Here is a 72,089-nt window from a genome sequence, read left to right on the forward strand (position 1 = left end):
GAAGACGTGAGTGAAAATTCCAACAACAAATTAATGAAGGATGATAAAGCTGAAAATCAGATTGGATTCGGTCAACGGGAACCTTATATGAAGATGACCCCAAAATCATTTTTCAATTTACATGATGAGGGATATCCTATCTCGAATAAGGATAATTTTTCTGTTGGAAAAATAAAAAAATCAGAAAATGACGAAGACGATGAACTTCCGTTTGGAAATGACGAGAACTATGATATGATCAACGAAAAAAAATCTCCTTTGGCGAAACATATCAAGAAGAAACTGAAAACTAAACTAAAGATGGGTGATAATGTATCAAAAAAATCGAAAGAAACCAAAAAAATACTTCCCAAGCAAAAGTGGTTATCATTCAATTTTTGATAGTTTTTAGAATCACTACCAACTATTGATGAAACTATTGATGTGTGAATATTTGAACTTTGAAATTACTGTAGAGTGCTACTAAAGGTATAGTTTGTTTACAAAATAAGGAATGTAATAGTTTAAAGACCATGTAAATAGTTAATTTATATACTGAACAATGCAAGTTTAATTACTATTTATTTCAATAATTTAAAAGCAAGACAGTTGAATAATCAGAAGTGTGTCGGTGGTGCTCATTGTTTGATTCTGCTTTTAATTTGATATTGACTTTTACTTTGGATAAACATCTATACTATTAAACGAGAAGACCTCATTTTTGGTGTCGCTTCTCCTCCTTCCACAATAAATTGATCATTGTGACTATATGTCCTATAGGTACCATGCATAGTCGCATTTGTCATCCATTCTTATGATTATTCAGTTTCGGTTATTTTGGGAGAAAAACAGAAAAAAAGAAGTCCGGATATGTGTCCGTCATTACTCCGGCTTTTATTCATAGACAACTTCCTCTTCCGTTTATATTTCCAGAAGTTTGGTAAATTACATTACATACCCTATATTATCATGTTTTATTTAAGAAGTTTGGTAAATTACATTACATACCCTACATTATCATTGCCTGAATCGTTATATAAGAATGTTGTCCCAAGTGTAAGCAACGACCCAGGCTGTGTGAAATCATTTTTGTCATTCACTTATCGTTATCATGTTTTATTTGTCACGTAAATAACGTCAACGACACAGGCATAGCCTAAATTATCATGTTTTATTTGTAAACACAATCATTTTTGTCATTCACTTATCGTCACGTAAATAACCACACAGGCATAGCCTATATTATCATGTTTTATTTAAGATTCATGCAAGCCATTTTTGTTGTCCCAAGTGTAAGCAACGACCCAGGCCGTGTGAAAATAAACACAATCATTTTTGTCATTCACAATCATTATATGTTGTAAACACAATCATTTTTGTCATTCACTTATCGTCATGTAAATAACGACACAGGCATAGCCTATATTATCATGTTTTATTTAAGATTCATGCAAGCCATTTTCGTTGTCCCAAGAGTAAGCAACGACCCAGGCCGTGTGAAAATAAACACAATCATTTTTGTCATTCACAATCATTATATGTTGTAAACACAATCATTTTTGTCATTCACTCATCGTCACGTAAATAACAACACAGGCATAGCCTATATTATCATGTTTTATTTAAGATTCATGCAAGCCATTTTCGTTGTCCCAAGTGTAAGCAATGACCCAGGCCGTGTGAAAATAAACACAACCATTTTTGTCATTCACAATCATTATATGTTGTCCCAAGTGTAAGCAACAACCCAGGCTGTGTGAAAATAAACACAATCATTTTTGTCATTCACTTATCGTCACGTAAATAACGACACAGGCATAGCCTATATTATCATGTTTTATTTAAGATTCAACGACACAGGCCCTATGAAAATGAATAAAAAAAATCTACAGAATGCATGAATTATTTTGATTTTTAGGTAAACTTTATTTTATTAGTTGAATCTATTTCGAGTGACTGTATCTGTATTGTCTATCTTCTGCCAATTTAGGCACACCTCCACAAAAAAAACAAAAAAAAACCGATCACACTATTGAATTATATACAGTTTTATCACAATCCTCCACCAATAAAACAAATTGTCAAGGTTTATTTACACACACAAAAAAAAGATCAAAAAAAGATTCATCTGAAATCAAAAAGGTTAACATTATGATTATTCTCTATTCTGCATGCATGGCATGTGTAACGAAACAAAAACCATGATCATTTTTGTCATTCACTTATTGTCACGTAAATAACGACACAGGCATAGCCTATATTATCATGTTTTATTTAAGATTTAACGACACAGGCCCTATGAAAATGAATAAAAAAAATCTACAGAATGCATGAATTATTTTGATTTTTAGGTAAACTTTATTTTATTAGTGCAATCTATTTCGAGTGACTGTATCTGTATTGTCTATCTTCTGCCAATCTAGGCACACCTCCACAATAGGAGTAAAAAATCAACTATATATAATAAAAAAAAAAACGATCACACTATTGAATTATATACAGTTTTATCACAATCCTCCACCAATAAAACAAATTGTCAAGGTTTATTTACACACAAAAAAAAGAGATCAAAAAAAGATTCATCTGAAATCAAAAAGGTTAACATTATGATTATTCTCTATTCTGCATGCATGGCATGTGTAACGAAACAAAAACCATGAGCACAGTGGTTCGCTTCTACACCTTTTTTTATGAAACATACAAATATGTGTTTTCAGTAACCGCTCCGTCGCAACCTTACACATGTTACAACATCCGACTTAAATTTTGATTGCCAAAATTTCCTACTGATCAACTTTAATCAAAAAGGTTAACATTATGATTATTCTCTATTCTGCATGCATGGCATGTGTAACGAAACAAAAACCATGAGCACAGTGGTTCGCTTCTACACCTTTTTTTGTGACACATACAAATATGTGTTTTCAGTAACCGCTCCGTCGCAACCTTACACATGTTACAACATCCGACTTAAATTTTGATTGCCAAAATTTCCTACTGATCAACTTTAATCAAAAAGGTTAACATTATGATTATTCTCTATTCTGCATGCATGGCATGTGTAACGAAACAAAAACCATGAGCACAGTGGTTCGCTTCTACACCTTTTTTTGTGACACATACAAATATGTGTTTTCAGTAACCGCTCCGTCGCAACCTTACATATGTTACAACATCTGACTTAAATTTTGATTGCCAAAATTTCCTGCTAATCAACATTTTACTTAAACAAATCCTTTTACGAAACAAAAAGCATATCGATTATTCTGTTTTCTGCATGTGTAATGAAACAAAAAGTATCTATTTATGATTATTGCGTAAAAACTATTTATGATTATTGCATAAAACTTCTCACACAGGACAAAGGGCGTATCATGCGCTCATGGTGCAGCTTTTTATTTACATTTTTCTAGCATGTAACTGCAACCACTACACAACACAAAATTAGTTTCTTTTTATGTCAAACAAATGTTTTTAGTAGTAATTTATTTATCATTTATTGCAGGAAAAAGGTAAAATATAAGCAACATTGCAAGAAAAGCAACTGAAATGACCTCAAGGAATGGTATGTTATATCTTACCTATAAAAAAAAAACTTTTATTAACATAATATTTGTCCAATGAAGGGTATACTGTATGGGCATTCCAATAAAACTCTGTTTGCAATGTCTCCATCACATACAGGGAAAATTCCCACTTACAGAAAAACAATATATTTTCTAAACTTTTTAAATCCAATCTCATCATCAGAGACAACTCCTGCAAAAGTCCATTAAGCATGAAATATAATTTCATTAAGAAAAATAATACCAATAGTTGTATACTGATGTTCAAAAGTCATAATTTGATTGACAGAAAACAAATCTTGGTTACAAACTAAAACCAAGGAAAACACACCAACTACATGTATCTTAAAACCGAACTGCTTATTAAAAACACAGAATATCTTTAAAGTCTTGCATTTTTTTTTCTTTTCTAGATGATTATCACAGAATGCCATTGACATGTCACCTGATGAAAGTCATTCACCAACTGGAACAAATCAAACACAATGGTATAAAAAGTTCCATAGCCATGAATGCATGGACCAAATCAAGAAATTTTGCAGAGATAATAGCAGAAGCTAATGAACTCCAACGACTTTTCAATTCAGATCTCCAGAACATTATAGATCAGTTAGCAAAGGCAAAATCTGAATCATCACATCTAATTCATGACCTGAGTGAAGCAAGAGGTAATAACAAACATCTGAATGAAGAAATTACAAAACTTCAAAAAGAAATAGCTGATTTATCATTTCAAGATATAACAGATGAAATTAAAGATATTCAACAGAATGAAAACCCACAAGCAGACAAACTATCTTCAGTCAATAAATCTGCATTACAAGATACACACAATAAATCCCAAGAAATGAAAGTTGTACAACCTTCAAATGAAAAAATGAAATCAGCATCAGAATCTGCAGATATGGACACACATTCATGAACAAAAAAGTCGTAATTTTTTTGCTCGATTTTATTTTCAATTGCAATTCCGTACAAACCATAGGGAATGGTTCTTCAGTACTTTCATTTTCAACACTTATTAAAGAACAATAATTTTTAGCAATTTTTTATTTTATAAAACTACAGAAAGGACATGTAATTTTTGTGTTGTGTATAAATTAACGAAGATTTATTAATAAATTATATTGTAATTTCAACTTTACCATATTTTCTTATATGCATCAAACCAATACCTGGACACTTTAGCCTATATATAATGCAACACTAATTGTTGTCTCAACTGTTATGTATAATCAGTGGAGGTCAGACATCTCACAAGGTTGAAGAATTAGACCGGCCTTATTTTATATACACACTGTATGCCATAATGGTATGACGTGCCTGTCTGTCACATGACCTTGACTTCAAATCCATGATTCAGTAACTAAGAGAAGTTTGATTCACATCTTAGTGATTATGTCCCTTTCTCAGTAATTAGTAGAGATAAGTGAACTATATTTGGTATGCAGAATTGGCATACTGCAGGAGTTAATGTAAGATTGGCAGGTTTCTCATAACCTTCACCTCATCTTCACTATCCAGTGTTCAAGGTCATGTGACTTCCATGACATTTTGATAATTAGGTCAGTTTAATCAAAGAGGTAGAACAACAATATATGTTGGTTTATACATTCTTATTATAAGTACAGATACTGCTTGACTTTCACCTTTTTTTCAAGACCAATCTTAATGAACAATACTTCAGAAATTATAAACTAAATGCAAATACACAGGAAAGACATTGTATATTTTATGCTTCATTTACTTACCATTATAATGTAGGTTGTTATTTATCATCACTAAATAGTCACAATATATGCTGAAGTGATGAAACATGTTAAAGGTTAGTTCAATGCTTTCATTTAATATGACACAATTCTTTTTACAGTACAGTAACATGCCGAAAAAACACAAACCCCAAGAACAGACTCTACGACAAAAAAGGGAATTGAAACGCAAAAGAAAATCCAACTCAGAGGCTATTGTTGTGGCACCAAAAAGAAAAAGACTATACAGTGCATTAGGATCATTGATTGACTATAATTCCACAAACATAAAACTGCCTGAATATAGTGACATTGGTGAAATGCAATATAAATGTCAATGTTGCAAAGCACTTATGTGGAAAAATGAAACTCATAGTGGTCAATTAAATATAAATTCTAAATTTTCCACCTGTTGCATGCAAGGCAAAGTTGTACTGCCTGTTATTAAAGACCCACCACATTCTTTGCAAAATTTATTCATTTTGAATACTGAACAGGCAAAACATTTCAGAATAAACATAAGAGCATATAACTCAAGCTTAGCATTTGCCTCATTAGGTGTTCATGAAGATGTCCTTCCACATAATGGACCTTATAATTTCCGTATTTGTGGTTCTGTCCATCATAGAATTGGACATTTATTTCCATCTGAAGGGAAAGCACCTAAATTTGCACAAATATACATACATGATACTGAAAATGAATTGTGTAATAGAATGCAATGGAATGATACCTTAAATAAGTCTGTGCTATTAACATTACAAAATATGCTACACGACTGCAATCCATTCATTGACATTTTTAAAAATGCAGCAAAAATAATGCATGATGATCATAATGCATCACACCAAAATATTAAATTGGTATTACATGCAGATACCAGTAAAGACACACGGCGCTATAATTTACCAACAGCATCTGAAGTATCACTCATCATACCAGGTTCTCAAATGAAAGAACCAACAAACAGAGACATTGTACTTTACAAAAATTCATCAAATCACCCTAAGGGGTATGAAATCATACATATAAATGAAACTCACCCGAAATATGACCCTTTGCATTATGTTCTCTTTCTACCATATGGACATAGTGGTTGGACAATTGATAGTGGAAATACTAATTCTCATAGTGGAAATGCTAATTCTCATGTATCAACAATGCAATTTTATGCATACCATCTCATGCAGAGAGATAACTTTAACATTTTGCTTCGAGGAGGGAGATTACTACAACAGTATATTGTAGATATGTTTGCAAAGATTGAGCAACTTAGACTAAATTATTGCTTTTACCACCAGAACGACTTACGAGCTGAACTTTATCAGGGACTTAATGATGCTGTTCATGCAGGAGATGTTGATGGCGTCACAGTTGGCAGAAACATTATTTTGCCATCATCTTTCACTGGCAGTCCAAGAAATATGTATGAACAATATCAAGATGCCATGTCCATAGTACGTCGCTTTGGAAAACCCGATTTATTTATTACTTTTACATGCAACCCGAAATGGCCAGAAATCGTTCATAGCCTACTTATAAATCAAACCCCAGCAGATAGACCTGATTTGATTATAAGAGTATTCAAACAAAAACTTCAAATGCTTCTTCATGACATTACACAAAACAATGTATTTGGCAAAACTATTGCTTATGTCTATGTGATTGAATTTCAAAAGCGTGGTTTACCCCACTCACACATTCTTCTTATTTTACAACCCAACAGTAAACCTTTAACTCCTGATCATTTCGATGACTTTGTCTCAGCTGAAATACCGGACCCTGCATTATTGCCAAATCTTCATCATATTGTTACACAGCATATGATCCATGGACCATGTGGTAAAGCCAATAAACAATCTCCATGCATGAATGATGGAAAATGCTCAAAAGGCTTTCCAAAAGATTTTAATCCTGCAACATTACAAACATCAGATGGCTATCCACTTTATAAACGTAGAGATAATGGACTCTGTGTAGAGAAAAATGGTGTAATATTGGATAATAGGTGGGTTGTGCCTTATAATCCTTATCTTTGCACCAAATATTCCGCTCATATAAATGTTGAAATATGTTCTACTGTAAAAGCAGTCAAATATCTTTATAAATATGTTTATAAAGGACATGACAAGATAATGGTAGGACTTCAAAAAGCAGAAACCAGTGATTCTGACCAGAAAGGAACCAATGTGTATAATGAGATTACTCATTATGTTGATGCTAGGTATGTTTCAGCATCAGAGGCATGTTGGCGCATATTCCACTATGATTTACATACTCATTCGCCAGCAATTCAGAGACTTGCAGTTCATTTGCCAGGGCAGGAGCAGGTAATTTATAATGAGGGAAAAGCACAACAGGCACTTCAACACAATAAAAACACTACATTGACAGGTTGGTTTAAAATAAACCAGACTAATCCTTTGGCTACAACAATACCATATCACCTCTTCCCGGAACATTTTACATGGAATCAGTCTTCACATACATGGGCACCCCGAAAAAAAGGTAATGTTATTGGACGACTTTATAGGGCAAACCCAGCAGAAGGAGAACGTTTTTTCTTGAGGTTATTACTACACCATTGTCCAGGTGCCACATGTTATGAAGACCTCAGAAAGTTGGAAGATGGTACTGTTTGTACTACTTTTAAAGAAACTGCAATGCGACGAGGTTTTCTACAACATGATGAAGAATGGGTAGAATGTCTTACAGAAGCTGCTGCTATTGCAACCCCAACACAGATTCGTTTGCTTTTTGTAACAATTCTTCTCTTTTGTGAGCCATCTGAACCAGCAAAGTTGTGGGAACAATTTAAAGACTGCATGTCAGAAGACATTGTTCATAACATGAACAATAATCTAACACACGATTCAAAACAATTTGTATGCAACAAAGTCCTGTGTCTCATACAGCAACTGTTGAAATCTCATGGTAAAAACTTGGCAGATTTTCCTGGATTTCCAAACATTGATGAATCTAATATTACCTTTACATCAAATTTACTACATGAACAATGTCAGTACAAAATTGAAGAACAAACTGTAATAGCAGACAAAAATGAATCCCTTCTCAATTCAGATCAACATCATGTTTACCAAAAAGTAGTTGATGCTACAGAACACCATACAAATACTACAGCTTACTTTGTGGATGGTCCAGGTGGATCGGGAAAAACATTCCTATATAATACAATTTTAGCCCGTATTAGATCTAAAGGTAAAATTGCACTGGCAGTAGCGTCTTCAGGAATCGCTGCTGAATTGTTGGAAGGTGGACGAACTGCACATTCCAGATTCAAAATACCCATTCCAATTTCAGAGACAAGTACATGTAACATTTCAAGAAACAGTGCACTTGCTAATCTTATTAAAAATACTGCAATTATAGTTTGGGACGAGGCGCCAATGATACATAAGCATGTGTTAGAGTGTGTTCATAGAACATTATGTGATATAACACAGATAGACAAACCATTTGGTGGTAAAGTTGTTTTATTAGGTGGTGACTTCAGGCAGGTGTTACCTGTCATTCGCCATGGAACACAAGCTGAAATAATTAATAGTAATATTATGCAGTCTTTCCTCTGGGAAAACATTACCATGTTCAATTTAACAATTAACATGAGAGTACGTAGTAACGCACATTCAAACAATCAAGCAGATTTCGAAAACTTCTTATTACGTATTGGTAATGGGAAGGAAAAACTATATCCAAACGTTGGATCTGCAAAAATACAGCTCCCTAAAGACCTTTGCATATGCCCAGACAAAAATGGATTAAAGAATCTTACACATAAACTTTATGGTGATATTTTAGAATCATCAGACTATTCAAAATTTACAGATCGCGCCATTTTAACAACAACAAATGATGATGTAGACACAATTAATACAATGGTCATGGACATGTTTCCTTCAACTGTTAGTAAAACCTATCTCAGTGCTGATACTGTTGAAGATGAATCTACTGGATATTTGTATCCTACAGAATTCCTCAACACTATTACACCCTCTGGAACACCACCACATAAATTGACTTTAAAAAAACATGCACCAATTATGCTTTTACGTAACCTAAACCCAGCTGCAGGACTTCTTAATGGGACTAGACTTTCTGTTATAAATCTTGGAACTCGCCTTATCGAGACAAAAATCCTGACTGGTACACATGCAGGAGACACTGTCTTCCTTCCAAGAATTACCATAATCCCATCAGATGCAGGACTTCCATTCAATTTAAAACGACGTCAGTTCCCTATTAGGCCAGCATTCTCCATTACAATTAACAAAGCTCAAGGACAAACTTTAGGAAAAATAGGACTAGATCTAACAAAACCTGTTTTCTCTCATGGCCAGCTCTATGTTGCATTTTCAAGAGTTAGAGACTTTAAATCAATATCCATTTTACCTGCTGCTGATTCTCTATTTGATGGACAATACTATACAGACAACATAGTTTATGAAGGCGTTATCCATCATTGACTACTCAATAAAATAAATTGTCATATTTCACATCTATTTTTTAAATTGAATTCACCTAATATTTTACGGATTTCATTGTAAATATTGATTCATTTCAATACAGTCACAATTTCAGGCCATTGGCCTGTCTTTGTCAGCTGTCACGTCAAATTAATTTCCGCAGTTTTTCCTCTTTTCCATCCTCATGCATTTTTCACATAAGAACACACTATTAATTCTTCAGAAACCTTCCATAGCCCACACATTTTTACATAATGAAGTTAATGACAAAACTTAAGTGAAGAAAAATTCAAAACGTTATATTCATACCAGTTCATGTTTAAGATACTTTTGATACCTTTCCTGTAATTATCCACTCTTAAAATCTTTTTACAAAAAATCATCCTACAACAGATTACATACTTTTAAGCAGGTTCTAAATTCCCGCGATTTCGCGGGTATGTTCTAGTTTTGTTTAAATTAATGAATAAAAGCTAACATATTACATGTTATAGATTTGTTTTATTTAAATATTTAGTATTTAAATATTTACTATTTATCTAAAATGTTGTTATATTAAACAGATGTAACTTAAACAAAGCAATTGTTCATCATATGTGTTAGTATTAAATCTTTGTGAAATAATAAGTCTTTTTGATCAAATAAAAAAAATCGTTTGATGTTGTGTACCAAGAAATGTTGTTAAAGATTCGTCGATATATAAAAGTGTAAAAAATTTTCAACAATCAGTTGGATGTTTGAGATGTAGAAGTAGACTAGTGTTGAAAAAAAACTGCCGCAAATATGTCAGATGCATTCCTTCAATATTTGGAGGATAATTTTTCTAAATCGCACATTTCTGTCTCACAAATACGAAATTTGAAACGAAAGTGGGATGTTGCTGAGGAATTTAGTGATTGTGATGAAGAAGAACTCGTAGCTGCTGCAGATATGATTGAGTCAAACTATCGAAAAAGAAAACGACAAAAAGGAGACAGTGAAACTAAAATAAATGATGAAGTGTTATCAGTTTCAAACGATGAAGAGGAACTCTTAGGGGGAGACGATACAAGACAAACGGATAACGCAAAGTTTCACATGTGTGAAATATGTGGAAAGAAGTATACTTTGTTACAAAACCTAAGTAGGCATATGAAAACACATACTGTAGGTTTTTCATGTAGGTGTGGGAAAAGATTTTCAAGAAAACACGCGTTAAATAAACATATCGAAATCTGTAAAAATAACCATTTACGTACATCAACACATTGAGAAGATATTAGTTTTCCATGTACTCATTGTAACATTCCGTTTCCATCTTACGAAACCTTGTTTAAGCATGTTGAAAGTAATCATCCACTATTTCAAAGAGGCGGAAACATAAGAAAAAAACAAAAACACACGAACGGTGAGGTGATTGAACAACAAGAAATCGGAAATATGTTACAAAGTAGCAATGTTGTAGGGTCCAAGAAATTAAAAGATGCTGCATACTCCGCGACTACTACAGTGGGAGGCACCAACTTAAGAAATGAATCAGAGAGTACAAACAATGAGTTAATTGAACAAGAGGTTGGGGGAAATAAATCACAAAATAACGATGCTGCGGGGTCTTTGAAGAGAAAATTTAGATTCAAAAAGAAAACAACAGATGTCGTGCACAACAGGAAGACTGCACTGAACAATTCCGCGCAAGTAGTTAACATTAAACCACAAGGTGGAGAAAAATATGACATACTCCAATTTTTTCCACTATACTTACTTTGGGACATAGTTATATTCGAAGATTATCCAAATATTGTAGAATGAATAGGATGTCCACCAATTTTGGTATTACTTATATTAATGGTATTATGTATGGTAAAGGTGGTACACAATTGTGCAATATAATAAAAGATCATATCTTTCAAAGATTGGTCACTAATTTTTCTCCTACAATAGTATTATTACAAATTGGAGGTAATGACATACATAACATAGATAGCCATAATTTCAAGGTTAATATTTTTTTATAGATATAGAAACTTTTAAAGAGTTCTTGAGACATTTGAATTCTAAAAATGAAAAAAAGGTGGTTATAGTTTAATTGTTTCATAGATTGAAAACTATAGTTTCAATGTCTGTATATGCAGGCAGAAGAGCACAGATTAATCTGGAACTTGTAAATTTGACAAAAATAGAGTTTAAAAAAGTTGTCTGGTGTATTGGGCACCAAAGAGGTTGACATCAAAATGTGTATTGACAACAGATGGTGTCCATTTGAATAAAACCAAAATGAGGACTTATGACTATTCCTTAAAGAGGGCTGTTAAGCTTTCTCTTAGACACTAAAAATCAATAGGAGGCCATGTGTTGTCATTTATTATATATATATATATATTAATGTGGAGTGGTTGGTGGTGGCCGAGATATATTTTTTCGTAAAAATGTGGGGTAAATATTTTTCTGCTTGTAAAATTATTTGTATATTTCAGGAGGGGAGATGTTTTAATCTTAATTGAAAATTCAGATTTCTTGCACCCGAGACCACAAGCTTTACATAGCAGCACGCGTTAATTTGCATATGGATTTTGCCAGATATGCGGACATATCTGTTCTGTGGGAAAAGGGGTAATGTAACGTTTGTGAGTCACTTAATTTGGTTCATTTATTTATTTCATTATTACTAATTTTTTTATTATTTTCCCAGAAAGATTGCTTATTATTATTTGATTACTTTCCGATTGTTTTTTTCATTCATTAAAGTTTAGTGACGTAACGAACCTCGCATTAGCATTAAAAATATTTTCCCTTTTCAGCCAATCAGAGAGCTCGATTGAATTCGCGGGGAAAATTTAGCTCGTGCAGATATTGTCTGCTGGAAATCATTCTCAGCCCCGACTCCCAGGTGTATAGATGTAAGGTAACAAGGGGAATTTTCAACCATGTGCGCGATATTTTGGGAAGTGGTTTCGGTAGAAATCACGCGCGATTTTCATATACTACAGTTATTGTATTGAAGAAAATGTGTATTACAGTATTTTTTAGGTAAGAAGTCCCCCTCCTATGATTTTGATGTATATATTTTGAGTGACTAAAACTGGCTGGTTTTTGATCACGATTTGCATTGGAGATTTAGCGGAAAACTTTTAAATATTTACGTGTTGAGGCGTAGTTTATTTAGAAAGTTCGGAGTCACTTTTCGTTGACATTCACATGAGTGACTTAGTTTTCCTTTAAAAATGTCCTGTATCAAGTCAGGAAAATGGCCATTGTTATATTATAGTTCGTTTCTGTGTGTGTTACAATTTAACGTTGCGTCGTTTATTTTCTCTTATTTTTGAGTGTAAATTGAAATTGCGATAAGACGTGTCCCGGTACTTGTCTATCCCAAATTCATGTATTTGGTTTTGATGTTATATTTGTTATTCTATAACATTGATATTATATGTAAGTTAAATTTCCTTGGAGGTTTTAATTTCGTGGAAGTATTTTTTCCACGAATTAAACGAAATTATATCCTCCTGATTTTACAGTATACTGCATTAAACAGTCTTTACAATAATCATATTGCAAACAGAACAGTATCTGTTTAGATAAAAAAAAATTGGTTAAAACTAATATTTCTGATACATTGATGTATAAATGTTAGTTATACTTGGTGATCCAGTGGTTTAAGTTGTTGAACCACTGCATCACCTGCTTGTGTACTTGACTACAATCTTAAGGGGGTACATAACACCTAAGATAAGATAATTCTTACTCATAGTCTGATTCATTGCTACGTTTTACAGAAATTACGGGGTTTTGACTTTGATAAATTGTTGAAAAGCAGTTATACAGACTTTTAGACAATAAATAAAAAAGTCCCACCTGTGTTTTCTCAATAATATTTTTACAGTGTGTTGTACTATTTTTGGGACAAATTATATCAGAATTATATATAGAAAACTTCATCATCTCTAACTCAAAATATGGACAATTTCATGTTAAGGGGGTCTTCAAAGCTTTTGACAGCTTCCGAAGTGCTATTTTATTTGCCTTTTTTAACTGGACCTAATCACTACTTTACATTATTATTTATGACCCAAATTCCAAATTTTTTTTACAGTGTCATTTCACCCCTACTTGCTATATTGATTGATTGATTGTTGGTTGCTTAACGTCCAGTGGCAAATATTTCATGCATATTCATGACGAGAACAAGTTAATAAATACAATAGGTAGGTTGTTGTAATAGAGGCCATCTAGGATGATGGTCGGGGAAATTTGGACTGCCACTGGAAAATGAAGGTATATTGGATAGGGACAGAAATTTTGCCTTGCAACAGGCCACCTACGGACCCCTCAAAGAGTTGTTGCAAGGGTTCTTAACGTGCACAGAGCGTGGCACTCTCTTTATACGAGGCATCGGATTTAACGTCCCCTTCTGACGGACGTGACTGCGAACTTGATACATCCCGCACAGCCAAACGGACGCCCCACTTCAGCAAGCGTTTTACTGCCGGTCGGGAGAAGACCAAGCGACCATATTTTTATACCCCAGTCACCCTTGGGGTATCAACTTGCTATATATACGAGGCATAAAACAAGGAGAAATAAATTTGAAAGGGGTATAACAAAAATTTGCCAGTAACACACTGTTCACACTAAGGACTATATTCGTACACAACGAAAATCAAAGGAAGATAACTGTGTACTCGGACCAATTAATTTTTTTATCATTCGTTGATTTTTAAATGTTGTCTCTAAGGATATTGACCTTCTGTATTGAATTAACATGTATTGTAGAATATTATTTTTATTACTCCAAATCAGTTTTGTTAGTGTTGTTATAGTGTGAGTAGTGTTCTTGTTGCTATATTATTCTTCTTGCAATCTTAACATTTCAGCAATAAAGTAAATAAAGTGTTAAATCTTGATCCTCTCATTCTCATTATTGGTATGGATGGAATTCCCTTGTCTCTTAAATATGTCGCAGCATATAATGGGTCACTTGACCCGTCTTTATAGAAAAGATTTCACACAAATCTTAATAAAGTTTCAGTTTTTATATCATCCTTTTCTTCTAAAGTAGTAATATTTTTGTTTACAAATATCAGAAAACTGTATTAACGGGTGCATTGCACATTTAAAATCAAATGTTTTATTATGTTCTAAATCGGACTTTTGATTACTAAACAACCTGTTTGCTTTACTTTCTGTGCTGCTTCTATCAGTCATAAAACTTTTCGTATTATCTATTATTTCAGAGGAACCTATCTTTGGATAGGCACATACACGTGATCCCAACACTCCCACTACCCTTGGACAGTAGTATAACAGTGTAACCTAAGAATGAACCATAAAAATCCATTGAAAAAGGCTTTACTTATCAGATGCACAAAAATACAAGTGGATGTGGCCGGGTACTTTGATGTACAACGCAACAACAAATAGTACAGATCTGAGAGTACTTGCAGTTAACTGAAAAAGACATTTGACAATGTATGATAAATGCAATGTGACTGCTCAAATAGTTCATATGCAGTATATATAATCATGTCTTGTAACCTTGATATCCTGTTGAAATATTCATTAATACACTTCAGGGCATCCTTTTTTTAAAGACAAAAACCCAACTTATTAGAATTGAAAAACAACAAACTGATTAGAATTGAAAACTCTGAGGCATTAAGAAAGCACCACTCCCACTACTTATAGTAATCAATGGGCCTCCTGATAAATCATTTCTTGATTTCCCAATTTATATGATATGTTTATCTTCTCTTTTTGCATGCCATATAAATATATAAGGGATTATCATTTTCATGAAATATGTTTTATTTCTTTCTTGAAACAGATGTTCTGAAATGTGGAACAGAGGCCATGGAGAAGACAGGACAAAATCCGCATGTGAAAGGTGTCAAGGGGATTTCCATTCTGCATGCAATGGACTGGTTTCATATTGTTAATGGTATTGTCCCAGATTACATGCATGGAGAACTGCTTGGTGTTACCAAAACAATGTTAGGTCTAATGACATCTTCATCAAATTCTGGAAGTCATTTTTTGTCAAGAAAAATATTAACAAAATTGACGAAATATTAATGGATATAAAATCTACAGACGCCATTACTAGACTACATAGGAAGCTGGAAGAACATTTTCACAACTAAAAAGCGTCTGAATTTCAGATTTTGCTCTTTTTTTTTATCTGTTACCGAGCATGCAAGATTTGCTTTCTAAACAGTATTTAGACCACTTGGCAGTTTGTAGAAGGAAGTTATCTACTCATTGGGGACGATATTTCCTTCAATCAGTTAAAATTTACAATTTAACAATTGAAATAGACAAAATAACATAACTCTAAATCTGCACAGAAATTTTGCCTTCCAACAGGCTACTTACGGACCTCTCAAAGAGTTGTCGCAAGGGTTTTTAACGTGCAAAGAGCATGGCACTCTCTTTAAACGAGGAATCAAATTTTAATGAACTAATTCTGACTGGCCGTTAGTGCGAATTTAATACATCCCGCACGGCCGCTTCGGCAAGCGTTTCACTGCTGGTCGGAAGAAGAATAATTGACCATATTTCGTTTTCCCAGTCACCCTTGGGGGAAACTAACATAACAGAAAGTATAATTACATGGATGCAATCAATAATATATAAAGGTAGCTTTTAGCGCCACAAACAATAAGACATGTGATTACCAATTCAATTGATGCACTTAAATGTAGATTAAGCAAAGGAGTATGTCCAGCAGTAACATGAAAGTCATATGCATGCAACATTATATAAATAACACATAGCAGAGAGGGTGATAGAGCAGATTAGTACCCCGAGAAAACATTGTCAACCGCGGCGAAGCCAAGGATGACAATGCCTTTTCGAGGGATCCCAATCTGCTGTATTACCCTCTCAGCTATGTGTTATTTAATTTATCATACTGAATGTCCTATCATTATTGGCATTTACAGATTACGTTTACTTTAAAAGTATTTTCTATGACGTCACGTTCATGACAACGTTACGGGTTTTAGAAAAAAAAACAAAAGTCAAGCAAGATGTTTTATTTTATTTAATTTAACAGTCGATAATAAAATCTGAGCCAAAACGTGGAACTTAGGCATTGTATTTAATTCTTTAATGTAAATTCAATTCATTGTTCTTTGAATTATCGATTTCTGATTGGTCTAGACCAGAGGGTAACATTTAAAAAAAAGTCACCCGCTCAGCCATGTGATAGAGTAAATTGACACCCTCGTCTTAGCCAATCAAAATAGGGCATTTAATGTGAAGTATAATAAACTTGATTTCTACTCAAGACTTACCACCCTACAAAAACCAAATCTACTAAAGAAATAGCAGATTTAATTCTTATATGTGTTTATCTGTTTAAGGATCACCAAGAATTTTACAGTCTGATATTGGAAAAGAATTTTCAACCTCAAACCAAGTAGATGCTATTGATGTTTTAAAAACACGACAAATTCATGGGCGTCCTCATCATCTCAAAAGCCAGGGCCGGGTAGAAAGGTTTAACAGAATGTTAACAGAGTATTTTAGAATTCAGTTGTCTGAACACAAAGACTGGCCTTCTGAGTTTTACTATAACTACAATAACAGAGTCAACAAAGCCATCAACTCATTATCAGTTATTTTTCCAGCGACCAGATTTCGCTCCACCAGTAGATTAATAGGCCGGTTTCTTTAAAAGCAAATTGTTAAATGAAAAGATATATAAATATGCTAATTTTGCAGAATATTAGTGAGTGTTCAATTTAATTTATCGTTTTTTGAATTCTTGATTTCAAATCCAAGTACTTTTTTATATTTTTTTGTGTTTCAGTTTGTAGTAAAGTAACTGTGATCCTTAACTTCATACTTTTTTTGTTAAAGTCAATTACAATTTCCAAAGAAAATAGTTATCAAAGGTACCAGGATTATAATTGAGTACGCCAGACGCGCGTTTCGTCTTCATAAGACTCATCAGTCACGCTCAAATCAAAAATATATATATACCCAAACAAGTACAAAGTTGAAGAGCAAACGAGTATAATGTTGTGTAATATAGTATAATGGACGTGACATTACTATGTAGACAGTCCGGTTCCGGGGATGATCCATTGATAACTACCTAACTCGGGATAAGATCTCGGATAGTTATCAGGTGACGAGAGTTGGCGGGAATATAGAGCAAGAGAGATATTGCCACAGTAGACTAAGAGTAGAAGATATTCGGTGAGTTAGTACAATTAGGAGCATTGCATTGTATGACGAATATCAGTATTAAGTATATTAAGTAATAATACTCGGAAATCACATCACTGACCCTGCTCCAATGATGTGAAAATCCGTGGATGGTACCAGCGGGATTCGCACCCACAATCTCGGGATCTAAAGGCAGCGCTCTAATCAATTGAGCCAAAGAAGATCTCCCCTAGCTAACTAGTTAGACTACCTTTATATCCCCAGGTCTACAACAATAAGCATAACGAAGAAAAATAAAATAAATACAAGACAATGATTCCAATAAAGATGTCACAAAACTATTAATAGATTTTTAATACTTTAACATTTGAAGACATTTGTAGATCGTTTGTTTCCAGAACTTTTTACCACAAAACAATTACGCCTCCAGTACTCTTAACACGGTGGAGGGAAATGCAACAAATCTAAACTGCCCAATGATCGGAAAAGTACCGTTATCATGCAAAGATGTATTCTTCATTCTATCCTTTCATATCCGACCCCAGAGTGTGGAAAGATGATGTAGTACCAACGGTAAATGAGTATTTAAGAAGACCTGCTAAACAGTTATAGACCACCCACTTCAATCATCTTGTCTCATGAACATTTAAAGTATCACTTCGTTCATGAAAATTTGATGTATCAGACTATATGCATATTCCTTCAATTTATATAAACTCATCATAAATACTAGGACTAAATTTTGTATATACAACTCATCAGTGACGCTCGAATAAAAAAAATTTAAAAAGGCCAAAGAAAGTACTAAATCGAAGAGCATTGAGGACCAAAATTCCTAAAAATTTTGCCAAATACAGCTAAGGTAATCTATTTCTGAGGTAGTATAATATAATATATTTTCTGATTTGCCTCCCATGCAAAGTTTAAAAAAAAAAAATAAAGCAAATTTGTCGCTTCCATTCTTTAACAGCTTCAAAGGAGTATACACAAGAAAGAACAATGTTCAACAAGTTAACTTTAACACAGAGAAGAATCGGCAGATCTTCTTAAAATTCGAAGAATTGGTAGACAAGCTAGGATTTCCGTGCTCTCTTTAATAATCCAATCTAAATACAGCTTGCTAAATAAAAATAGTGAAGAATTGGAACAACATTTAGATTTCGTATATGTGAAAATTATAATAAATGTTCAACCGACAACAGAGATGTAATAGAAAATGTATACTGTGACTCGATTCGCATGTCTACATTAAGGCACTGGGCTGCTGGCTGATATTCTAATAAAAACATTCTGCACAGGCAAACAGAAAACAAGAGAATGAGTCAGATTTAACTTAAGACCATACTAACTATAGAGAACGTACTAAAATGTAACAACATACTACCACCAAGTCATCAATACAGGTTATAATAATAGTCAGTGATATTGTTTGCCTCAATTAACAGCCGAAATTCGGCCTTTTCCCCTAGAAAAATTCCCAATTACTAAAACAAAATGGCTTAAAATTCCTCCCGAAAGGTCTACATTTTCCCCAAACAGTGATGTCATTGGTAGTAATGTTTGTAAATATCGTATTCATGTTATTATTTTGATATTATAAAGTACTTTTGCGATCCTGTTTTCTGATTACACAGTGTGGGAACGGAACTGTACAGTGTTTTAATGTTTTGGTCACTCGGGAGACTGTCAAGCGGGGCTCCGACATTCGAGAGCATTTTTTGCTACGGAGAAGGTAAGTGTTTTATATAATTACTATATCTTGGCTCACTTTTAATGCATATGAGAAAGGTATTGCATCTGTAAATAATATTTAAATATTCTAGAGGCAAGAAAACAGGGGAAAAATGGAATAAAAGGAAGAGCTCCGACCCAAATTATGCAAATGATTGTCTTCATTCAGCTGCAAATCTGACTAAAAGTTTTTTTAACAAAATTTTAAGTTGTGTAATAAGAATTATTATATATTTTTCATCATATTCAACTTCACCATGTTTACACTAGCAAATAGTTCTAAATCTTTCAAAAACAGAAGTCACTAAATATTTTTCACTGTACGGTCGCTTGTCGGTAAACAACATTCGACTGTATTATCACTTGGAGCAGTTCTGTAATGTCGCTTGGGAGCAGAGTAATGATTTTGGCTACAGTATTCATGAGAAACCTCGATTTTAGTACAAATGTATATAGAAAAAGGAAATTAATTTACAAATCAAATATCTTTAAAAAAAAAACTCAGATTATATTTTATAGCCAATGGGATATTTTTAAATCTATACATTGACCTGATAAACTTCTTTATATATTTATATTAATATCATTCGCTGTCGTGTTCCTATAAATTATTGAATTGACTCCAAAGTAAGTAGTAATCTAGACGTCCTTATCATTTACATTCACAGAATTGTGCAATGACACACACGTAAGATCTATATTATTATTAACAAACTAGCTGACAAATAAAAACACAAGATACATTTTGGAATTTGTTTGTTCATTAATGGAGAAGACTTAAAATGATCTTATTTGTTAAAACTTCGTGTTTCAATCCTGCGGTTTGTTCGACTTGCTATGGCATTGTTAATTCTTTTTTTAAAACGATTTTATGATGATACAAAGCAGCCATGTAAAAGAACCAATCAATTTGGAGTTCCATTTTTCATATAATAAGATACATAGACTTGTTCCAAAATTTATCAATAAAAAGTATAAAGACAACCCATCGTTATGAAGACAAACAATACCCCCTCCCTTATTAACTTTAAACATGGTATTTTATTTCGATTTCTTCCTACTGAGGTTGAAATTAAGCGCTGGAGATATAAAATCCATCCACTGCTAAAGAATTAAAATCAAGCAATTGAGATACAAAGTCGTGCGCTGTGTAGATATAAAGTCGACCACTGGATTTGTTACATCCCGAGCGCTTGAGCTGAAATGTTAAGATGTGGACGTTAGATCTTCCGCGCTGGACTTTAAATCTTTGATTCTGTACGAACTCTTTTCACTAAAAATCTTAAGTGTTAAATGCATCTTACATGTAAGTCTAAAATATTCCTTAACAATTCAACTAAACATTTTTGTCGTAAGATTAATTCTACACTTAAGACTTTTTGTGAAAAGGGGTACTATAAGATTTATGACGCTTGTATTCAAAACCACAACTTTTTTTTTTGTATAAGATAAATATTATAAATGCATCTCTTAATTATTAAGATCTACATGTAAATCAAATAAAATTGAAAACCCTAATGTTTTTAAGTTTAAAGCGCGAGTATGTTTCTTTCTCCTTTTCGGCGCTTTATATTAGTATATATAATGTATTAGCGTTAAGCGCTAGATATATCTATATAAGTATTGTGCTTTACATATACAGCGCTTGAATATGACATTGACAGCGGCAAACTTCACATTTCCACCGTTATTCTGTTAATATACATGTATCTACAACATTAAACTTAAGATCTGAAGCAATCGAGTTTATATCTTCAGCACTGGACTGTTTTTAGTGCAGGACATTACACCTCTAACGCTGGAGTTTGCTCTACAATGCTTTATTGACATCTACAGTGCCAAAATTCACATCTCCAGCGTTTAACGTTTAATATATATAGCTACAGTAACAATTATAGCACTGGAGTTTTTTTTTGGTATCTTCATCGCTGGACTTTTATCTATGTAGCGCTGCACTCAGTGGCGGATCCATAAATTTTCATCAGTGTTTAAGAGGGGATCTGCTCAAGTCATGCTTCAGTGATTTCCCTATATAGTCAACCAAATTAAGACCACAAAAGAGTGCCCCTAAAAAAACCTTTAAATCCCTTTAAGGGACTTGACTTATATATCTAACGCTGGACTTTACACCTACACTTCTTAACATAACATCTTCATGCTGAAGTTTTCCTTCTTAAAATCTTAAAAACACCTCATTATTTGTTGTATATGGTTGTCATATATTGTATACGGCGTTGGAAACTTGCATGTTCAGTAAGTACAGGCGATACATAAAATAGAAGATGTGGTATAATTGTAATTGCGATAACTGACACAGAAATTAACAGCTATAGGTCACCGTATGGTCTTCAACAATGAACAAACGTTTAACACGTAAACAGGAGTGCATAGTGCACCTAATTTACCTAGATGACAATCAAGATTATTGAAACTTTAAAGATGGATTTTATTTCATAATTTCAATCTTCTTGAAACGCAAAACATCATACCTACATATTTGATTTCACAACACAAAACCATGCAAGGAAAATAATGTTTCGTTTCTTTCAATTTTCAGAAATTGACCATGGATGAATCTTTCGAAATAGAAGGAATTGATGAATCGCTTCAGTTGTAACGATTGAAGTGGAGACAGAAAATCAAAATGAGTTTAAATGCAACGTTTGTCAGTTTTCGAGCAACTACAAAAGAAACTTGACACGCCACATGAATAGTTAACATCCATCCCCTGGACATGAAATAACACCAAAAACACAACTTTGCAGCATTTGTGGGAAATGTACAAAACTGCTTACGGACTCTCACTACATGTAAAAACAATACATGAGAAGGTGTTAAGATATCAGTGTTACGTTTGCCAAAAGGGGTTTGCTACCCATTGGAACTACAAGGGTCACCTTGCATCTCATGATACTGCACTTAAGGAAAGGTGCAGTATCTGTAATGCAACATACCAATACAAGAAATCTTTACTTCAACATCACAATACCTGCCATAGAAGCAAAGTGGAGAAAACCACCTATGAGTGTTCTGTGTGCCAACTAGTTGTGTCATCAAAATCGTCCCTAACAGAACACACCAAAGCCATCCATAATGATTTACGATCTGGTACTGCAAAGTTAATTGCTGAATCTTCGGGATTCAAATGTCTCTGAATATCTTGACCTTGATTTTTCATGCCACTCATAAATCTCAGAAACCTTACCTTAAAAAGTTTGAGGCCTTTTCGCCAAAACTGTTTCACCTCCGGGGAATAACGCATTTTATGAGAGTCGTCCAACGAATACCACGAAACAACATCCTTAAATAACAAGAATGCAATATATTTTAGAGGCAGTTTATTCCCGTCCAGAAGCCTATCGAACTTCATGTAAGAGTTCATTTCCCCTTCATTCTTAAGGGTTTGGATAACTGCCGGTAAAAGTTCATACAACTCCGGTGAATTATCAGTATCTAAAAAATGTTCTCCATGCGTTTCCATAAAACGTTTTCTTCCTGTTCACCCTGCAAATCAGATTGTGGTATTGGTAAATCTTGTATTTGGTTGAAAAGAAATTATGTTGCTCTTTCAGAAATTTCTGTTTCTAAAGGTAGTTCCATTTTAGTCTTTTTATTTTCTTGAAAGTGCACAAATGGATCATTTTCCTCGGGAAGTCTCGAAAGTTTCAAAGTCATTGTCTCTTTTTTTGGAATTATAATTTTTCCATTCCTCAAAATTTCGTTTGAAATGATATTGTAATTTTTCGTTCTTTCCTGTGTGGCTTTTTGAAAAGTGTTAACTATTCTAATTTTTAACAAAACATCACCATGGGTAATTATGTTATGGTCTATAATCTCTCCGAAATTTCGTGTCGTTAGTTGGCAATATATACATTTGAAAATTTCGTTTCCGTCCATGATGTGTATCCTAGTGAAAAATTGAAGATTGAACGCTAAATTGTATTCCATTTTTCCATTTAAAGTAGTATGATATGTGTATTTAAATAAATATTATTTGATTGATTGGTGCTTAATTATTGTCCATAGACAATTATAGTTCGTGCATAATTAGGCCGTAATATAGTTTAGAATATAAGCTGTCACAGAAAACAGAGGAAATCTTCGCATTTTTTATATTGTGACCAAAGTTGAAATCAATTCCCAAAACTTAAAAGTAAATTTATATTTTTTTTCATATAGAAAATAGTGGAATATTTGAAATAATGACTTTATTGACTGATTTTTGTGTGACGAGCTTATTATTTTTAATCGAGATTTATTATGATGTGTGCTGTACGTTTATGTCTTGGATACAGATTTCCGATTCATATGTCTCTGGTAAAGAAAAACTACGTGTGCGTTAGAATGGTGTACTTGGTTGAGCTTAATTGGAGAACAATGACAAAATTTATGTTCACTCTTATTTATATATTTAATACATCAATATTGAGAGAAGAAATAGAAAACAATGAAATAAATATGCAATCTTTTATTATTTTGCCCGAGTGATTGTACAGAAAGGCTCCGAGCGAGAATACAGCAGGCGAGCAAGCGATTGTACAGAAACTAAATATTATAACGTTTGCGTTAATCAAAACTTACATTCAACAACTTGTTGTTTTTCGAATGTCGGAGCACCGCTTGACAGTCTCCCGAATGACCAAAATATTAAAACACCGTACAGTTCCGTTCCCACACTGTGGATTAGAATCATCAAGGTGTTTGTAACACATGTGGTTTTCAATGCATTAAGTACCATCATTGGTTTTGTTTCTTTCCCCTATCTGAAAAGTACCTTCCGGGTTGAAAATGTCTGACAACCAAAATATACATGAAAAAACAGTGCAAAAAAGACAGTAAAGGTCAGCAAAAAATCGGAGATGTGTTTAGAATAATATTTCCCAATTTCAATAAAAAATATGCATTTTTCCCAATAAAAAACGGTAGAGGTAGTTTTGAAAAAAGACAACAATATCACTGATAAGTCATCAATACAGGCTATAATAATAGTCATCAATACAGGAGACCATTGTATCAATCACTTTTGTACATGAACATCCAGAAGGTTGTATCAAGTGCAGTAGTGTTGATAAGTCATTACTAGAAGTATCAGCTAGATTTCAAAACATGAATTCCATCCCAGCAGAACTAATCGATGGAATAGATTATGCGTTATCACGAGCTCAAGAGCAAATATTGACACGGAAAGCACTTTGAGTGCAAGATTCACTCCCGTATTACAAAAAAAACTGAATAAAGTTGAAATTATGGGTGAACGTGGAAGAAAAGTGCCTGTTATATTAACAGAAATAATGGGTTTAGACTAGATAAAAACAAGTGTTGCTGAAGTAATTAAATTTCTGTTTGCAAGATCAGGATAATGATGAGGCCATATAAGAGGAAGTGACTACCTAAGAAAGTTTAGTGAGGCTACCTTAGTTGCTATAGGGAAAACTGTGTTGCTATGGTTATTCAATATTTGGAGAGAGAACAACACAAGGATTGTATAAATACTTATTGTTCGATGTTTAGTGACTCCATGTATATGCTGTTCTGGTAATAGAAAATATTTGAACTTGATTACTGGTCTTCTTTGGTCATTACGGTCCATAGACACCCTTCTGTACCTCAGAATTTCATCAAAACAGTTTGGGAAGTTTTCATTGGTATTACACCAGCATCACCGTACTTTTTTTTGATGATATCTTCATTTTCTATCTCTATCTCTATTGTTATATTGTAAACTATCATCTTTTGTTTGCTATGACCCTATCTATTCCATTTAACAGAAGAGCCTCTTTTATTAAAAATGGACAAAAAAACAAAACAATAATAAATATAAAACATATGTCAGAATTAACAAAGCCTCCAACCTATGATGAACTCACTAATACTACAATTGTATGAACACAAATTCTAACAATTGTTCCCCCTAAATTGACAAAAGGAAGCCCAACACATCAAAACTTTACACAGTGCTTCAGTACTACAAAACAAAGGTCTAGTTCAATTTTCATCTTAATCCATCACAAATGTTATGAACTATGCTGTTTTCAAGATTTTGCACTCCCACTCTTTTAAACGGTTCCTAGATGAAAACTTGAAAATTAATTAACCTATACATAATGTGGCGGCGTATCATTTTTTTGTTGATTGTTCAGTAAAATACTTTACCAAAAGACAATGTCAAGCAATTTGAAATGAACTATCATTTTCATGGAAATATGCATATTTTGCATTTTTTAGGATTTAAGTAAATAAAGGTCTTGGAATTTCCCCTCCCCAAGGGTGACTGGTGTATAGAAATATGGTCACTTGGTCTTCTCCCGACTGGCAGTAAAACGCTTGCCGAAGTGGGGCGTCCGTTTGGCTGTGCGGGATGTATCAAGTTCGCAGTCACGTCCGGTCAGAAGGGGGACGTTAAATCCGATGCCTCGTGTAAAGAGAGTGCCACGCTCTTTGCACGTTAAGAACCCTTGCAACAACTCTCCGAGGGGTCCGTAGGTGGCCTGTTGCAAGGCAAAATATTTGTCCCTATCCAATATACCCTCCTTTTCCGGTGGCATTCCAAATTTCTCCGACCATCATCCCAGATGGCCTCTATTGTATCAACCTACCTATTGTATTTATTGTGAACTTGTTCTCGTCCTGAATATGCAAGAAATATTTGCCACTGGACGTTAAGCAACCAACAATCAATCAATCAATGGAATTTCCCACCTTTTTTTTGGTGCGGGTACATCCAACTATATATATTCTATATATTAATCAAGTGATTAAATAAAACTTACCCATTATGCATTGTTTTGGAGCTTCATGTCTGTAGAACAATAACTGAATCTGCTGAACCAAATCCACGCAAACTATAAAGACTTAAAAAGACCAACTTTACTGCTGTGGGAGAAGAAGACCTCATACAAAAACTTGTGAAAAAACACTTCAATATCATGAATGGAAAATTAACAAACACAGTAACCAACCAGTTAAAAAAAGGTTTGGGATGCCATTACCGTGAAAGTTCGCTTGTAGTTGCTTTTCGTACGTCAACAGAAATAAGAAACAAGCGGAGAAATACCACAAGAGTGATTAAGGCTGTTATACAACTCACAGGAGTGAGGTATTCAAAACTGGAGGAGGACCAGCTCCAAAACTCTTAAAAATAATAATGTGTTGTGGAAACAGGTTCCGCTAGTTTATTTGGTCAACACTTCAAGTTTTCTTGACACAATGTGTAAAATTAAAATTTGTCAATGGATTTTTATATTTCAAACAATGAACCTCAAAGTGAGATTTTTGCTATTAAACGGTTATTCATAATAATGCAGTTATATTAATATCACTAAATCTGACAATCTTTCAAACCTTAACCTAAAAAAGATTGACAAATTCTGCTAACGATAGAACAATGATAAATTTACTTATTTTTATATGAACTTTAGTTGTTAATTTCAATTTCTGAGTAATTTGGTCTCATGTGGAGAGGTGTCTCACAAAATTGAAATGTTAATATTTGAAATTATGGGTAATTTGTACATTTGTCCTATGATGTGTACTTGCTGCTAATGTCAGTATCAGTGGACTAATTGTGATATAAAAACTATTGGGTCAGTACGCATGTCCGCAACTGACATGCGCTAATGCAATGCGTAGGGATCTACCCCCCCTTTTCATTCATCAAATTGCACGGGATTGTTTTCGCAGAAAAGCACGAGGTTTTTTTTTGGCGAATGAATACATGTCATTGTTCAAAACTTTAACACAGTTAGTTTAGCCTTTTTGAACGATTATTGTGAAAGTATGAACAGAAAATGTATTGAAACTTTAAAAAAAAAAAGCTGCACTATTAGTTACGAAATAATTCATTGCAAATTTGTTAATTTTTTTAACCTTGAAAACCCTTTACGTATGATACTGTTTGGCTGTTCTGTTTTACCCAATTTTGAAAATATAAGTAATATATATTTCAATGATTATTTATTTTTTATTCGCATTTCTCACTTTTATATTTTTTTCCAATGTTAATTGTATTCGTCCTGAGGCGTACAAGAAGCTTTTAAACGCCCGGTATTTGCATTCCTTTTCTTTGTGTTTACGGAAGCATACTTGTGACGTCACCTTGTTTCGTTGCCATGCCAAGACAATAACATCATTTTGCGGAATTTTCGTTTTATTAAATTAAATCATGCAAAATAAGTTAAAAAAGACTGATTTTTTTATGTTGCTGTAGAATAGAGATAAATATTATATTGTATCTGAATCTTGGCCGAAAATGTCGAAAATTGAGAATATATAGTAGTATAAAAAGTTGGTCATAACGCGGAACAGCCGTTTTTGTGTATCACTGCATTTGCATTAAAGGTAGATATATTGTTGTTTTACTGGTTAACGATAATAGGTCGTCATATAAGAATGATATATGAAGCTTTGAGTTTTTAAATCTAAATCACTGCTATTACAGATCTGCAATCATTCTACCACATACATGAGAGTACAGTCAATCGTATGGGGACGAGAACATCTATGCACCAGGACTTCAGTGACTTATTCAGGATTTTTGATTGATACAGAATACCCATTTATTGGAGTTAGTGCTGATTCAATTGCAAACTGTTCATGCCATTGAAAAAAGTTGTGGAGGTTAAGTGTCAATACATTTTTTCTATTAGTCAAATTTAAAAAGAAAACATAATCAACAAAGCAATCTCATTTAAGACATTTTATCCAGCCGTAGACTTGTCAAATCAGTAAGACAATATATGCAAATGTAAATTAATCATTCATTTTTTTACAAATCAGTCAGATGATAGAGGGTGTTTAATTGAGCAGGATAATCATTTTTGAAGCTCTTAAGTATTCGACAAACATGTAAGTTTTAAACCAAAACTTTAAAATTACATACAAACTGCTTGTTTTTGCATGATTTGCATGATTTGTAATTTTGAATTTATTGATTTTAAAGATAACACCTTGAAGTTTGTTTTGAAAGAAGAAAAATATCTCAAATATAGACCTACATGTAGATAGTTTGTGAAAATATTACAAAAACTGTTATATTGCACATTACAGAAATGGCAACTGGTGATAACTTGACTCTGGGTGGTAATTGGCAGACATTTTACAGTTTTGATAATTGTCGTTATGCCATTATGTATAGATACATTACTGGAAATTATTGTGAAATACTGCCAGACAGCACTATTTCCGATACTCTAGCAGATCATGTTCCCTATTTAGGTGAGGCTTGCACCGGCTGTGTATGTAGAAGATACCCTAGTATAATTGTTACAGCAAGTTCATGTGCAAATGATTCAACTGATTCTGTTATTATGAGCATGACTGGGTCAGATAAATAAGAAAGTGTGAATAACGTCACAACATCTATACACACATCTTACATGACTTTTGAAAATAACCCTGAAAATCGTGATCGTTCTCGTTCAGATGAAACAGAATTACCCAGCGAACGAGAGGTTTCTGTTGTTTCACATTCATTTTAGTGATGATGAAACACAGATGCCCTCTTTCTCTAGGACAGATATGTACCTGCATGAGAAGTCATTTAAATCTTTTGAGTTTGATGACTTTGACAGTAAGTTGCTATTTGAGTCTTTTTTTTTTAATCATTTTTGTATAAAATTAATGGAAAAATCTTAATCTTTATTCAAAATTTTCTTCCCTCTGGCAAATTTTTTGAACCTTCAGATAATTAAATCGAGTCGATCAAGTCATGCCCGTCGAACAATATTTCAATAGAGAGAGTATTTGGTCAACTTGATGCGGAACTGAAACGTGCTCCAAACTGTAGCTTACGCACTGTTGCATCAAAATTGTTGTATAAAACAATTAGACATCTGAATGGTTAAAAAAGAAAAAAAAAGAGTCGGAAAATGGTGAATTCATAAATGAGCAGTACGAAATATTTCAAAATTTATTAACTTTTCAAAATTGAAACAGAAAAAAACTACATGAAAATAGACTTTAAATAATAGAAGAAAGAAAAAAGACTACAACAATAAGAGAGCAAAAAAGAAGGCTAACAAAATGTAAAATGCTTAAAAGATTTGGAAACTATTGGAATTTGGAAATCAAAAGATAATCGAAGAAAATATTGGCAAAATTAGAACTAAAAAGGATAAACTTTCAGCTTTGAAGTCAAAAATATATATGGTAAAAGAACACCACAATCTTGATCACAACAAACATTTAATATTATTCAGTTGGAAAGGAAACAATTTATTGATGCATGGACGAGAGGCGCAGCTCCCGATTGACTTATTATACGGTCCATCACCGGATGAAGCAGAACGAGTTGAGCCTCATGGTTACGTAGACAGAGTACAGCAAAGCCTTTGGAAGATTCACCAAAAGGCTAGAGACAAAACGGCTGTAGCTAGCACGAGACAGAAAACGCAATATGATCTTCATATCTTTAAAAATAAATACACGGTGGGCCCCCCAGTTTGGCTCAATATCAAAATTAGAAAGAAAGGACTAAGTCCTCAGTTGCAAGACTGATGGGAGGGTCCCTATTTAATAATAGGGGTATTATCAGGTTTACTGTATACTGTACAGAAGGCGGCCGGAGCCAAAAAAAAGTTGTACATCACGACCGGTTAAAACCGTTCCAGGGTGAATTCACCAGCTAGTTATATATATATATCTCTTGAAGCAGTTAGTTGACATTCATATGACTTTGTTTTCCCAACTCATATGAAGGTTTATTATATAGGACATAGCTTACTATTTGTTGTATGTATATATATAAACGGAAAAACTTAAGGGTTCAAATTTTTGTGTTAAAATAGCTGGAATTGGTTTTGTAGCGTGTCTTGTCTTATTGGGTATGTCTGTGTTGGTGCTTGGCAGTGGCAGGAACTTCTAATTAGCAATAAAAAGGTGCAGCTCCCCATGATTTTTATCTGTCCAATTCTTAATAGGATATACATTTTATTTATTGCAGATGAATATGCTTCGAGCTAAGGTGCCATTTACTGTCTACCAGTGCTCAAAGTGTCCTGTGGGGTTTCCAACCGCTGCCCGGTTACTAACGCATGAGGAGCAGGTACATGAACCACAAAATGTATGCCCGTTTGCTTGATGTGATGTGTCGTTACCCAGATAAAAGCCAGACCGTATGCACCGCCACATCCAGCGTGTGCATCCTGTGTTGAGGAGAGGGTCACCCGCAGGGCAGTCGCCAGTCAGTGCCGGTAGAAGGAGGAGACCCCGTCACTCAGAATGTCCTCCTGTGATGGAATCAGAGATTGGGGAGACACTACCAAATATTGATTACTGGGCAGTACCTGTGCCAGACGAGACAATGACTGAGCAGGAGGAATCTGTTTAGTCCTCCCTCAAGGAAGGTGCTGATAACAGATGGGTTGCCGGAGAACGTTTCAGACTGGGAAGAGCCAGATGTCGAGTTGATGGAGATGCAGGGATCGCCCGGTAGGTCTTAAATAGGTGTTGTATTATCAGCGGCTGGATTGAGCGATGTGTCCGGCGTGTGTACTTCAAATGCTCCAGGTGTGTCCTCTGGAAATTGTTCGTTTCCTGTCACGTCTCCCGTCCTGTTAAGTTCTTGGTATGTTCTTGAAGTGTCTACTGTACCGTCAAGTCTGTTCCGTCCGTCATGTCTACTGTTCCATTCCTGTCATGTCGTACGTTCCGTCAAAGTCCTGTTCCGTTCCTGTCATGTCTACTGTACCGTCAGGTTCCTGTTCCGTTCCTGTCATGTCTTTCGTTCCGTCCAGTTCCTACTCCGTTTCTGTCATGTCTACTGTACCGTCCACTATTCCGGTTCCCCTCATGTCTTCCTCTTCAGATTTCCTTGCCGCCCGGATTCCGGACTTTCCCAGGAGCCCCACAAGGGAGACAGAGGAGCACTTTGTTCCCGCTCAGATAATCCCGGCTGCAAGACCTATTGACCAAACTACATATGATTTCGAGATGCAGGATCTGAGGCTTTTCTTTGCGGGGGCACCATCGTCTTACGTCAACTCCTGTCCCGCTCTCCGAGATATTAGGAACATGGCCAGAATATCTTCTAACCGTACTCGTCGTTTTGTTCCGGTTGAGTTTGCATGTATGCAGAAGTACTGTAAGAGAGAGCCACTCTACCGGACGGAAATGTATACGAATTGACTGATCCCAATTATTAGGAGATCCATACCACAGATACCCAAACACCAACTACACAAACCTGTAGTATTGGTGTTGGTTGTAGGCCCAGTCTATCGTTCGATTAAACATGGATAAGATATCTGAAATTGATATGCTACTTGTAGTTACATGTTTTTTCTGTAGGTATAGTTCTGTTACAGAAATGTCATGGTTGTAGAATCAACTGTATAATTTTTTTTAAATGTAATAACAATGCAAGTGCTTATACTATTTGATTTGTATACTAGTTAATAATTACGTCAGTTACTTTATATAACATCAAGATCTCAACAACTATCCGGATGAAGAAGATACTTAGTGGACACTCTAGTAGTGATATGCTAATCACGAAATCACTTAAAAGAACTTATGTACATTTGTAATATCTATTTTAAATTGTATAACTTAAGTTAAAAAAGGGGGGATTAATAAAGAAAATTGTAGTTTAAATGTATATGGGTTATTGTATTATAGCAGTAAATGGGTGGATATAATTAATAGTGGAAACCATTACAACTTTAAAATAGGTCAAATAGTATTATGTTATTATCTATTAAAATTGTCATAATGTTATTTACTATGTATATGTATATCAAAGTTTATCTATGTGATATGAAGTAGTGACAGTTACCGTATTTGTTTGTATATAACCCACGGTCGGGTCGAGCACTTTTTGTAAGGAGGGGGTAATGTGACGATTTTAGAAAACAGATGTGCGTAAATTTTTTTTAATAATGTTCACTTGTTTGGGAAGTATTGTTTACCAAACCTTGTGAAAACGTTATGAATTATGGAGATTACATGTTTTAATTTAATTAGGTTGACATTGTTTGTCTATGTCTCTACCACGACTGTACTTAGTATTATTATATATAGCAAGGAGTGTGTGTATGTAATGTTATAATAACCTTTGTATTGTATAAATGTTTTTATATTGTAGGTTCCTGAATAACAGAAAGCATGGTTTTATGACCGGTAGCTTGTGATAAAATGTACGTTACTTTCACTTTGGCTTTAACCGGAAGTCACGTATTTTAATAAATATAGTGAAAATACGGAGAAATAGTATAATTTGTAGACTGTCTTGACCATATTTTTATACGTTTTTTTCAATATAGAGATATATGTTACAGCATTTTATGTAAGATTTATGTAGAATAGAGTTTCATTCTGATTATTGTAATATCGTCTTACGAACTATTTTTGCACCGACGTTGCGCACCTTTTTACAGTAAAAGGGCTGGTATGACGTCGTGTTTCAAAGACGTTAAGTGCAAAGATATGAGCCTCAGAAGGAAGTTTCCTTATTAGGTCATTGAGTACCCCTCATATTTGGAATTTCTCTCACGCGAAATAACAACTCTAGCGTAAGATGGATAGTATTTACGTCAGTTCCAGCTTTTCCCTAGTTCGGATAGCAGTAAAATCAACTTGTCTCCTAACTTTCAAGATACTGTTTTTTCTATTGATTGATTGTTGGTTGCTTAACGTCCAGTGGCAAATATTTCATGCATATTCAGGACGAGAACAAGTTCACAATAAATACAATAGGTAGGTTGATACAATAGAGGCCATCTGGGATGATGGTCAGGGAAATTTGGACTGCCACTGGAAAATGAGGGTATATTGGATAGGGTCAGAAATTTTGCCTTGCAACAGGCCACCTACGGACCTCTCAAAGAGTTGTTGCAAGGGTTCTTAACGTGCAAAGAGCGTGGCACTCTCTTTACACGAGTCATCGGATTTAACGTCCCCCTTCTGACCGGACGTGACTGCGAACTTGATACATCCCGCACAGCCAAACGGACGTCCCACTTCGGCAAGCGTTTTACCGCCGGTCGGGAGAAGACCAAGTGACCATATTTCTATTCCCCAGTCACCCTTGGGGATCTGTTTTTTCTAAAGCAGCAGTTTAAGTTCCTGTATATTGCATTTTATATACAATATAACTATTTATGCAGTTCATATATAATTGTTCCAGTTTCTAGTTTTAAACGGAGGCATAATTTACTAGCGTTCTTGTTTTCTAAAGATTCTAAGTCTTGAGAATAAAGTCTCATAATACATTTTAACTTTAAATAAGAGAAAGGTGCGTCAACTCGGCAAAAGTGGCCGTTTGTATGGAATAGTTAGGGTGGTCGTTTATATATCTTTTTATTATATAAAAAGAAAGTTACGAAAATAGTGACGGGTTTATTTGTGTCGTATTTTACATGTATTGATATGGAGAGTTGCTGATATAATCTGTATTTCATGAATGTTGATTTTTGGTGTAACTGTCTAGTCTATACGGACTATTGTTAATTGTTGATTGTTGTTTTAAGAGATTTATTGCTGTTCATCCATGGTCCAGTTGTTTATAATATTATGTCTTGTTAATAAAAGTTATACACTAGAAACGATTTTGTGTTTCCATTCAGAACATTTTCTCGCTGCATTGAAGACCTGTTGGTGATCTGTTGCTGTTGTTTTTTTCTATGGTCGGGTTGTTGTCTCTTTGGCACATTCCCCATTTCCATTCTCAATTTTATCAAATCAATTAAACCAACTATACTAAATAAAGTAACAAATTGAACACGATATATTTTCCCAGTCAAACAGCTTGTCAAATAGCTATCACTTATTTATTCCCTGAATATATTATTAGAATTCCGAATTTAAGCACTATTATAAATAATCCACACTTCACATTGAATTCCCTAGTTTAATCCAAAGAACAAATAATACTCACTATTCACACTATATAGAAATTAATTATAACCGCTCAGAATGGCCTATACACTGACACTGAACTGCTCTCTTTGCGGTCTTATATACTACCTAAACGGACGAGTCCAAGTCCCAATTTCACGGTTGTCAAGAAGGTTTACTTATCACATGACTTAACAAGTCTATTATCAATAAAAGTGGTGTTTCAGTACTTAACAAAGTGTGCTCCTTATTTAGGTGGAACTAAATATAACAAATGAACAGATTGACATGCTTTAACCCTTTTCACTCCCCGGAAATATTGTGTACCAAAACAAAACAGGTATTTTCGTGACATTTCCCACGCCTCTAAAACCATGAGTCCTCGCATGACTCCTTAAATACATCTGACATGCTGAGAAATAATCTATTTCTATTGGACATATATACAACAAGACAAAGCCTTTTCCCGCTTTGCCACTTCACAGTACCAAAACATGGTTAGATTCTAACCATATGTATCTTCTGATCACAACGTTAGGCACCATAATATACGACAATAATGTCAGGTTTCCCTTTTGTCCATCAGGTCTTTACTGACGACATCACAAAGCACAGCCCGTAGATACAAAGTATACCTATATGTCCAAATTCCAGGCAGCCATATGAAACATTTTGAACTTCCTTCTTTGAAATATCCTTGTTTCTAACTTTAACCTCTTTCCTATTAACGTCTGTAATTTTGAGAGTCACTGCCAAAGAATAAATTAAAAAGGTCCCTAACAAATTTTGCATCTGCAGCGGCCCCAAGGAGCCTGCTCTTAATGAAATCTGCAGGAGGGGTCTTTTACATGCACAGGGCGTGACATGTGCCTGTACATGGGGCCTCGGATTTAACGTCCAAATCCGACGGACTTTAACATAAAAGGGCTCTGGACATTACAATAAACACAGAGAATAAATATTTATACAATCAAACTCTTGTTGACTTTATTTAACGAAACAAAATGAATGTCAGTACACTGTAAACTGTCTATAGTGAATCAGATGGCACTTCTCAATGATTTTAATCTTTTTTGCAATTTTCTTCATATTCAGTAATTATTTTAATGTACTTGGTCACTAGTCTTAGTTCCTATACAGACTGCTCCCTCGCACCAACCGTTCCCGTTCCTCTTATAGTGTGAATCTTAGGTGTATTTACTAATTGAGGGACCAAAGTCTTTGTCAATTTCTGCCTAAGATCCTGTAATTTTCCTCTTGGCGTGTGCACCGGAGTTGGTCTCGTAACCTTCCTTATTATTCGCTCAATCTCTACAGTTGAAGTTGTTGGCTTATCAGCCATATAAGCCATCTCCGGAGTTTCTGAATCCCTAACTTTGTCAACACTATCTTCATCACTTGTTGTGTCCTTCAATATACTTTTTGGATTGTCCACTTCCTCTTTGTCGTTATCTTCCTCTGAGCTTGAAAACTAAATATCATTATCAACCTTCTCGGGGTCCTTCTGATCTATCTTGTTGTGGTCTTTGTCAATTCTATTTTCTTAGGAACATATGCTTAGCTGAGTTGTTGCATCTATTGAAAAAAAATACCATTCCTATACAGGATAAGTAGCCCTTCTGGAAATTCACAGTTCACTACTATTCAGACGTTTGAGATGAATAGTAGTGGGTTTGGTGCATTCAGATACTTTAAAAAGTGTATTAGGTGTAGATGAATAGTACTGGGACATCCCACATCCTTCAACAAGATAGGAAATGTCACAAACTTCACTGTAAATTTCGTCTCTCAAACCATCACTGGAAGCTGACATTTTGGAGTGGAGATTGTACCCAAGGGAGATAAGTCCAGGGAAAAGCATAAAAGATGGACTCACTAGTTCCAGACGATCTAGTGTCTTTTGCACTTGCAGTACAAAAACTTCTTATTTTCATGTTTTAGTTGCATTATTTTACTTTTTCAAATGATTAAATGTGCCATTTTATTTTCAATTGTGTTTCCCGCAAGGATGACTGGGATATAGAAATATGGTCACTTGGTCTTCTCCCGACCGGCAGTAAAACGCTTGCCGAAGTGGGGCGTCCGTTTGGCTGTGCGGGATGTATCAAGTTCGCAGTCACGTCCGGTCAGAAGGGGGACGTTAAATCTGATTCCTCGTGTAAAGAGAGTGCCACGCTCTCTGCACGATAAGAAGTCTTGCAACAACTCGTTGAGGGGTCCGTAGGTGGCCTATTGCAAGGCAAAATTTCTGTCTCTATCCAATATACCCTCATTTTCCAGTGGCAGTCCAAATTTCCCCGACTATCATCCTCTGTTATAACAACCTACCTATTGTATTTATTGTTATCTTGTTCTCGTCCTGAATATGCATAAAATATTTGCCACTGGACGTTAAGCAACCAACAATCAATTAATCCATCCAATTGTGTTTAGAATTCAATTAAAATGAAATCAAAATTTGTCAATAGGGGACTTCAATTACCAATCTTCCAAGGTATAAATTAACATACAATAGTCATTTGCCAAGCTTAATATTTTGTTTTGATATAAAGCATAACCCCATAGTTCAAATTGATATAAGTTGCAAACATATCTAGAATGGGTCTTGCAAAACCATGTAGATTCATGTATGAAAAAACACGCCTTTGTGTCTGTGCTCCTGGCAATGTGCCAAATCGATTAAATTTTCATTTGTATTGACCATTACATAGTAAAATAAAAGGATTCCACCTGATATTACTTTACCTCAACTACCCCATTTAATATGCTTCTGGGTAATTCTTAAAAGGAATAAGAAGTGGATTTTTTCCTTGGTTTCAGTATGAATTTACAGAATTAATCAAATGAGGTTGGTCAAGATTTACAACTTTTCTTGAATATGATTTCAAATGGAATAAACCATGCAGGAGATTTCAAACTAGCCCAATTAATTTGTGTTTGAACTAGAACAACTGAAATCGTAATTCTGCTGTAGTGTACGTTGGTCGTTTCTGTAACATGAAGGCGTATGGCTACCATACTACCATACTTAGTTCAAAAGTACACCACAACCCTTTTCTTTGTGCATAATACGCTCAGGAACATACATCTTACTATTTTGCATGGATTGGTAGTAAATGTAACTTTTTAACTGTAGTCCATTTGACATCAAAGTATCATACAAGTACGGAGGCTAGGATTTATAATTTGGCTAGTATGGATGAGTTCGTGCAATACCACCGCTTCATTATAGTTTAAACATACATAATTTAAATTTTAGATCCTTTAGGTTGCATATATAAAGATGTGATATTTAAATTTCGTATAGCTTAGTTCAACCTGCAACACGTTTTATTTGATGTCATCAATGGTAAACATGTAAAATGAAACAATAACTTACTGTAATACCAATATAAACTTTTGTTGTATGGTTATGCAAACCGAATTTACTACTAGATGAGGTGTTGACACTCAAATTAACAAAATTGTGTTAAAAAAAGCAATGCACCAAATTGATTTCATAGGATTTAGTTTAACATTTAAACCAGTTCAAGGAATGTATTACTTGACAAGAACAATTAAAATGTAGGACACATTCGGCTTACAACACGGACTTTGTTCAAAGAATAGTATCAAACATGTGACAAAATGACTGGTATGTAACAGAAGTATCGCGCAATCACTGATGGATTGGTGGATAGTTACTGTTTGTTCAACATTCAGTGACAAGTATCTCATGTGCATATTGCAATACCAAATTAAACTAAATTGGGCGGACGACAAAAGCGAAATAGTGACAAATGTTATTTCCTAGTGTTATTTAAGAAGTCAAACATATATATAGAAAGTAAATTTTACTAGTATTTATTGAACAAGATCAGAAGATCACTTTTATTTATTGAACAAAACAAGAAGTTCAAAACCGCTAAATAAAACTGGAAATCAACATCAAGTTTAGAAAAACCTCCATTTCTTCTTACCTCTTAATTTCATGGTGTTAGTTCAATTATTTTTTAATTAGATGTAATTGTCTTTTTTTTCTGTTTAGTAGTTTTTAACATATTCAAATTATTAAATATGATTTAAAGACATATTGTGCATTATAACTTACCTTAAGAAATAAACTGCAAACACTTGATAGTATGACTAAACCTTTGCATGCTATTTAAACATGAAAACTTAGGAACTAACCTTACCGTGGCATGAACAAAGGCAAATAATGTTAACTTAGTCCATGCACGCATGGACTAACACAACAGACTTAGTCCATGCATACATGGATAAAGGCAACTAACGCTAACTTATTCCATGCTTGCATGGACTAATACAAGCATGGACTAATACAACAGGTTTAGTCCATGCATGCATGGACCAAGGCAACTAACACAACAGACTTAGTTCATGCATGCATGGACGAAGGCAACTAGAGTTAACCTTTTTTAAAGTTGAAAAATTGAAGTCTGTGGACAAATAACAATTAAGATCCCAGTTTCCTCTTTCATAAGGACACATGGGGCATTTGAAAGATTTTTTGTCCAGTATCGAGTCGGTAGAATGCTAATGTGGATTTGAATAAAAGCTTATATTACTTAAATAAGCGTTGTCAATTCAAGGCATGGTATACAAGTATATGTCTCTGGTTGCATAAACATTCCTAAATTGGTCTGAAATTTCACAACGGTTGATTGCTTTACCCCGCATGTATCTCTTCATTTCACTACGATAGTGAGTTTGCCCAATTGGATTCGGTCAACATTTCCACATTCAGTACACTGAACAAACAAAATTCCTGACAAGCCAATAGGTCGGACTCCAAGTGAGTTATGCAGGTGCAAAGGAGTACAACACTTAGTGCATTGTTGTAATTGTTTGGCAAGGACATCAAGTTCTGCTACAAAACGACAATAACTTAAATCAACAAGATCTGATGGAATGTTTGTGAAGACTAAGTCAAAATCTACATTGTAATCTTTTTCTGCCAAATCTATAACAATTACCTTTTGGAAAACAGGATAAAACAGTTAGTAGTTGTGGTTTCTTTGACATAAGGAAATATCAGGGACAATATGTATATCATCTTCAACAGATTGTGGTTACACAATTTTGTCGGTTGTAAACCAAGTTTTCTACTCTTTTAGTTTTCTGTATTTTTCCCTCGCTCATTTCTTACTACAGACCACGTAGACATACTTTTACAGCAGACGATATTCTAGTTATAATATAGTTTACGATTTATTTTATTTACCATTTTTCTCGAGTTCTTGTAGGTGCACATGACTTTGGCTGGTTCATTTCGTATGTTAAACAGCATAAAAAAGACACTTAAAAACACCGAAATGTACATCGGATTCCGTCGCTTTCGTTTATCATTTCTTGGTCTACATTAACCGCCTCAATAGTAAAAACTACATCAACAACTTTCGTTTTTGACCTTCTTGTTTACATATTTATGAAACCGAAAGCGCAAAATTTAATAACAAAATAACTTAGGAGAAAAAAATAAATATGAATAAACGTAATGTAAGCTATTGTATTAATAAACAATTGTTTAATTGGTTCAAAACTTTATTTAATACGCTAAATAATAATGTATGAATTGTTGTGACAAGTGGCCGGTTTCCGTCTTGGATACCTTAACTATGCGCAGTTGGCGCAACAATTTAAACCCCCCTTTAGCAATAAACATTATATCATTTCATAAATTTTCAGCTATCTTGAATATTTAGTTTTCTACAGTTGCTTGAATTTAATATCCTGGAAAATGCACACGTTACACACGTTATAATTGAATTCAAGAAAATGTTTTCAATATCATCTAAATGTTTAAAACCATGGCATACATATGTATGATATGTACTCCATCTTGTTTCAGCTGCCTGTAGTATATATGATACATATTTTTTTCATATTAATATAAATGTATTTTAAAATTGTATATTATTAAATCTGTCTCATATTGTATTTGTTAATTCTTTGTCATAGCTGGCTTCTGTGCACACTTAGAAAATAACTCGGTTACCCATACTGTTTATGTGTGATAAAATTGTGAATTTGGAATTAGATTGTATCAAATTACAAATGATAGAAGCTGTTGTTACTTTGTCACCGTATGTCTTTTCTAGATGACAATACAAAGAAAAAGGCAAAATTTCATTAGATTCCTTCAGAAAAATCTCATTTCTAAGTTATCTCTTCTCAAAATGCCAATTTTAATAAAAATAAAAATCCGGCCTTATTGAACTACGCCTGTTAAAATATCAATACTTCTAAGTTTTAATACTAGATTAATACTTTAAAATGAAAATACAAATTATTTATATGCGATCCTCATAAATAGTTTGCTTATTTTATTGACAATCTGGACCATAGGTTCTCTTCCTTTTATTTTAATCCGCAATGACAAAAGACAAATTATAAAAACTACAGAGCATTGTAACATTTTCTCTTACAAGAAGTATAGTGATCTTCCACCTTCATTTGGTATATGTCCATGTTATTTCATCTCAACAGTGTCTACAATGTGATAGTTCTTCTTTTTATTATGATCCCCAAGGGTGACTGGGGTATAGAAATATGGTGCCTTGGTCTTTTCCCGACCGGCAGTAAAACGCTTGCCGAAGTGGGGCGTCCGTTTGGCTGTGCGGGATGTATCAAGTTCGCAGTCACGTCCGGTCAAAAGGGGGACGTTAAATCCGATGCCTCGTGTAAAGAGATTGCCACGCTCTTTGCACGTTAAGAACCCTTGCAACAACTCTTAGAGGGGTCCGTAGGTGGTCTGTTGCAAGGCAAAATTTCTGTCCCTATCCAATATACCCTCCTTTTCCGGTGGCAGTCCAAATTTCTTCGACCATCATCCCAGATGACCTCTATTGTATCAACCTACCTATTGTATTTATTGTGAACTTTTGTTCTCGTCCTGAAAATGCCTGAAATATTTGTCACTGGACGTTAAGCAACCAACAATCAATCAATCTTTTTATTATGTCATGTGTCGACATTTGTACAAATACAAACGGACAAAACAAAAAAGAAGATATACACATATGTATAACCTATTGTCTAGTATTTAATTGCCATTAGAATATGTCAATACAAAATCACCGATGTCGTCTTGTTCTTGAACCTTGAACTGAGTCTATGTAAATTTGACTACAAAAGAAATAATAGGATAATATAAAAATCTAGCGATGCAAATTATCCATGCTAAATACTTGTCCAAAAGTTTGTTACAAACATCATTCAAGAGAACTAACTGACATAACAATAGTCATGCACATCATAATTCGAGCATTTGCAAGTATGTACATGCACAATAGATTTCAATATACAATACAGTTCCCGTCAGACATCAATGTAGCCTTTATCAAAAAATATATATATAAATGTATACAGACTTGGTAATTTATTTTCGTTTGTTGTTACAAAATGTAAAATGTAAAAAAATATGAATAAACGCTGGGAGATTTGGTGTAACATTTTACACAAATATCTAGAAAATATGGTCGATTTAGGGTTTCATCTAGTACAATAATGAAAAATGTGGTCAATTTTACAGTGAAAGGTAGAAAAATATAAATAAACCGATGGGAGATTTTGTGTAACATTCTAGAATAGCAATTGTATTTATTAAATAATTATTAATTTACTTTTTTCATTCCAGATTAAAAACTTTCCACGCAAAAGAATATATTTCAAAGACAATTGTACAAAATAATTATTAAGTCTTTTTCAGTTACTAATGATGGGGAAAATTTGCTTAATAATGCTTTAGTTTTCAATAATTCACAAAATGTATTTACAATTGCTTGATATATTGCCTAGGATTTGGCTTTGTACTTGAGTTTTTAGAATAATATATAGTTAAACTAGACACTCCCGTGATATCGCGGGTCCGCTCCCGTGATATCGCGGGTCCGTGACTGAATTAAAGTTTATAATTATGCGCAAGCCTTATTTTAGTATTAGTATTTTCATCTGATGGGGTCCGTAGGTGGCCTGTTGCAAAGCAAAATTTCTGTCCCTATCCAATATACCCTCATTTTCAAGTGGCAGTCCAAATTTCCCCTATTACAACAACCTACCTATTGTATTTATTGTGAACTTGTTCTCGTCCTGAATATGCATGAAATATTTGCCACTGGACGTTAAGCAACCAACAATCAATCAATCATGAGAAAAAAGCTGATGAGAACTATTGTAACGTTTGTGGGTCACTTTATTTGGTTCATTTATTTATTTCATTATTACTATTTTTAATTATTTTTCCAGAAAGATTGCTTTTTATTATTTTATTACTTTCCGATTTTTATTTCATTCATTAAATTTTAGTGACGTAACGAACCTCGCATTAGCATTAAAAATGTTTTCCCTTCTCAACCAATCAGAGAGCTCGATTGAATTCCCGGGGAAAATTTAGCTCGTGCAGATATTGTCTGCTAGAAATCATTCTCAGCCCAGACTTCCAGGTGTATAGATGTAAGGTAAAAAGGGGAATTTTCAACCATGTGCGCGATATCTTTGGAAGTGGTCTCGGTAGGAATCACGCGCTATTTTTTTATACTATAATTAGTGTATTGAAGAAAAGGTGTTTTACAGTATTTTTAGGTAAGAAGTTCCCCCTCCTATGATTTTCATGTACATATTTTGAGTGACTAAAACTGGCTGGTTTTTGATCACGGTTTGCATTGGAGATTTAGCGGAAAACTTTGAATATTTACGTGTTGAGGCGTGAATTATTTAGAAAGCGGTTCGCTGGTTAAATTATGAGTTGAGTTTTTGAAAAGTTCTTTGAACTGAATAAAAGTTGTCAGTTGGCGAATAACGAGATTCGGTTAACTGTTCAGCTGTTCAGTTGTTAAGGTTAAAGTTATTTATAACTTGCGGGTTAAAGCAAGTAAAAGTTCGGAGTCATTATTTGTTGACATTCACGTGAGTGACTCAAATCTATGACTTGAACTTAAGGACGGTAAATTTAAGTATTAAAGTGTTAACAAGCGAAATCCATATGCAAGCCCTGATCAGAACGGCAGAGTGAGTCGTTAAAGAAAGTTAGATACTGAAAGAATTTATTTTCTTGGTCTAAGAAATCTTGTTATAGACTGCAGAAATAGACCATTGACTCGCAAAACTGTAACTTATTAAATGTGCAGCTGATTCATATGCGTGTTGTCTAATAAAAGTTGTATCTTACTGAATTATTTTATTGCAGAGAAACGCCTTGTCCCTTGCCTGAATTGATCCTTCGATTAAAACTCGTCCTGATTACTTCCCTTGGTATTGGTAACAACCTAGATTTTGAACCTCCCATGAGTCTGCGTTTCATGGTTTGCTGATTACAGATTATTTAAGTGAAAGCATATTCAGGACAGAACGAGTCTTATGTCGTCTTAGATTCCCTTTGGATATTTATTTTCTGGTATTTGTCTGTGTATTTGGTATATAAATCCTACTACAGGTTTGGAAATACTGAAATAGATTTGTTTTAAAAGTCTGTTATTTTTGTGGTGTCGTACTTGAAACGCCCACACTTTTTGGGTCGGGCTATTTACATTTGGTCCGTCTGTCTGTCTGCCCCTTTATTTATTGTTTACCTTTAGGTTTATGGGAAATGTTATAGTTTTACTCCAACCCATACAGATCTATAATATAGAATTAGTGTAGGACGGTACTTCATACTTGAGCAATAAAAATACCTAGACATATTTTTAGAGGTGCAGTATATTACTCGGCTACTACCCTAACTGTAGTGTTAGGGCTGGTTTCTCTGGTAAACTGATATTGCCAGATCCTATATTTGGTAACAGTCCAGATTGTCATTTCAGTTGTTCATCAAGTTCTACACTAGGATATCACGACTGCGGTCAAGGTCAAAGGTTAGGATCTGGTTGGCCCTCTGAGTAGACTAGATCTTCTTTGTTTACCTTTGGTAATAGAATCCAAAAGTCACACTTAACTGAGACTTGGAGAGTACTGAACATCAGAGACATCTTGTTCCAGAACACATATTTTAAATGAATTATAAACTGGTGGCATAGACCGGTAAAAATTATACCTAATAAAACTCTTTAAAATATTCTAGTCGGGCATCACTATAATAGAAGTCCTAGAGCGAAAGCATAGGCCGAACCTACCCTCGAGATAGATTAAATGAAAAATTGGGTTGCTGTCTAGTTTATAGAAAGTATAGGTTAAGGTCGCATAGACAGTACCCCAGTTTCGTTTCACTATTATATAGTCTTACTTAAAAGCGATATATATTTATCCCAGGGTATTATGCATATTGTTCTTGCAATTATGTTATTTGGAAAATTGTCGTCCCTTAGAGAAGAGTGACTTTTTTTTCCTAGGGATATTGTGACTTTTTATCCTGTGACTTTTTTACCGTTTACCGAGAAATATAGATGTTATACATAAAATGACAAAACTTTTAAACTGATGGAATTGTTACTGTAACGACCACGGCAAATACATTTAACAAGTATTCGGTTTGAAGCAGCAAAATAAGTAAATCAACGGATGTGTTCCTGAGTGCATTAAAATAGAACACGAACATCTCAAACTGCATACAATAGTCATTTAGTATGTTTTTGGGGAGAATAAGTCGGAAACGACGTTAATATGAAAGGAATCATCATTGATTTAGTTTTTTTGTTCTTCATCGATTCTCTTTATGTGGATGTTTTCAATTGTGTATTTATTTCAGCTTCCCTCTACTATCCTAATGCAGGATTCAGTTTACATTTTTTAAATCAACTATACTTTATTTAACATTGTAAAAACATTTCGTAGTGTTCCGACCCCCAAGGGTGACTGGGGAATAGAAATATGGTCACTTGGTCTTTTCCCGACCGGCTGTAAAACGCTTGCCGAAGTTGGGCGTCCGTTTGGCTGTGCGGGATTATCAAGTTCGCAGTCACGTCCGGTCAGAAGGGGGACGTTAAATCCGATGCCTCGTGTACAGAGAGTGTCACGATCTTTGCACGTTAAGAACCCGTGCAACAACTCTTTGAGGGTCCGTAGGTGACCTGTTGCAAGGCAAAATTTCTGTCCCTATTCAATATACCCTTATTTTCCAGTGGCAGTCCAAATTTCCCCGACCATCATCCTCTAATATAACATTCTACCTATTGTGTTCATTGTTAACTTTTTCTTGTCCTGGATATGCATGAAATATTTGCCACTGGACGTTAAGCAACCAACAATCAATCAATCGTAGTGTTCCGGTTATTGTGTTCTTGGGAAAATTGTCGATATCTTTAAAGGAATATTTGTTATATACATTAAATGACGAAATATTATATAACTCATGAATTGGTTACTGTACTGATTACTTCAAATTTATTTTACGATCATAACTTCTTCGCCTGAAGCATCACAATAAATACATCAATGCAGTGTATCTGTCGATGTACATGTTCATGATCGCCTTTAAAATGAACAAGAACAAATTAAATGTCATGCAATAGTCAATTGTTAAATATCTAGAGAAGAATATGTTGGAAACGACGTTAATATGAAATGAATCAGTATTGTAGTTTATTGATTGATTGATTGTTGGTTGCTTAACGTCCAGTGGCAAATATTTCATGCATATTCAGGACGAGAACAAGTTAACAATAAATACAATAGGTAGGTTGTTGTAATAGAGGCCATCTAGGATGATGGTCGGGTAAATTTGGACTGCCACTGGAAAATGAGGGTGTATTGGATAGGGACAGAAATTTTGCCTTGCAACAGGCCACCTACGGACCCCTCACAGAGTTGTTGCAAGGGTTCTTAACGTGCAAAGAGCGTGGCACTCTCTTTACACGAGGCATCGGATTTAACGTCCCCCTTCTGACCGGACGTGACTGCGAACTTGATACATCCCGCACAGCCAAACGGACGCCCCACTTTGGCAAGCGTTTTACTGCCGGTCGGGAGAAGACCAAGTGACCATATTTCTATACCCCAGTCACCCTTGGGGATGTATTGTAGTTTATGTTCGTTATCAATTCACCTTATTTAGACGTTCGCTATGCTTGTGGTGTATCAATTTGAGCCTTCCTAGACTATCTTCATGTAGGGTTAAGTTAGAATTTCAAATCAAATTTTCTTCAATTCACATTTTATTAATATTTCGTAGCGCTCTGGTAGCTTTGTTTTTTTTTTAATTTGGTCGTTCTGTAGAGGAAAGTGTGTATTATACATTGAATGACGTAAATATTAAAAAGCTGAATAAATTATTACTGTACTGATCGAGGCAAAAACATTTTACAATCATGAGTTCTTTGTATGTTTTACAAAGTTAAATAAATACAGTTACCAAAACATGAATATATGCGAAAATAAGAAATGATTGTTATGATGCTATTTGTATTAGTTTAAATCTGAACATCAATTCACTGCCATAATAAATCATTGAAAAATCAAATCACTAGTCTATCTACTACTCGCATATCTTCAAGAAAACAAATTACCACCTAATTTATTATAATATTTCTCAATTAATACTGATTCACACAATCAAATAAATTACTTTAAAGCGTTAAGTACGGACCATAAAGAGAGAAAACGGAAACGGGGGACAGATTTTACATAGCTTATCTGGGTTTTTTGGAAAATGACGCAGTCATTGTTCCATTACTGGCGACCTGAACTTCATTACATTTCTCTGCCTACCGCGCTTGGTTTCTTATTTACTATTTTCTATACAAACTGGAATTTGCTTGTGTTATCTCTATGCATGAGAGGTCATTGTGTAGTAATCAGCCAGGAACCAGTTTACAAACTAACTGGTTTCTGCTTGTATTCCACTACACTCGAACAAAGTGTTGTAGTTTGACGGAAACCAGTTTAGAATTTGTAAACTACAAAACGTAATCGGTAATTGTTCATTCCGTTTTGGTGTTTCATACCGACTTTTATGGTTTGAATAAGCTTAAGACCCTTCAAACATTAATGTGATAGGTATATTAAAGACTGTTTTACAAAAGGATGGAACTGTTTTGCTTTCAAAGTCGTACTATAGTGATATCTGTTATGTACGGATTTCCACTTTCACCGGTTAATTTCTTCTTTTACACGTGCTTTTGAAACTTCCTGTTTAAACATCGCAAGTTTTAAAATTGTTTTTTGAGTGAATTTAACTTATTTTAACAATCATGAAGCGTTCCAGAATCATTTTCAAGCAGTTTCCTCTTCTCTTTGATGATGGAAAATAGGTTTTTCTCAAGAAAATACCGTAAACGATCGCAGAGGAATTGAAACGTACAAGTCAAGTCGGCACCTGGTTAAATTGGCATCTAGTCAAATCGGCACCTATTTGACGTCAATTCGGCATCCAATAATATTTGTTATAATATTTTCTTTTCAATTAATTAATAACTGTTACCAAGTACATAGTGAATATGTTGTTGTGTATAAAGGTAAACAACGAAGCCCTTACCCAAGCTGTTGTTTAAACAATTAGACAATTATTAAAATAAAATGGAAAACTATGAGTCCCTTTCAATAAATCAAACTTTCATGCCAAATAATAAGCAAATTTAAGGTGTTTTTTTTTCAGTAAAGTTTAAAAAGCATTAAACAAACAATCCTGTAAAATGCTCAACTGGTTTAAATAATGCATAAACATATCCAATATCTCATGTATTAGTCCAAATAATTATGAAGTCTGGCAAGGCTATTTTATTTTTTTTCTGTGATGTCTTCCTATGAAGTTCGTAGGAAGGCGTCCCAGAAAAAAATTAACATAGCCTTGCGGTCATAGAAAGGTGTCCCAGAATAAAATTTAAAAAGCCTTGCCAGACGTAATAATTATGTTGACTACTCATATATATATCATTAATAATACACCAAAAAAGTCATTAAGTTGAGAAAAATAAATATATACAAAATGTACATGAACACCCAAAAATGTGAAAGTTAGTATTTAACTCTTTTTGCTTAAATACTGAAAAAATGCTGGCAACCCCTTACTTATTTTTTACTCTTTTTGCTTAAAATACTGTTAAAATTTATATTTAACATGGGTGACGAATTGACTAAATCAGGTGTCGATTTAACCAGGTGCTGATTTGTCCAGGTGCCAATTTAACCAGGTGCCGGTTTGACTAGAATTCTTTGACAAATGTTTGAAATTACCTGAGTTTCATTAGACCTTTGATAACAGTAACAAAAAGATTATTTACTTAATATTTTGTGGGAGAAGGGGGTTCAGACTATGTGGTATCAGGTCTATTCGCGCCCAATACACTTTCGCACCCAAGGTCCGTTTGCACTCTACTCATTCGCGCCCAATTTTAATTCAAATTCAAGTTGAATAATTGGAAAATCATGATTGTTGTTTTAAATTGCTTTGGTGTAAATACTGAATGTATTTATAGCTTGGTATGAGTAAAACATTGAAGATTTTTAAGGAAAAACACAAAAGATAATTGTTTTTAACAGCTTGGTCCCTTTGATCTGAAACAACGAAACAATAAAATATAGGAACCAAAATATAGCAATCCACTATTATAACCAAAACATGATAAAATCTATTCAACACACAGAAAAAAACATAGTCAGAATCTCACTTCATTCTGAAAGAAGTCAATGAAACAAAGTTATAGCAATACACTAACAAAACATGATTAAGAGTTATTCAACACAAAATAAAACGTTGACAAAATACCACTTTATTTAGAAAGGATTAATATGATTTTTAACAATACGCTATCTAAAACATGATTAAGATTTATTCAACACAAAAAAAAAATGCTGTCTCACTTTATTTTGAGACAATGACAACAATTATACTTATAAGAAAACACTTGCTTACAGAGTTATTAAACACAAAACCAATTAAGATTGGGTGCGAATATGTAGGGTGTGAAAGTGTAAGGGGCGAACATGAGTGGGCGCGAACGGACCCGGATTCAGACTATGTACCAGTGAGAAATATACAAGCCTTTCTACGGTATTTATTTGTACAATTCAGGTAGTCTTGACCTATTCATTTGTCTTAAAAAACAGCCAGTTGTCACCTTCACTTCACACACACACACATATACGAATATCAATTATATGCTTACGAGACATGTTGCATTGTTTAACTAATTACGGTATGTGAAAATCAAGACTTGCATAAAAACTATCCCAATATTAGAGACAGTGGCGTCATTTTTCTTCAGAGCTTTCAGCTCTTTGATTTCTTTAATTTAACACCTTTACAAATAACTTAAGTTTATAGCTCTGAACTTGTACCACAATGTCTTATACAATAAGTTGAAGGTTGGGATTCATTTTTGAGGTTACGGTGCCAACAGTTTAGAACCCGAGGGCCACAAATTAGCATTTTTGTAATTTCTAAACAATAAATAGTGTGAAAGTGTATGAATCTCTCCGGTATTGTCATTCTAAAAGGACACATTTAATAATATAACATTATTACTAGTTACAGTTTACTTTCTGATCCTAATTAAAGACAGTTTTGTTTCCTTTTTACTCATAACGGATTTCAGTGTCTATACAAAAACTCGTAGATATGACAGAAGAATCAAAATGTACAAATTAATGAAACACTAACCATGTGCTGTACAAACACATCGTCTATACAAAACCTCGTAGACATGACAGAAGAATCAATATATACAAATGAATGAAACACTAACCATGTGCTGTACAAACACATCGTCTATACAAAACCTCGTAGATATGACAGAAGAATCAATATATACAAATGAATGAAACACTAACCATGTGCTGTACAAACACATCGTCTATACAAAACCTCGTAGACATGACAGAAGAATCAAAATGTACAAATTAATGAAACACTAACCATGTGCTGTACAAACACATCGTCTATACAAAAACTCGTAGATATAACAGAAGAATCAATATATACAAATGAATGAAACACTAACCATGTGCTGTACAAACGCATCGTCTATACAAAACCTCGTAGATATGACAGAAGAATCAATATATACAAATTAATGAAAAACTAACCCATGTGCTGTACAAAGACATCTCCTACATTTTTGTCCTTACCCTTTTGTTATATTTCATTATGGCCTAAAACAATTAGCCCAAAAATATGATATTTTTGTCTTGTCCAATTTTTTAAAATCTTAATTGTCATTCAATTTTTGAAATCTGAGTTGACTGGTTCAAAGGTTATGAGTCATAACCTTTGAACAGTCGACTCAGATTTAAAAAATTGTTGTGCCAATGAATATCTTTATTTTGTGCACTGTCACAATAATATATTTTTTTCTGTATTTTCTATACTTCATATTTTGGCTGACCTTTATAGCATTTTTACCCATTTAACAGGGTTTAACTATGTTCTTTTGTTTTCTTTAATATTCCTCTGGATTTTAATCATTTTCACAAGTGGGGATTTGGGCAGGAGTATATTTGACAGTAGTCCAAATAATTATGACGTCTTGAAAGACTATTATAATTTTTTTTCTTTGACGCCTTACGTCTTGAAAGGCTATTATATTTTTTTTTTCTTTGACGCCTTACTTCGACGTAAGAGGATTAAGTGAGATTAAGACGTTAAGATGATTAAGTGAAAGTGATGACATTTTGGAATGTTTACACAACAAACATGACAACACATATATGTGTTAATGTTGAACAAGGTACAATTGGACAGAGAGATAATCCTGAATGGCAAAAACATATAAAATGTAGAATAACTGCATCCGTGATTTTAACATTATGAAATGTAACTTCAATCAATTAACTTCAAATCATTATTGGTAAAAAAAAACTTTCTTGGAACATCAATATCTTTCCGCTCAGATGCAACAGAATTTGGAATTAATATGGAAAACGTCGCAAAAACACAATACTTTGACAGGTTTAAAACTCAACACATAAAACTCCTAGTAAGAAATCTAAACATTCTAAGAGCAAACAGGAACTTTATAGGATGAGCTATATGTTCACGGAACTTACATCTAATCTCTTGGCAGCATTACCATTTACTCCATCTCATGTTGTAGGGGAACAAAACGTTCCATCCACTAGTACTAGTGCTGATAATATAAGTAATTCAACTGAACCAGTTCAAATGATCTTTAGCGATAATGAATCTGATGATTCTGAGGGCAGCACCCATCATATCATAACTTAGATCACTCTAATCAGTTAGGAGATATCGAGTTTGAACTTCCAAACATCCTTAAGGAGTCTGAGCACTTCGGTCTCAAACCTTGTTGAAATAGTCATTAGAAAAGAGGCCGACGTAGCTTCTCTTAAGAAAGAAGATAACAAGATCCCTAATAACTGCAAGGGTCTCAACCCTCCTGCTGTTAAATCAAAGATACGGCAAAATCTTGACCGCAAGGCACGATCACAAGATGTAATGGTTCAAACAGTACAATGTTTGATGGGCCTGGGCATTGTCCCAATTTTATAAATTTCACAAACGCTGAAAACTAAATTCTTTGATCAGACTATTTGCAAGGAACTAGTTTTTAGAGCCATTGCAATTTTAATTATGCTTTCTTTGAAAAGTCAGTTCGTAGACGCAAGTTACAAAGGCCTGCTATTTACAGGCGTATTAATTAGTTGATTAACCGAAGTGAGCCAGCTGGTGAACACAATTTGTTTGGGGATGACATTTTTAAACGTTTGAGAGATATAAATGATGCTCATAAATTAAATAGAAATTTATCAAATTCAAAAAACTTCAAGCGCCAGGGAAGCTACGGCAGAGCTGGGAGAAAATGCCTGTACCAAGTCAGGAATATGACAGTTGTTATCCATTCGTTTGATGTGTTTGGACTTTTGAATTTGGTCTTTCCTTCTTGAATTTTTTCTCAGAGTCCAGTAGTTTTTACTGTTTATATAGAAACATCAACATGGGAATGCAGATATTACTGGATCCATAGCCAATCAACAAACGATAATTAATTTATATATTTAGATAATTGATTTATTCACATTGTTAAAGTTCTATCCAATAGTTCAATATGTAAATACACTTAACGGGTGAAACTTATGTCATTGTACTGTAAGTGTCAATTATTTTTTTACGTCTCACAGGTATTGAAAAATATATTTGTCGTTATGTATACAGAGTGACATATTAGGTAAACGGACAGAAAATCACAGGACATAAAGTCACAAATTTGGTAGGACAAAAAGTCACAAATTTGGTAGGACAAAAAGTCACCAATAATTTGTTGACAATTATTTAAATATATAACAGAATATTTTGAAATATTTACTGTTTAATACATATATTCATACTAAAGTTTTCCAGAAATCGCTTACATCTGGCTGTATACCATCTGACTGGAAACATGCAAATGTCGCACCAGCATACAAAAAAGGTGAAAAATACAACGCAGTTAACTACAGACCAATCTCTCTCACTTGTATCAGTTGCAAACTAATGGAACATGTCATAACAAAACATTTAATTAATCACTTAGAAAAAAACAATTTATTATACGACCTCCAGCACGGCTTCAGACACTCTAGATCATGTGAAACACAACTTCTATCTTTTATACAAGAACTGGCTTCAAATTCAGACAATAACACCCAAACAGACCTTGTAATTATGGACTTTGCCAAAGCCTTTGACAAAGTCCCACATCAAAGACTCTTATACAAACTACACTTCTATGGAATACAAAATGAAACACTTAACTGGATCTCTGCCTTTTTATCAAACCGCACACAAACAGTTGTCCTGGATGGAGAGTCATCAGACGTTGCTCCAGTTACTGCTGGTGTCCCACAGGGAACAGTTCTGGGTCCAGTTCTATTCCTGGTTTACATAAACGACCTACCAGAATATTTGAAAACCAGTAAACTCAGACTGTTCGCCGACGACAGCATCATTTACAAAAGCATCAAATCTAAAGAAGATTGTGATAGCCTTCAGGAAGATCTTGATGCTGCTGCAAAGTGGGAAGAAGACTGGCTGATGGCTTTCCATCCAGACAAATGTACAGTTCTCACAGCCTCAAATAAGAAAAATACAATTAAAAAAGACTACATTCTCCACAGTCATACACTAGAATCTGTCTCCGCAGCTAAATATCTTGGTATAACACTGCAATCTGACCTAAAATGGAACCAGCACACAAACAACATCATTGGCAATGCAAATAAAAGTCTAGGATTTCTAAAAAGAAATCTAAAAACATCAATCACAAACATTAAGTCCCAGGCATACCTAGCACTTGTCCGACCAAAACTAGAATATGCTTGTTCGGTTTGGAACCCTCATACTGCTGAACAATGCAATAAACTTGAGATGGTTCAACGTCGGGCAGCTAGGTATGCCTGCAATCGTTACCACAACACCAGTAGCGTTACAGACATGCTCAATACCTTAAATTGGCCTACCTTACAACAACGCAGACTTAAAACTAGACTTATAATGTTCTATAAAATTGTTCACCATATTGTCGCCATACCATCAGATTTACTCATACCAACAGACAATAGAACCAGACAATTCCATCCACAAACTTACAGACACATACGTACATTTAAAGACTGTTACAAATATTCCTTTTTTCCGTTTACTATTACACAATGGAATGTACTACCTCCAAAGGTAGTACTTTCTCCGACCTTAAATATTTTTAGAGAACAGTTGACACCTACTGTTCTCTACAATATAAAACAGTAAACCTAGTAGTTATGTAAATAGTTTTAACCACATGTCATGTTAGTATTTGTTTATTTTTGGCACTTTTCTTTTGTAAATATTTATTTATTATTATCCTACGCATGCGCAGCAGTTAGTGCCAAGCAACTTTGACACTTATGTTTTTTTAACAATTATTTGATCATCTTAAATATTTTTTGATTAATTTTGTTCACAAAGTTGGTTTATATACAATAGTTCAAGAAAAATACGAAAATATTTTTGTAGAATTAAGGGTTTTTTTATTCAAAGAAAATAATCAGAAAAAATGAATTGTGACTTTTTGTCCTGTGACTTTCTGTCCTACATTCACATATTATACCCCACGAACAAATAGGATTTACGAATAAAAAACGTACTGGGGATCACATGTTTGTTCTAAGATCCCTTATTGAAAAACATACAAAAAAGAAAATAAATCACTGTTATATTTTTACTTAATTTATTTTTTCTAAGCACCAATGCAATGTAACGTAATATTACTGCAAATGTATTTCTTTTAAATAGTAAATAAGCCACGCATGCAACGGCACGTAATAGTCAAAGTTGTGACTGAATGCGGAAATGATAGGGAGTAAATTTTTGTATGCATGCTTTATTGATTTTTAAAAAGCTTTTGGTTCAGTTTGGCTTCAGGGGCTTTTCTATAAACTGAGACAAATAAGTGTAAACATGTTTGCCAATACTAAATTATGTGTCAAATCAGGTCATAATTTGACTGATTTTTTTCAATCTGATGCAAGACAGGGAGACAATTTAAGCCCAAATGTGTTCAAAGTATTTATTAAGGTTTTGATATCTCTAGTGCTCAAGCATTCTTACATAAGAGTCCATTGAGTTGCTTGTTATATGCTGATGATATGGTATTGTTATCTTCAAGTGAAAAGGGACTGCAGACCTCTCGTAATAAGCTGTCATATTTTGCTTGCAGTGGAACCTGAAAATAAACTATGAAAAAACTATATATGTGATATTTAACACATCTGGTCGCTTATTGGGTTCAAAATTTACTATCAATAATACTGTCAAATGTCCTGTGACATCTTCCTGGAATGTCTTGAAAAAGTTCTTCTGGTTGTAAATGTTTTTCAAGAATGTCAATATCTTTCTGAATTGATGGCTTGGTGTATGAAGGCTTTCCAAAAAAAATTGGTTTTATCCTGTTGTATAGGAATCTATGATGTCATTGCAGCCCTGGAGAATTCTCCCGCACCTTTCAATTGAAGCACTTGCCATGTTGCCTCTGAGAGAGTTTAACGCATCTTTTGCCCTCATGTTCATAAACTCGAGAGCAAGGTCTCCTGGAACATTAGCTCCCTTTTCACCATGTATGTTAACAGTTCGATTACTTTTCAATTGAAATGATTGTTTCAGAGGCAAGATTGCTAACAGCTGTGCATGTAATTTTAAAGCTAATAGTCTGTATTTTACATGATTGTTTAAAATTTAGAATGTTAAATCGCCACATTCTAACTAAACGTTCACCATCATTTTCTCTTGCACCATCTTATCTACATCAGTCAAAAAGCCCATCCCTCATCAAACTGCAGCTGTAGTTGCGTTTAAAGTCTTCCTTCTTATCTTTGTCTACCTCAATGGTGCTTTGGACTTGTTGGTCATTCTCATTGTTTGGCTGTATAAACAAAGGCAACAGTAGTATACCGCTGTTCAAAACTCATAAATCCATGGACAAAAAAACAAAATCGGGGTAACAAACTAAAACCGAGGGAAACGCATTAAATGTAAGAGGAGAACAACGACATAACATTAAAATGTAACAAACACAGATAACACCTTTCAACTCTTTAAACGGACACCGAAACCTGTTTGGATCTACATTTCCAAACTACAGCAAAACTTTTCTTGCACCCCGGATATCCACACATATGTCTTCCTTCTTCTTGTGTATTGTTTTGTTTAAATGCTTCTAAATCAAATTTTTCTGTAGCAATGTACTTGTCTACTATATCTTGGGAAAGTTTTTCCAGGAATTCCTTCTTTTGAGTGTCGGAAGTATGATTGAGGTCTTTACATTTATCTAAAGAATCAAAACCTAACAAGTGCATGGCTTCAAGAATTGTATATCCTCTTGTTACAAATTTTAAAAATTCTCTACAATCATTTACTGCATCTTTAACCTATAAAGAAAAGAAAAAAAAATTAATGTTGAAATATAAAAATTACATTATAATTAAAAGTTATACAATATACATCAACTTCACTTTGGCGAATAGTTGTCTTAATAGCCAGCCATCATATAAAATACATGCATATAACATTCAACAGAAAAGAATCTTTATGAAGATGAAATATATCAAAACCAGTTCTCAACTGTCATGTTACTAATTATGATAATCATCAAACAATCTTCACTGTTTCAATACATTTCCACTGTAATTTTTGCAATGTTAGATAATTTGCTTTTTTGTTTGTTTCACAAAACTAACATTTGTTAATGGAAAGAAATTTATGTATATGTACCTCTGATTTAACACCTCTTCTGTCAAATTTATTTTTCAACGTTCCTATTTCACCAGATGAAGAACCCTTGAAATGGAGGTCAATACTTGTAGACTTTGTATTTTTTTTAACCTTTTTTTCTTTTTTGAATTGCTACTTCATTGCTGCTTTTTGTTAAGTTTCCTTATGCCTTAGCCTTAGGTTTCTTTTTTTTGGGGGTTTCTAGTCGGAACTTTTAGCATTTTTCTTTTTCATCTGTAAGTATATTAATAAAGGTGTTAAAAATATAAACATTTGCCTAAATCAAAAGTTATCGTTCTCAAATACAAAATTTCCATAAGACTGCAAAGTATATATACCATGCCTGAATGACTCAAATACAACCATTGTTATCAATTATTAAAGGAAACCAACAGTTAAGGCGAGGTGGTAGGTACGATGGCCAATGAGAAAACAGTCCACTCAAGTTCAAATGAAGTGAACGTAAGCAATTGTAGGCAACTGTATGGCTTTCAGCTATGAGCACACCAAACAGGTACACAGTCGGTTATAAAAGGTACTGACAGAAAAATATGAACAATTCAATTGAAAACGTTAAGTTTGACAGACATGAACCAATTTATACATAAGCACTAAATGCAGTCATAATGAACTGGTCGTCAGAGCTTAAACAACATTGCATGATGTAAAATAGTCAGAAAGACACCTGTATTACATCTTACTAGACAATAGTTATCAAAAGTGCCAGGATTATAAACACTGATTGAAATACAACTTTTCTTCCATAGGAGATACCATCAGTCCAAATTGCAGTACAGGCATTCCCGTTCAGCATCACAACCTGTCTCCTTAGACTCATCCTCCAAATCTTTATTAGAACTTAAACTATACTGATAGGTATCTTCAGATAAAAATTTGATAAATACATGGTCTAAAAGAAACTTAACAGTCATTGGTAAAATATCTGTGGTTAAAACTCTTATTCTTCCAATACTTCACATCTCTTTTTAACATTACAAAACCCAAATGCTGAGATGATTAAGAAAATTAATGATGCTATTTTTTTTTTTTTTATGGAACTCACCAGTTCATAGAGTTAAAAAAGAAGTGTTGCACATTTATTATAAGAATGGTGGTTTAAAGATGATAAATATTCATCTATTTATGATAGCTTTAAAATGTACATGGATAACAAAACTGTTTAGTTCTAACTGTAAATGGTTAAATATTTTATTTACAAATATAGACAAAGAAAAATTGTTCAAACTAGGAAATAGTTACACAACAAATACTATTTCAAATGTCAAAAACAAATTTTGGATTGATGTATTTAAAGCATGGCAATATTTTGTAGATAAAGATAAAGATATATATTCTACATGGGAATATTTTCTTGCTAGTCCATTATGAACATATCTCCTTCTTTTAAAACACGCTGAGCATTTTTTGAATTGTAATACTTCAAATATGGACATCCAGCATTCTTACATCTGGAGGATCCTTTGCATGAAGCACGTAACCTTGTACCATGTGATGACTTAAAATAGTAGGTGTAAGATGTGTTATATCTCTTCCATGACCTACCGTCCTGAGAGGATTTCATTTTCTGACGCTCTTTGTTGTTCCATTAATGTTGTTAGGTAATTTTTCTACTGGTTTTGGTGTCAAAGACCCGAGTGTCATACATTATCTTATTACGTGTAATCGTTTCTGTTAGTTCTTTGTCTGATTCACTCGAAACAATAACTCCTTTTGCATCATTTCTCTGTTTCTTAGCAGTGTTGTGATGACTCAGCTTTATCCTTTTCCTCTTCAATATCGGTAATTTGTTTTGTTCATCTGAAGAAGAGGAGGATGTAAGATCTTTATATTGGATTCTTTTTTGGGAAGTCTTCTTAGGAGAATCACTGATAAATATGTCATTGTTGATTGGTGAACATGGTGCAATGGTATTACATCCTTTAAAGGGAGAATTCGAATCACTGATTATTATTGGATCCAGAGTATCCATGTTTTCTGACCCTGCAATTGTATTTTCCTGACATATGCTATCAAATGGGATAATATCTAAAGACACCTTACTTGGGCATGGAAAAAAATGTTCAATTTTCTTCAAGATTCATGGGACATAGACACTGTCATGTTCTCCAGATATATATCTTGACGCCCAATAAATTCGAATAGAGCAGTTGCCCTGGTTGCCTTTTGAAAAAAAGACTCTTCTATTAATTCACCATCTTCAAAATATTTCACTAAAATGAAATCTTCACTGAAAATAGATAAAGACAAAATACTATGATTATTTCATTTAGCATCAAATCTAAAACATATTTTTAAACTAAGCAAGATCTTGGTCTCTTTTTTGCCTCTAATTCCTTAATAGTAAAGGCCATGACCCCAAAAATCTATTCCAACCTTCCTTTTTTTAATCTACATTTTACCCCTATACTTCAATTTAAGCGATGGTGGCTATCTTGGTTGATGTACGGGGTATTTGGATACATTTTACTTTAGTCCATCTGTATGTTGACAACTTTAGGACATACGTACGGACGAACATTATGTCCTAAAGTTGGTTTTAAACCTTCAGTTTGCCTCATCCAAATGTTATTCAACTTATACACAATGTGAAATACCACAAAATACAGATCAAGTTTGAAATTGAATGAAGTCTCTTTTACCGTAATGAGTTATGCCCCTTTATAAAGATAGCAATTTCTGAATTTTTGGTTTCCATTCTCTAACTTTAGTTACCCTTAATAATTTTTATTCTTTGTCAGTTCAATGAACTGGGTCTCATTCATGCTATTGCGAAAAAGTCATTCAGATTATCTGCAATGGTTTTATCGATCTTGATCTTAGCACCTAGAGTTTTACGAGTTTTAACTCTTAATTCATTGAGGCACGTTTTGTCGTTTTGAGTTTTTTTCTTTTTTTTTCTAATACTTTACGCAATAGGTCAATTATATTTGGTGGATGGATATATTTTATGATCTATCTGTCAGTCGCGCAGGTTTTATTTGACCTTGACCTCATTTTCACGGTTCATTGCTCAGTGTTAAAGGAGTAGGTCCAGTAAGACCCCTTTTTGGCCCTTACATATAGCAGTTTTACAAAATGGTTAAAATGTTAACTTGTAGGTATTTATTGGAAAGCAGAATACATTTTGACCATACAATGCACATATATAGGGAACTAGCATCATTAAGTGCCAGTCTGCGTAAGAATCAGGCAGTGGTGAAAACATGACCAAAAAACCCCACCCAATTTGACATTGATTTCAGTTCATAAAATGTAGTTATGCACAAAAATAACATTCATTTCTGTTTTCCGTTCAGGTAATAGAAGATACAATTTGGTTGAAATGCACTAGAAACTAGAATAAGGGGAGATAACTCTGTAATTTGCTATCATGCTAACAAATTTTCTAACCAAGTTATTCTGTCAGTATATGTGGTATTGAACCTTCTTAAAATGTATATAGATTCATTCACTTAAATTGAAGGTATTGTTCGGAAACCAAATGTGTCTTTGGACGACGCAGGATGGACAGGACCCTAATAAGTGATAGAAACAATTACTGATGTAACGTACAAAATACAAAAATCAGAACAAACAAAAAGTATTATGGTACAGGTAGATCATTTAAAACATACTTTGGTAGAAATGACCAAACAATTGGGTTTAAATAATACTTTAAATATCAGTCATCAAAATGATGAAAGTTAAATCATGACATTGCACAAGCTTTCACACCAGTAGTTCACACACCTGAAAGGCAAATTACAAAAACTCGCATAGGGAGAACAGTTAAACCTAGAGATATATATTCTACGTAGAGAGAGAGCAGTTGACATATTAACTATTTTATGATGTTTATATTATGTATATAATTGTATGAATATGTTACTACATGTAGTTATGGAATAAAAGATAATTTCCATTAAGCATTTTATTTCCATTCTATACTTCTGTTTTTGGAATAAACATTCATGTAATTTTGTATAATCAATCACTATCAATTATTATTGTTATACTATTTCGGTGATCAGAAGATTAACTGATTTGTGTGCAAGATGATAGTGATTGAATGATATTAATTTTGTGTTAGATTAGTGCATATATAAATATGTATGTAATAATAAGGAATATTTATTTGTAGGGTATTGAAGAAATGTATTTTTTTTTAATATTAGTATTTATTTTCTAGAATGTGTGATGATAAGGTACAACAGTTTCACCATCTCGTCATCCGCCTTGCCACACATATCTTTAATTCGTTGGGTCAATACTGTCCAGTGAGGAGGTGCTGTTCTCTATTGAAGTACAGCACACTGAGAGAGCTGCACCCTCACTGGCAGTATCTTCATCAGCTAAATCGTCAAATAAATATAAATGAGAAATTGAAACTCGTTGAGCAATGCTGCTCAGGTTAGGAACTGCAGAGGATAACGCTGAAATTATAAATCGGGAAAAAGCTAGAGTCTCACCAGTTCATCTTCTAACTGAGCGCTTGGAGGCTGCAGAGATTATGGAAAGAGACTTTTCATGATAAATTATTTCGTTGAATGAACATTAAATTATTGTGTTTATATATATGCGTTTACAACCGTTGAACGTTCTGATTTATAGCTTATGAATTTAATTTAACTTTTATCTACAAGTGCCTTTTCTTTATATAACCCCAGATAGGAATTTGCTACAAATTTAAATACATGTATACAAAAGATTATTTCATTTAGGAAACTAACCTTTTAGACTATTGCTTCTTTGCTTTAAGTATATTTAATCAAATTTCTGAAATGTTTGGCCAGTATCCTTTTCTCGCGTGCGTTCATGAGGACGGATCCTACAAGACTGAGACGATCAGTCTGAATCCGTCGTTGGTAAGCTGGCATGGTATGAGTCATAGGTTACGAGCGTCATGGCCTTATTAGGACTTCCAGCGTCCCTAGGCGTGATTCATTGACCTTTCACCCGTGACGTCACTTCCGGAGGCGGGGTTTGACCATATTTGGGTGCGCCACAGCCGCCACGCGTTTTTGGGGTGCATAAAAGATCACCCTCCCTACTACTATTATTTATTCAAAATACGTCAATTGTCACATTCATAATTATTATTAAAATATGTGCCAACCACGTTAATTTTCATATTCTATTTTTACGTCTTTTCTTAATGGTACTACACTTAAATACTTTCCAACTTTTAATAAGCCGTTGTGGCTTTAATCCGCATCATGGGAAACAGAATATAAATTAAATAGCATTGAATTGTCGGCTGCTTTTACACTTGGGGGTGTCTGGCTTTTCTCTGTGAAGTTATTAGAATTATTTTGAAGTGAGTATAATCTTATGTTATATTCATTAGGAATAGGTGATTGATTGATTGATTGTTGGTTGCTTAACGTCCAGTGGCAAATATTTCATGCATATTCAGGACGAGAACACGTTAACAATAAATACAATAGGTAGGTTGTTATAATAGAGGATGATGGTCGGGGAAATTTGGACTGCCACTGGAAAATAAGGATATATTGGATAGAGACAGAAATTTTGCCTTGCAACAGGACACCTACGGACCCCTCAAAGAATTGTTGCAAGGGTTCTTAACGTGCAAAGAGCGTGGCATTATCTTTACACGAGACATCGGATTTAACGTCCCCCTTCTGACCGGACGTGACTGCGAACTTGATACATCCCGCACAGCCAAACGGACGCCCCACTTCGGCAAGCGTTTTACTGCCGGTCGGGAGAAGACCAAGTGACCATATTTCTATACCCCAGTCACCCTTGGGGTCATTAGGAATAGGAAGAGTGTTTCAAAACTGAAAAAAATATAAATGAACAACCTGAAAAACCTGAGGAATTTTGATTTAATATTCCAACATTAGTATCTGACAGTAAATGATTTACACGAAGGAATAATTGTTTAGCTAATGAATTTCCATTAGAAAAGGTCTGAGCTTTATTGATTAAATCATCTGAGGATTCTGAAAATTTACTTCCATACAATTGTAAATTATCTCTATTCAAAATTACCTCACATCCAATACACATAGTTATTGACACTCATTTTCATTGGGACAAATTCTTCCTACAAGTCATATTTTCTGGCTTGCCATCATACAATTGGTAAGAACAAGACAATGAGAAATTTCAGATTCGAAAACTAATATCAAGTTTTGTATTTCCATATCGGTGGACAGCTTGCCTAGATGGGGATTTTTTTAAAGGAGGATAGGAGAATTCTATTGGAATCCATCCAAAGGTAGCAGAAAAACACAGTTCAAATAATGGTTTGCTTTCTATAAGTTGTCCATGAGTATAATTAAGTATTACAGCACCATATAAATTGAACGACTGATCAGTTTGGATTGAAAAAAATCCATTTCTATTGCTTATTGAAATGTTTTATCAGCAATGTTTGTTAAATCCTGAGAAATATTTTGCTTCCTTTGTGTTTGGTATAGGGTCTCCTTGTACTTTGATGAAACTTCTAATTCTGAATATCTTCCAGATAGAGAGTCTAGCATTTTAGGTTTTAAGAATAATTTTGATGAATCATGTCGGTTACTTTTTTTGAAGATGTTGTTCAATGCCTGTTTCATAATGTGATAACGACATTTGGCGATGCACCTTCCAAAAAAGTACTTTAATTTTCCTTTCCCAGAATCTGACAATTCGTTTGAAGACGAAATGCATTTTCCTGTGATGCTATGGTATCTGCATGTTTTTTTTAAATAGCTGATAATCTAGTGAAGATGGTTCATTTTGAAAAAAAACGACTTTGAAAGACCGGCATACTTGGCAAATTAGTAACAGAAAAACCCATCAACTTCAAACTTATCTGTGTCTTGTGGCAATAATGATAATGTATCAGTTTCAATAACATTCCTTAAAGTTAACAAATACAATAACAGATAAAAAAAAAACCTATCCAATTTTCAGTAAATAAAGGGGAATAACTCCCTGGTAAAATTGACACGACAAAAATTCCAACTAAATAAGTGTTTTGAAGTAATAAAAATTGTCAGATTACTTTAAAAAAAAAAAAAAAAATACACATAAAGCAATAAGTATATTAAATTAAGAATTGGGAATATCCAAAGAACATTGAAATTGATTTCATCCGCTAAAAATCACAATAATTCTACAATTAGGATAAAAAGTAAAAAAATGGAATACCCCATGGAAAAACGTCGATTTTGGCTGATTTAATTACCTCGAGCCAAAGGGAGACTGGGGAGTAGGTTTTCTTTGTGTTCTATCCTGAGAGTAGTCCATGAGGAGCAAGTTTGTATATATAGAGAACACCTTGAGAGAAGAAATACATTACTGCAACAAAATTCCACTAAACCAAAAAATGGACGAATTGTCATTTTTTTCAATTTTTCTAATTAACGTGGTATCTTAACCGGAAGTAGGCATTCCGCAACATTCAACTTCTGATAACGCTTAAACTAGACATATGTATGCATGTTTGGTATCTAGGTGGACCCCTTAATCCTTTTACTTGTGTGTTTCGGTGCAAAAAGTGTACCTCACCCCTCCAAAAAATGGCCAATTACAAACACACATACTTTTTTTTTGGGGCCTTACGTAAACCTTACTTTCCAAGGTTGGAATTTTCGTTCATCCACTTCCTATATAACACTCAATGTTATAGATAGATAGCTTAAAGTTGTTGCAGAAGTATATATTGTAAAATGGTAATGGGGAAACAAGTCCATGAATGCTGATTTCCGAAAATCGAACTTAACCTGTCAAAAGACGGGATCCGCATAGTAGAAGTTAATAAATAATACTTACTCATTGTTGTGGCCATCAAACACCATTCTTTTTTCCATGACTTTTGAAAGTAGTGAAATCTATCCTTCACAGCATATGCAGGATAATGAATGCTTCTACATTAAACACATTCTTTAGTGTAAATCTTGGATTTAAGTGACACATTTTCATGATATATAATAGCATTATTAGGAGTAGAAAGATTTCTAAATTTTAATGTATTATTACACAATATACATTTACTACCATTAAATGTTAATAACTTTGGAAATACATCTAAATTATCAAAAAACAAAGACTCATTTCTATTAATTAGATTCCAAATATCTACAATTTGTGGCTGTTTCAAGTGAATAATCAAATTATTATCATTTAAAATTAAATTAAAGTTAATTTCTTCAACAATATCAAAATAAATTAATTCAGCTGGAATAGTCTTAATTTTTTTGTATAAATTAATAAATTCATGTATTTCAAGTATGTCTTTTTCTTGCTTTAACAATACTAGCTTAAAACATTTTATTAATCTTTCCATTATAATTAAAAAAATATCCATATTCAATTCTTAACAGTTAAAACTTAGTACAAAAATACATTTGTTACAAAGTACATGTGTACAAGGATATGTATATGTACCCAATCTCAATACTTTAAGCATTATACTTATATTGTAAAATGGTATTGGGAAAACAAGTCCATGAATGCTGATTTCCGAAAATCGAACTTAACCTGTCAAAAGACGGGATCCGCATAGTAGAAGTTAATAATTAATACTTACCAGTCATTGTTGTGGCCATCAAACACCATTCTTTTTTCCATGACTTTTGAAAGTAGTGAAATCCATCCTTCACAGCATATGCAGGATAATGAATGCTTCTACATTTAACACATTATTTAGTGTAAATCTTGGATTTAAGTGACACATTTTCATCATACATGTATATAATAGCATTATTAGGAGTAGAAAGATTTCTAAATTTTAATGTATTATTACACAATATACATTTACTACCATTAAATGTTAATAACTTTGGAAATACATCTAAATTATCCAAAAACAAAGACTCATTTATATTAATTAGATTCCAAATATCTACAATTTGTGGCTGTTTCAAGTTAATAATCAAACTATTATCATTTAAAATTAAATTAAAGTTAATTTCTTCAACAATATCAAAATAAATTAATTCAGCTGGCATAGTCTTAATTTTTTTGTATAAATTAATAAATTCATGTATTTCAAGTATGTCTTTTTCTTGCTTTAACACTACTAGCTTAAAACATTTTATTAATCTTTCCATTATAATATTAAAAAAATATCCATATTCAATTCTTAACAGTTAAAATTTAGTACAAAAATACATATGTTACAAAGTACATGTGATATTAAATATCAAAAAATATTTCTTCTTCATCCCTAAAAAAAAAATTTAAAAATAAAATAAAAATAACATTCAAAACTATCTACAAAATAAACAATATGCTATTAAATATCACATACATGTAATTTACGATTCAGAATTTAGGGTAGGTGGAATTGGTGTAAACAAGTGAACTAACGAGAGTAAACTTCTTACTAACTGAAAACAAAAAAACAAGACAGTAAATCGGTGAAAAGTATAATTGTATAATTAAATTTAAAATACAGAGAAGCACAGGGTCTATATCCTGAAGAATAACAATTCCTTCAACAACTATATGAACTTATGATTTGTAGAGTGAAGTTTTCCTATAATAACTATTATTGACGTTCTTTGTTATGAACTTCTTCAATCCTCAAGCTTTATGTCATTCTGAAAAAAATCAAATATATTAAATGAATTTTGACAAGATATTGTATACACTATTGTTGCACAATGTTGGTACAATGCTAGAAATGATCAATATGGCCGCCAAAAGAAATTCATTTCTGAGTATATTGACAAATCCCTATTTTGTTTGTTATATTATTACAATTTACAATGTTCATTCCAGGCTGCCCAAAAAGGAGCGTATAAAAACTTCCCAAATAGAAACCTGATTGTTGATAGAAAAAAAATGATCAAATGATGATACAAGGATCCAATAACTTTTACTGCCACAGGAAATACTGATATAACAAAATAACCGGTATGAAATAATTTTGCCTATGTAGCGGCTCACAAGAAGCCTACTCTTATTGAACACGATGCCAAAAGACACTGCTGCTACAAAGGGATCTTTAAGGTGCACAAAGTCTGACATTCAATGTTCACCAGCCTTGGAGTTAACGTCCCCAATCCAACCGGACACATACATATTTATAAAATATAATTAAGACATGTTTTGATATATTTATTCATTTTCCAAAATTACTTTAGCCGTTAAACATGCCTTGCTTCAATATAGTGTTTATGACTACTGTATTTGTCGCTTATTAAAGGACCTGTTCTAACACCTTCAATTATTTCAACATTTCTTCCGTTTTCCTCATATGTTGTTTTGGTGGTAACTGTTCTTCTAACAGTTGTTAAAGCAGATGTCTGCGTTCCAATCTTTACTCCTTTACCGCAATTACCAACTTTTCTAGGGGCTCTTGGTATCACATGTCTTAAATCTTTCGAACTCAATTTATATGTTTCTGTAGATGAAAGACCATGAAAAGGTCTCTTCTTTGTTGACATTATGATTAGTTTTGTCGGCTTTCTTATTATTTTACCAACTTCTACATCCTTCCTTACTATAAGAGAAGATTTAACTTCCTTATCGTTTTGTTTTCCTGTACAGCTGCATTGTCAGCCTGTTATATTACTTCTATTAATGTTTGGTCCTTTAATGAAGGAATATTTGTACTTGTGTACCGGTGACCCCTTCAACATTCAACAAGGAATCAGCCCCCTAATCAAGAAGACAGGCATATGAGAATGCCTTTACAAGAGTTATCATAGTAGCGGGATTTAAATCAACAGGAATTCAACACTTTAACACATTAGCAAGTTTGCAAAATTTCAAATCTGGACGGTTTCCCGTTAAACCAAAAGAACTAAACTGGATGGATATTGTAAGAGAAATCAAGAGGAAAGGTTTGATTTGTGAAATTGGTTTTCCTGAAAAGTCACTCAGCCTGCAGAAAGGATTTATAACTGTACATCACAAACTGACGAACTATTGCTGAGCTTCAAAGATGGAATTACTCAAACATCATCAATGCCTATGTGTTCAGCACAGATTTCACAAATCATGACACAGCTGTACATTTTTATACCTGTTAAAGAGTCGTATACTCAATTTTATTTTTATGTAAATAAATATATATTGTGTCATTTTAGAACTTGTATTTTGCCAAAGGATGTATAAATGAAAGTCGAGCAATTCATTTTGTATTGATATATAATTACAATTGTTCATGTTAATGTAATGCATATCACAATATGGAGATCTAGTGCAATGTCAGGAATAATATTTAGTGAGTTTATCAAACTAAAGGGAATAAGAAATGGGTATAAGCAATTGCAGGTACTACTGTACGATCTCCAACAATGAAAAACCTCATACCGTAAAGAGAATTTCATATTTACAAGTAAAAAGTTTTGTTTTTGCGTTGAATATTTTTCTTCTATTTGTCTTAATTGTTAATATGGGAAGTGGTTAAAATGTTAACGATACAGCTATTATGGCAACCATATGTCATTGTTAACTTGTTTAAAAACGTCTTTTTAGCTCACCTGACCTAAAAGGTCAAGTGAGCTTTTCTCCTCACTTCCCGTCCGGCGTCCATAAACTTTCACAAAAGTCTTCTCTGAAACTACTGGGCCAAATTTAACCAAACTTAGCCACAATCATCATTGGGGTATCTAATTTAAAAAAATGTGTGGTGTGACCCAGCCAAACAACCGAGATGGCCACAATGGCTAAAATAGAACATACGGGTTAAATGTAGATTTTGGCGAATAACTCTGAAACCAAAGCGTTTAGAGCAAATCTGGCATGGGGTTTAACTGTCTATTAGGTGAAGAAACCTGAAAGTGACACAGAACGTTTTCGCTTCTTTTAAGATCTGCAACTGAAATGTCCAATTAATATCATTCGATTTAGACTTGGTGGATCGTCAGTCTTCCTCATATGTATAGTTAAAGTATCAGGTCAGAATAGATCAGAACCTGAAAGCTGCGGTTTCTGATGATATGACATTTTCAGTTTTGTTAGCACCTAGCCCCCTTATCAGTTCCTTCTGATTCCCAACAGAGTGTTCCTGTACCAAGTAAGCTTCTACATTGTTCCCAACACCACCTCTTAAATTTACAAAACTCCCCTCCAGAATCCTTAGGCTGTCTAAAGGAGACATGTAATAATTCACTTTCATGAGGTAGTTTATACACTCCACCATGTATTTCGATAGATAGGAATGCTGGTAAAATATGGTGAGACCATTGCAAATTGCCTTCCTTGGCAGAATCCTCCAATTGCAGGTAATGTAATCCTCGAAGACAAAGGTTACTGCAGTAGTTAAACTTTTCATCGTCTGTAGTCATTTCCACTTGGAGGAAACTCGGCATGTCGAGTAGCGAGTTACTAATGTTACGCATAGAAAGCTCTTTTGTGGCTCGCCATGTCTTGTCTATACCAGCGGGAAATATATCATCTGATGTCTCATTCATGTTGAACAGTTCAAGAGCCGGTTCTCTGATAAGGGACTCTGTAAGGATCTTGAAGAACTCAGTATGAGTCTTAAATGGCCTTTGACCTTCCCATTAACATCTTTTTTTCCATACATTTCTAAAGTAGGACATTGTTCCTTCTTCAATCATACTCTTTTCTATACAAAGCTTGTCACATTTCTATTTTTAAAAAGAGAAAATAAAAATTTTATTATGTATCATACTTTTCTAATTTCAAAGGAGAAATTAACTACACAGATAATGATGATGCTGATTTAGACAATGATAATTATGAATCAAATTGATGATTGGAAAATGTGCTGATTATCTTAATAACTTCTTTGAGTGTGAATAATATAACATGTGCAAATATGTTCAGAACGTTGATATCCTTTTAATGATAAATGCATTGGTTAAAAACAATAACAAGAAAGGAAAGGATTGCTCCTTGCAATTTTACCCTGTAATTCAATTAGATTTTGTTTTCAGTTAAAACATAAAATAAGAAAAGCTACCCATTGTAAGATCGTCATGTGTATTATTGCATCAAGATCATCTTTTTTTTAATTCAGGAGAGCATAGTTTTTGATTGTCACGAAACTTAAAATGAGCTACACTCAAGTGAAGCATATTGTTGTACATTTCTTAAAAAAAATGACTGATTTTTGGTTAATATAACATGCACTATTTAAACTCGAAGGCAGAACTTACCTCAAGATAATGCCGCAGTTCACATACTACTGGTTGGACATGCTCTAATCGTCCTGTTGAAGTAGGAGACATCAGTCTAAGATTGATAGCTCCTGCAAACCTCACTTTGGTCAACTGATCTCCTCCTGTTATTACCCTATATTTATCTTACATTTGGATATCTCCTACAGATATATTATGCTAAATGTACCAGTTTATAAACTTTTTAGAACAGTTATATTGTTCTAAAATTATATAATGTAATTCTTTCTTTTATGAATATTTATGACATTAATTTTTTTGGATAACTGAAAATGACAAGCACATGCATAAACAATCTCAAAGTAAGTGTAAAAAAGTTAGATAAATGCATATATTGATATACACAACAACACTAATGTAGAGTTATAAATTGACCAAAATTTCCCACATTTATTTTTAGCCAGACGATTGACCAATGAGAAACCAGTTTGAAATTACATGCGGACTGGGTGTTGCCAAAGTTTGAGACGAATGCAAAAAAAACATATCGTTGACCGACTTCTGAGGCCCGCTACTAATGATCCCGACAACAATGATACTCGTGTCATATACCATTGTGTAGATAAATCAATTTAAATTTACGGCATATTAAGTTTAAGTAGGTCTGACAACCGAGAAATAAAAAAAATAACGGGAATTCGGGACTGGGTGTCCTTTTTCAAAAAAAATAGTTAAGTACCTTGTGTTTCATTAAGGTTTATAGGGAGAGAAAAATTGAGACAAGTGCCTGTGGCCAGTTATCAATTAATTGTCAAAAAAAAATAAGAGGCTCTATTACTATTTTTTCAAATATGATTCAAATATAAAAAAAAAGATGTGGTATGATTGCCAATCAGGCAACTGTCCACAAATGATAGACATTGACGACTACAGATCACCATGCAGCCTTCAACAATGAGCAAAGCCCATACCTTATAGTATTAATTTTTACTCAAAGTATAAAAAAGGCATAACATATTACATATTGGAAACACTACAAAATATTTACTTAAAATTTGAGATTTAATGATACATTTGTACAGCAAAACACTTTCTAAACCAAAAAAAGTCTTTATAAATATTCAATAAATGATCGATATTATTTACTTAAAATAATATCATTAAACAAATTAAAAAATGAGATGTTGTTAAAATGACCTCGTTTACGAACATTAAATCCTGATTTTTGCCAATGAAAATTAATGAACATTACTTTGCTTTATTGCTATTTGTTTTTTGCATAATACCATTTAGGCTACAGCATGCGTATACATGCAAGTAAGGAATACATGGTTTGATTCACTGACATTTTTTTATCAGAATTGTCAACAAAATATTTTAAATTGAGAAAAGTCTCTGAATTAAAGGACAATCATCACTAGTTGTTATTTTAAAACATATATAATACAAGACAGGACCATTAAGGAGCTGTATCAGTAGTTGATACAGCCTCTGAAGGTAAAAGACTATATATTCTTTAATAAGACAATTGTTTGCTGTGGTACCTTAGCAGAAATGTTAATGAAAGTATGACAATTTTTATGACGAAATTATAAATCTAAAACAATTGATTTCTTGGCTTTTTTCCCACTTTTTTTTTAAAACAATTCTCTAAAAATTCGGGAATTCTTAAGTGTGTGAATCACCCTGATTTGAGCATACAATTGCTAACAACCGGGCATACGCCCTTTGATAGCATTCATTTCTGTATTGATTAAATTTGTGCAAGCTTTCCTATATTTTGTGCGTACCATCTTCACAAAAGCAATATCCTTTCCGTTTTCCGCCTTTCACTAGTGCCTCCATATCTGGCTCTACCCAAACCGTCTCTATGATTTGTTTTGAAAGGTCATATTTGTCCGTCCGTTGCTGCTTAAACTTGTCATTCCCAAAATATGCATTACCATAAGACATACACAGCCCTCAGTCACAAACTCTAAAAACTCATGGACGTTGTTACCAGATTCTGACACATCCTTCTTAACACCACGGTGATTGAATACATTTCTTAAATAAGTGAGCGTGCCCTTCGGGTTTGCACTGGCACCAACAAACAACTTATTAATAGTATCCTGAAATATATATCCTAAAAATAAAAATTCACATTGTTTCTGATAAAGATTAAACTTATAAATGCTATTATGTATATGTTATTTCAAACTATTTCCAGAAGAAAAACAAGTTCAACATAATATAATTATCACGTTCAAAAGTTCGACTGTTCGATTGTTTTAAGTTACCACTTTGAAACGGGTAAAACAGCTGTAATATTTCTTATTGATAGATATATATAGACTTGTGTAATGAATACAATCATGAGAAAACATTATTTAGAATGCATAGACGAATTCGTGCAATATTGCAGAAATGTTTATATTTTGGTTAAATTAATG

The 72,089-nt window shown here is 33.7% G+C and overlaps 1 protein-coding gene across 1 annotated transcript; it reads left to right on the plus strand.

Annotated features, from left to right (window-relative positions):
- The first annotated feature begins 875 nt into the window (after positions 1 to 875).
- Positions 876 to 10,178, plus strand: LOC139495483 (uncharacterized). The gene is made up of 4 exons (XM_071283759.1): positions 876 to 919; positions 3,485 to 3,544; positions 3,959 to 4,213; positions 5,416 to 10,178. Exon 4 carries the CDS (start codon positions 5,425 to 5,427, stop codon positions 9,775 to 9,777), a length of 4,353 nt encoding a protein of 1,450 aa, XP_071139860.1. The 5' UTR covers positions 876 to 919; positions 3,485 to 3,544; positions 3,959 to 4,213; positions 5,416 to 5,424; the 3' UTR covers positions 9,778 to 10,178.
- Positions 10,179 to 72,089: the final 61,911 nt, after the last annotated feature.

This window comes from Mytilus edulis, chromosome 11 (genome assembly GCF_963676685.1).
Source record: "Mytilus edulis chromosome 11, xbMytEdul2.2, whole genome shotgun sequence".
Classification (NCBI taxonomy): Eukaryota; Metazoa; Mollusca; class Bivalvia; order Mytilida; family Mytilidae; genus Mytilus; species Mytilus edulis.

Excerpts from the sequence above, each read along its gene's own strand:
- LOC139495483 (XM_071283759.1), top strand. The coding sequence starts at position 5,425 with ATGCCGAAAAAACACAAACCCCAAGAACAGACTCTACGACAAAAAAGG.